This window comes from Schistocerca gregaria, chromosome 7 (genome assembly GCF_023897955.1).
Source record: "Schistocerca gregaria isolate iqSchGreg1 chromosome 7, iqSchGreg1.2, whole genome shotgun sequence".
In the NCBI taxonomy this organism is placed as follows: Eukaryota; Metazoa; Arthropoda; class Insecta; order Orthoptera; family Acrididae; genus Schistocerca; species Schistocerca gregaria.
Genome location: NC_064926.1, coordinates 4506395 through 4578483, shown reverse-complemented (window position 1 = coordinate 4578483; position 72089 = coordinate 4506395).

The following is a 72089-nucleotide window of genomic DNA, read 5'->3' as shown; positions in this document are numbered from 1 at the left end:
CCACAGATTACAGAATGCCTCCAGATGTGCATCGGAAACTACTACTGGTCTTCCAGGGAACGATAAAATCGTAGACTGTTTGAGGCATTACTCCCATGGAGGAAAGTGCGAATGGTGACTGTTGTATTCAGTCCCGATGCAATTTCTGTGTTTCATCAACACTCTGATAGTCCACAGATTACAGAATGCCTCCAGATGTGCATCGGAAACTACTACTGGTCTTCGAGGGAACGATCAAAGCGTAGACTGTTTGAGACATTACTCCCATGGAGGAAAGTTGCGCATGGTGACTGTTGTTTTCAATCCTGATGCAATTTCTGTGTTTCATCAACACTCAGATAGTCCGCAGATTACAGAATGCCTCCAGATAGGCATCGGAAACTACTACTGGTCTTCCAGGGAACGATCAAAGCGTAGACTGTTTTAGACATTACTCCCATGGAGTGAAGTGCGCATGGTGACTGTTGTATTCAATCCCGATGAAATTTTGGTTTCATCAACACTCTGATAGTCCACAGATTATAGAATGCCTCCAGATGTGCATCGGAAACTACTACTGGTCTTCCAGGGAACGATCAAAGCGTAGACTGTTTGAGACAATACTCCCATGGAGTTAAGTGCGCATGGTGACTGTTGTATTCAATCCCGATGCAATTTCTGTGTTTCATCAACACTCTGAGTGTCCACAGATTACAGAATGCCTCCAGATGTGCATCGGAAACTACTACTGGTCTTCCCGGGAACGATCAATGCTTAAACTGTTTGACATTACTCCCATGGAGGAAAGTGCGCATGGTAACTGTTGTATTCAATCCCGAGGCAATTTCTGTGTTTCATCAACACTTTGAAGGACCACAGATTACAGAATGCCTCCTGATGTGCATCGGAAACTACTACAGGTCTTCCAGGGAACGATAAAATCGTAGACTGTTTGAGGCATTACTCCCATGGAGAAAAGTGGGCATGGTGACTGTTGTATTCAATCCCGATGCAATTTCTGTGTTTCATCAACACTTTGAAGGTCCACAGATTACAGAATGCCTCCAGATGTGAATCGGAAACTACTACTGGTCTTCTGGGGAACGATCAAATCGTAAACTGTTTGAGACATTACTCCCATGAAGGAAAGTGCGCATGGCGACTGTTGTATCCAATCCCGAAGCAATTTCTGTGTTTCATCAACATTCGTATTGTCCACAGATTACAGAATGCCTCCAGATGTGCATCGGAAACTACTACTGGTCTGCGAGGGAACGATCAAAGCGTAGGCTGTTTGAGACATTACTCCCTTGGAGGTAAGTGCGCTTGGTGACTGTTGTATTCAATCCCGATGCAGTTTCTGTGTTTCATCAACACACTGATAGTCTACAGATTACAGAATGCCTCCCGATAAGCATCGGAAACTACTACTGGTCTTCCAGAGAACGATCAAAGCGTAAACTGTTTGAGACATTACTCCCATGGAGGAAAGTGCGCATGGTGACTGTTGTATCCAATCCCAAAGCAATTTCTGTGTTTCATCAACACTCTGATGGTCAACATATTACAGAATGACTCCAGATGTGCATCGGAAACTACTACTGGTCTTCGAGGGAACGATCAAAGCGTTGACTGTTTGAGACATTATTCCCATGGAGGAAAGTGCGCATGGTGAATGTTGTATCCAATCCCTAAGCAATTTCTGTGTTTCATCAACACTCTGATAGTCCACAGATTACAGAATGCCTCCAGATGTGCATCGGAAACTACTGCTGGTCATCCACGGAACAATCAAAGCGTAGACAGTTTGAGACATTACTCCCATGGAGGAAAGTGCGCATGGTGACTGTTGTATTCAATCCCGATGCAATTTTGGTTTCATCAACACTCTGATAGTCCGCAGACTACAGAATGATTCCAGATGTGCAACGGATACTACTACTGGTCTTCCAGGAAACGATCAAAGCGTAGACTGATTGAGAAAATATTCCCATGGAGTTAAGTGCGCATGGTGACTGTTGTATTCAATCCCGATGCAATTTCTGTGTTTCATCAACACTCTGAGTGTCCACAGATTACAGAATGCCTCCAGATGTGCATCGGAAACTACTACTGGTCTTCCCGGGAACGATCAATGCTTAAACTGTTTGACATTACTCCCATGGAGGAAAGTGCGCATGGTAACTGTTGTATTCAATCCCGAGGCAATTTCTGTGTTTCGTCAACACTTTGAAGGTCCACAGATTACAGAATGCCTCCTGATGTGCATCGGAAACTACTACAGGTCTTCCAGGGAACAATAAAATCGTAGACTGTTTGAGGCATTACTCCCATGGAGGAAAGTGTGCATGGTGACTGTTGTTTTCAATCCCGATGCAATTTCTGTGTTTCATCAACACTTTGAAGGTCCACAGATTCCAGAATGCCTCATGATGTGCATCGGAAACTACTACTGGTCTTCCTGGGATCGATCAAAGCGTAGACTGTTTGAGACATTACTCCCATGGAGGAAAGAGCGCCTGGTGACTGTTGCATTCAATCCCGATGCAATTCCTGTGTTTCATCAACACTCTGATAGTCCACAGATTACAGAATGCCTCCAGATGTGCATTGGAAACTACTACTGGTCTTCCAGGGAACGATCAAAGCGTAGACTCTTTGTGACACTACTCCCATGGAGGAAAGTGCGCATGGTGACTGTTTTATTCAATCATGATGCAATTACTGTGTTTCATCAACACTCTGATAGTCCACAGATTACAGAATGCCTCCAGATGTGCATCGGAAACTACTACTGGTCTTCCAGGGAACGATCAAAGCGTAGACTGTTTTAGACATTACACCCATGGAGGAAAGTTGCGCATGGTGACTGTTGTTTTCAATCCTGATGCAATTTCTGTGTTTCATCAACACTCAGATAGTCCGCAGATTACAGAATGCCTCCAGATGGGCATCGGAAACTACTACTGGTCTTCCAGGGAACGATCAAAGCGTAGACTGTTTTAGACATTACTCCCATGGAGGGAAGTGCTCATGGTGACTGTTGTATTCAATACCGATGAAATTTTGGTTTCATCAACACTCTGATAGTCCACAGATTATAGAATGCCTCCAGATGTGCATCGGAAACTACTACTGGTCTTCCAGGGAACGATCAAAGCGTAGACTGTTTGAGACATTACTCCCATGGAGGAAAGAGCACCTGGTGACTGTTGTATTCAATCCCGATGAAATTTTGGTTTCATCAACACTCTGACAGTCCACAGATTATAGAATGCCTCCAGATGTGCATCGGAAACTACTACTGGTCTTCCAGGGAACGATCAAAGCGTAGACTGTTTGAGACATTACTCCCATGGAGGAAAGAGCACCTGGTGACTGTTGTATTCAATCCCGATGCAATTTCTGTGTTTCATCAACAATCTGATAGCCCACAGATCACAGAATGCCTCCAGATGTGCATCGGGAACTACTACTGGTCTTCCTGGGAACGATCAAAGCGTAGACTGTTTGAGACATTACTCCCATGGAGGAAAGTGCGCATGGTGACTATTATATTCAATCCCGATGCAATTTCTGTGTTTCATCAACACTCAGATAGTCCACAGATTACAGAATGCCTCCAGATGTGCATGGGAATCTACTACTGGTCTTCCAGGGAACGATCAAAGCGTAGACCGTTTGAGACATTACTCCCATGGAGGAAAGTTGCGCATGGTGACTGTTGTTTTTAATCCTGATGCAATTTCTGTGTTTCATCAACACTCAGATAGTCCGCAGATTACAGAATGCCTCCAGATGTGCATCGGAAACTACTATTGGTCTTCCAGGGAACGATCAAAGCGTAGACTGTTTGAGACATTACTCCCATGGAGGAAAGAGCACCTGGTGACTGTTGTATTCAATCCCGATGCAATTTCTGTGTTTCATCAACAATCTGATAGTCCACAGATCACAGAATGCCTCCAGATGTGCATCGGGAACTACTACTTGTGTTCCAGGGAACGATCAAAGCGTAGACTGTTTGAGACATTACTCCCATGGAGGAATGTGCGCATGGTGACTGTTATATTCAATCCCGATGCAATTTCTGTGTTTCATCAACACTCAGATAGTCCACAGATTACAGAATGCCTCCAGATGTGCATGGGAATCTACTACTGGTCTTCCAGGGAACGATCAAAGCGTAGACCGTTTGAGACATTACTCCCATGGAGAAAAGTTGCGCATGGTTACTGTTGTTTTCAATCCTGATGCAATTTCTGTGTTTCATCAACACTCAGATAGTCCGCAGATTAAAGAATGCCGCCAGATGGGCATCGGAAACTACTACTGGTCTTCGAGGGAACGATCAAAGCGTAGACTGTTTGAGACATTACTCCCATGGAGGAAAGTTGCGCATGGTGACTGTTGTTTTTAATCCTGATGCAATTTCTGTGTTTCATCAACACTCAGATAGTCCGCAGATTACAGAATGCCTCCAGATGTGCATCGGAAACTACTATTGGTCTTCCAGGGAACGATCAAAGCGTAGACTGTTTGAGACATTACTCCCATGGAGGAAAGAGCACCTGGTGACTGTTGTATTCAATCCCGATGCAATTTCTGTGTTTCATCAACAATCTGATAGTCCACAGATCACAGAATGCCTCCAGATGTGCATCGGAAACTACTGCTGGTCATCCACGGAACAATCAAAGCGTAGACAGTTTGAGACATTACTCCCATGGAGGAAAGTGCGCATGGTGACTGTTGTATTCAATCCCGATGCAATTTTGGTTTCATCAACACTCTGATAGTCCGCAGACTACAGAATGATTCCAGATGTGCAACGGATACTACTACTGGTCTTCCAGGAAACGATCAAAGCGTAGACTGATTGAGAAAATATTCCCATGGAGTTAAGTGCGCATGGTGACTGTTGTATTCAATCCCGATGCAATTTCTGTGTTTCATCAACACTCTGAGTGTCCACAGATTACAGAATGCCTCCAGATGTGCATCGGAAACTACTACTGGTCTTCCCGGGAACGATCAATGCTTAAACTGTTTGACATTACTCCCATGGAGGAAAGTGCGCATGGTAACTGTTGTATTCAATCCCGAGGCAATTTCTGTGTTTCGTCAACACTTTGAAGGTCCACAGATTACAGAATGCCTCCTGATGTGCATCGGAAACTACTACAGGTCTTCCAGGGAACAATAAAATCGTAGACTGTTTGAGGCATTACTCCCATGGAGGAAAGTGTGCATGGTGACTGTTGTTTTCAATCCCGATGCAATTTCTGTGTTTCATCAACACTTTGAAGGTCCACAGATTCCAGAATGCCTCGTGATGTGCATCGGAAACTACTACTGGTCTTCCTGGGATCGATCAAAGCGTAGACTGTTTGAGACATTACTCCCATGGAGGAAAGAGCGCCTGGTGACTGTTGCATTCAATCCCGATGCAATTCCTGTGTTTCATCAACACTCTGATAGTCCACAGATTACAGAATGCCTCCAGATGTGCATTGGAAACTACTACTGGTCTTCCAGGGAACGATCAAAGCGTAGACTCTTTGTGACATTACTCCCATGGAGGAAAGTGCGCATGGTGACTGTTTTATTCAATCATGATGCAATTACTGTGTTTCATCAACACTCTGATAGTCCACAGATTACAGAATGCCTCCAGATGTGCATCGGAAACTACTACTGGTCTTCGAGGGAACGATCAAAGCGTAGACTGTTTGAGACATTACACCCATGGAGGAAAGTTGCGCATGGTGACTGTTGTTTTCAATCCTGATGCAATTTCTGTGTTTCATCAACACTCAGATAGTCCGCAGATTACAGAATGCCTCCAGATGTTCATCGGAAACTACTACTGGTCTTCCAGGGAACGATCAAAGCGTAGACTGTTTTAGACATTACTCCCATGGAGGGAAGTGCTCATGGTGACTGTTGTATTCAATACCGATGAAATTTTGGTTTCATCAACACTCTGATAGTCCACAGATTATAGAATGCCTCCAGATGTGCATCGGAAACTACTACTGGTCTTCCAGGGAACGATCAAAGCGTAGACTGTTTGAGACATTACTCCCATGGAGGAAAGAGCACCTGGTGACTGTTGTATTCAATCCCGATGAAATTTTGGTTTCATCAACACTCTGACAGTCCACAGATTATAGAATGCCTCCAGATGTGCATCGGAAACTACTACTGGTCTTCCAGGGAACGATCAAAGCGTAGACTGTTTGAGACATTACTCCCATGGAGGAAAGAGCACCTGGTGACTGTTGTATTCAATCCCGATGCAATTTCTGTGTTTCATCAACAATCTGATAGCCCACAGATCACAGAATGCCTCCAGATGTGCATCGGGAACTACTACTGGTCTTCCTGGGAACGATCAAAGCGTAGACTGTTTGAGACATTACTCCCATGGAGGAAAGTGCGCATGGTGACTATTATATTCAATCCTGATGCAATTTCTGTGTTTCATCAACACTCTGATAGTCCACAGATTACAGAATGCCTCCAGATGTGCATGGGAATCTACTACTAGTCTTCCAGGGAACGATCAAAGCGTAGACCGTTTGAGACATTACTCCCATGGAGGAAAGTTGCGCATGGTGACTAATGTTTTCAATCCTGATGCAATTTCTGTGTTTCATCAACACTCAGATAGTCCGCAGATTACAGAATGCCTCCAGATGGGCATCGGAAACTACTACTGGTCTTCGAGGGAACGATTAAAGCGTAGACTGTTTGAGACATTACTCCCATGGAGGAAAGTGCGCACGGTGACTGTTATATTCAATCCCGATGCAATTTCTGTGTTTCATCAACACTCAGATAGTCCACAGATTACAGAATGCCTCCAGATGTGTATGGGAATCTACTACTGGTCTTCCAGGGAACGATCAAAGCGTAGACCGTTTGAGACATTACTCCCATGGAGGAAAGTTGCGCATGGTGACTGTTGTTTTCAATCCTGATGCAATTTCTGTGTTTCATCAACACTCTGATAGTCCAGAGATTACAGAATGCCTCCAGATGTGCATCGGAAACTACTACTGGTCTTCCAGGAAACGATCAAAGCGTAGACTGTTTGAGACATTACTCCTATGGAGGTAAGTGCGCATCGTGACTGTTGTATTCAATCCCGATGCAATTTCTGTGTTTCATCAACACTCTGATAGTCCACAGATTACAGAATGCCTCCAGATGTGTATAGGAAACTACTACTGGTCTTCCAGGGAACGATCAAAGCGTAAACTGTTTGAGACATTACTCCCATGGAGGAAAGTGCGCATGGTGACTGTTGTATTCAATCCCGATGCAATTTCTGTGTTTCATCAACACTCAGATAGTCCGCAGATTACAGAATGCCTCCAGATGGGTATCGGAAACTACTACTGGTCTTCGAGGGAACGATCAAAGCGTAGACTGTTTGAGACATTACTCCCGTCGAGGAAATTGCGCATGGTGACTGTTGTATTCAATCCCGATGCAATTTCTGTGTTTCATCAACACTCTGATAGTCAACAGATTACAGAATGCCTCCAGATGTGCATCGGAAACTACTACTGGTCTTCCAGGAAACGATCAAAGCGTAAACTGTTTGAGACATAACTCCCATGGAGTAAGTTGCGCATGGTGACTGTTGTATCCAATCCCAAAGCAATTTCTGTGTTTCATCAACACTCTGATAGTCAACAGATTACAGAATGGGTCAAGATGTGCATCGGAAACTACTACTGGTCTCTCTGGGAACGATCAAAGCGTAGACTGTTTGAGACATTACTCCCATCTAGGAAAGTGGGCATGGTGACAGTTGTATTCAATCCCGATGCAGTTTTGGTTTCATCAACACTCTAATAGTCCACAGATTACAGAATGCCTCCAGATGTGCATCGGATACTACTACTGGTCTTCGAGGGAATGATCAAAGCGTAGACTGTATGAGATATTACTCTCATGGAGGAAAGTGCGCATGGTGACTGTTGTATTCAATCCCAAAGCAATTTCTGTGTTTCATCAACACTCTGATAGTCCAAAGATTACAGAATGCCTCCAGATGTGCATCGGAAACTACTACTGGTCTTCCAGGGAACGATCAAACCGAAGACTGTTTGAGACATTACTCCCATGGAGGAAAGTGAGCATGGTGACTGTTGTATCCAATCCCAAAGCAATTTCTGTGTTTCATCAACACTCTGATAGTCCACAGATTACAGAATGCCTCCAGATGTGCATGGGAATCTACGACTGGTCCTCCAGGGAACGATCAAAGCGTAGACCGTTTGAGACATTACTCCCATGGAGGAAAGTTGCATATGGTGACTGTTGTTTTCAATCCTGATGCAATTTCTGTGTTTCATCAACACTCTGATAGTCCACAGATTACAGAATGCCTCCAGATGTGCATGGGAATCTACTACTGGTCTTCCAGGGAACGATCAAAGCGTAGACCGTTCGAGACATTACTCCCATGGAGGAAAGTTGCGCATGGTGACTAATGTTTTCAATCCTGATGCAATTTCTGTGTTTCAGCAACACTCAGATAGTCCGCAGATTACAGAATGCCTCCAGATGGGCATCGGAAACTACTACTGGTCTTCGAGGGAACGATTAAAGCGTAGACTGTTTGAGACATTACTCCCATGGAGGAAAGTGCGCATGGTGACTGTTATATTCAATCCCGATGCAATTTCTGTGTTTCATCAACACTCAGATAGTCCACAGATTACAGAATGCCTCCAGATGTGCATGGGAATCTACTACTGGTCTTCCAGGGAACGATCAAAGCGTAGACCGTTTGAGACATTACTCCCATGGAGGAAAGTTGCGCATGCAGACTGTTGTTTTCAATCCTGATGCAATTTCTGTGTTTCATCAACACTCTGATAGTATAGAGATTACAGAATGCCTCCAGATGTGCATCGGAAACTACTACTGGTCTTCCAGGAAACGATCAAAGCGTAGACTGTTTGAGACATTACTCCTATGGAGGTAAGTGCGCATCGTGACTGTTGTATTCAATCCCGATGCAATTTCTTTGTTTCATCAACACTCTGATAGTCCACAGATTACAGAATGCCTCCAGATGTGTATAGGAAACTACTACTGGTCTTCCAGGGAACGATCAAAGCGTAAACTGTTTGAGTCATTACTCCCATGGAGGAAAGTGCGCATGGTGACTGTTGTATTCAATCCCGATGCAACTTCTGTGTTTCATCAACACTCAGATAGTCCGCAGATTACAGAATGCCTCCAGATGGGTATCGGATACTACTACTGGTCTTCGAGGGAATGATCAAAGCGTAGACTGTATGAGATATTACTCTCATTGAGGAAAGTGCGCATGGTGACTGTTGTATTCAATCCCAAAGCAATTTCTGCGTTTCATCAACACTCTGATAGTCCAAAGATTACAGAATGCCTCCAGATGTGCATCGGAAACTACTACTGGTCTTCCAGGGAACGATCAAACCGTAGACTGTTTGAGACATTACTCCCATGGAGGAAAGTGAGCATGGTGACTGTTGTATCCAATCCCAAAGCAATTTCTGTGTTTCATCAACACTCTGATAGTCCACAGATTACAGAATGCCTCCAGATGTGCATGGGAATCTACGACTGGTCCTCCAGGGAACGATCAAAGCGTAGACCGTTTGAGACATTACTCCCATGGAGGAAAGTTGCATATGGTGACTGTTGTTTTCAATCCTGATGCAATTTCTGTGTTTCATCAACACTCTGATAGTCCACAGATTACAGAATGCCTCCAGATGTGCATGGGAATCTACTACTGGTCTTCCAGGGAACGATCAAAGCGTAGACCGTTTGAGACATTACTCCCATGGAGGAAAGTTGCGCATGGTGACTAATGTTTTCAATCCTGATGCAATTTCTGTGTTTCATCAACACTCAGATAGTCCGCAGATTACAGAATGCCTCCAGATGGGCATCGGAAACTACTACTGGTCTTCGAGGGAACGATTAAAGCGTAGACTGTTTGAGACATTACTCCCATGGAGGAAAGTGCGCATGGTGACTGTTATATTCAATCCCGATGCAATTTCTGTGTTTCATCAACACTCAGATAGTCCACAGATTACAGAATGGCTCCAGATGTGCATGGGAATCTACTACTGGTCTTCCAGGGAACGATCAAAGCGTAGACCGTTTGAGACATTACTCCCATGGAGGAAAGTTGCGCATGCAGACTGTTAATTTCAATCCTGATGCAATTTCTGTGTTTCATCAACACTCTGATAGTCCAGAGATTGCAGAATGCCTCCAGATGTGCATCGTAAACTACTACTGGTCTTCCAGGAAACGATCAAAGCGTAGACTGTTTGAGACATTACTCCTATGGAGGTATGTGCGCATCGTGACTGTTGTATTCAATCCCGATGCAATTTCTGTGTTTCATCAACACTCTGATAGTCCACAGATTACAGAATGCCTCCAGATGTGTATAGGAAACTACTACTGGTCTTCCAGGGAACGATCAAAGCGTAAACTGTTTGAGACATTACTCCCATGGAGGAAAGTGCGCATGGTGACTGTTGTATTCAATCCCGATGCAACTTCTGTGTTTCATCAACACTCAGATAGTCCGCAGATTACAGAATGCCTCCAGATGGGTATCGGAAACTACTACTGGTCTTCGAGGGAACGATCAAAGCGTAGACTGTTTGAGACATTACTCCCGTCGAGGAAATTGCGCATGGTAACTGTTGTATTCAATCCCGATGCAATTTCTGTGTTTCATCAACACTCTGATAGTCAAAAGATTACAGAATGCCTCCAGATGTGCATCGGAAACTACTACTGGTCTTCCAGGGAACGATCAAAGCGTAAACTGTTTGAGACATTACTCCCATGGAGGAAGTTGCGCATGGTGACTGTTGTATCCAATCCCAAAGCAATTTCTGTGTTTCATCAACACTCTGATAGTCAACAGATTACAGAATGGGTCCAGATGTGCATCGGAAACTACTACTGGTCTTTCTGGGAACGATCAAAGCGTAGACAGTTTGAGACATTACTCCCATCTAGGAAAGTGGGCATGGTGACTGTTGTATTCAATCCTGATGCAGTTTTGGTTTCATCAACACTCTGATAGTCCACAGATTACAGAATGCCTCCAGATGTGCATCGGATACTACTACTGGTCTTCGAGGGAATGATCAAAGCGTAGACTGTATGAGATATTACTCTCATGGAGGAAAGTGCGCATGGTGACTGTTGTATTCAATCCCAAAGCAATTTCTGTGTTTCATCAACACTCTGATGGTCAACAGATTACAGAATGGCTCCAGATGTGCATCGGAAACTACTACTGGTCTTCTGGGGAACGATCAAAGCGTAAACTGTTTGAGACATTACTCCCATGGAGGAAAGTGCGCATGGTGACTGTTGTATCCAAACCCGAAGCAATTTCTGTGTTTCATCAACACTCGTATTGTCCACAGATTACAGAATGCCTCCAGATGTGCATCGGAAACTACTGCTGGTCATCCACGGAACAATCAAAGCGTAGACAGTTTGAGACATTACTCCCATGGAGGAAAGTGCACATGGTGACTGTTGTATTCAATCCCGATGCAATTTTGGTTTCATCAACACTCTGATAGTCCGCAGACTACAGAATGCCTCCAGATGTACATCGGATACTGCTACTGGTCTTCCAGGAAACGATCAAAGCGTAGACTGATTGAGACAATACTCCCATGGAGTTAAGTGCGCATGGTGACTGTTGTATTCAATCCCGATGCAATTTCTGTGTTTCATCAACACTCTGATAGTCCACAGATCACAGAATGCCTCCAGATGTGCATCGGAAACTACTACTGGTCTTCCAGGGAACGATGAAAGCGTAAACTGTTTGAGACATTACTCCCATGGAGGAAAGTGCGCATGGTGACTAATGTATCCAATCCAAAAGCAATTTCTGTGTTTCATCAACATTCTGATAGACCACAGATTACAGAATGGCCCCAGATGTGCATCGGAAACTACTACTGGTCTACCTGGGAACGATCAAAGCGCAGACTGGTTGAAATATTACTCCCATGGAGGAAAGTGCGCATTTTGACTGCTGTATTCAATCCCGATGCAATTTCTGTGTTTCATCAACACTCTGAGTGACCACAGATTACAGAATGCCTCCAGATGTGCATCGGAAACTACTACTGGTCTTCCAGGGAACGATCAATGCTTAAACTGTTTGACATTACTCCCATGGAGGAAAGTGCGCATGGTAACTGTTGTATTCAATCCCGAGGCAATTTCTGTGTTTCATCAACACTTTGAAGGTCCACAGATTACAGAATGCCTCCTGATGTGCATCGGAAACTACTACAGGTCTTCCAGGGAACGATAAAATCGTAGACTGTTTGACGCATTACTCCCATGGAGGAAAGTGTGCATGGTGACTGTTGTATTCAATCCCGATGCAATTTCTGTGTTTCATCAACACTTTGAAGGTCCACAGATTACAGAATGCCTCGTGATGTGCATCGGAAACTACTACTGGTCTTCCAGGGAACGATCAAAGCGTAGACTGTTTGAGACATTACTCCCATGGAGGAAAGAGCGCCTGGTGACTGTTGTATTCAATCCCGATGCAATTCCTGTGTTTCATCAACACTCTGATAGTCCAAAGATTACAGAATGCCTCCAGATGTGCATTGGAAACTACTACTGGTCTTCCAGGGAACGATCAAAGCGTAGACTCTTTGTGACATTACTCCCATGGAGGAAAGTGCGCATGGTGACTGTTTTATTCAATCATGATGCAATTACTGTGTTTCATCAACACTCTGATAGTCCACAGATTACAGAATGCCTCCAGATGTGCATCGGAAACTACTACTGGTCTTCGAGGGAACGATCAAAGCGTAGACTGTTTGAGACATTACTCCCATGGAGGAAAGTTGCGCATGGTGACTGTTGTTTTCAATCCTGATGCAATTTCTGTGTTTCATCAACACTCAGATAGTCCGCAGATTACAGAATGCCTCCAGATGGGCATCGGAAACTACTACTGGTCTTCGAGGGAACGATCAAAGCGTAGACTGTTTGAGACATTACTCCCATGGAGGAAAGTGCGCATGGTGACTGTTATATTCAATCCCGATGCAATTTATGTGTTTCATCAACACTCAGATAGTCCACAGATTACAGAATGCCTATAGACGTGCATGGGAATCTACTACTGGTCTTCCAGGGAACGATCAAAGCATAGACCGTTTGAGACATTACTCCCATGGAGAAAAGTTGCGCATGGTGACTGTTGTTTTCAATCCTGATGCAATATCTGTGTTTCATCAACACTCTGATAGTCCACAGATTACAGAATGCCTCCAGATGTGCATCGGAAACTTCTACTGGTCTTCGAGGGAACGATCAAAGCGTAGACTGTTTTAGACATTACTCCCATGGAGGGAAGTGCGCATGGTGACTGTTGTATTCAATCCCGATGAAATTTTGGTTTCATCAACACTCTGATAGTCCACAGATTATAGAATGCCTCCAGATGTGCATCGGAAACTACTACTGGTCTTCCAGGGAACAATCAATAGCGTAGACTGTTTGAGACATTACTCCCATGGAGGAAAGAGCACCTGGTGACTGTTGTATTCAATCCCGATGCAATTTATGTGTTTCATCAACAATCTGATAGCCCACAGATCACAGAATGCCTCCAGATGTGCATCGGGAACTACTACTGGTCTTCCTGGGAACGATCAAAGCGTAGACTGTTTGAGACATTAATCCCATGGAGGAAAGTGCGCATGGTGACTGTTATATTCAATCCCGATGCAATTTCTGTGTTTCATCAACACTCAGATAGTCCACAGATTACAGAATGTCTCCAGATGTGCATGGGAATCTACTACTGGTCTTCCAGGGAACGATCAAAGCGTAGACCGTTTGAGACATTACTCCCATGGAGGAAAGTTGCGCATGGTGACTGTTGTTTTCAATCCTGATGCAATTTCTGTGTTTCATCAACACTCAGATAGTCCGCAGATTACAGAATGCCTCCAGATGTGCATCGGAAACTACTATTGGTCTTCCAGGGAACGATCAAAGCGTAGACTGTTTGAGACATTACTCCCATGGAGGAAAGAGCACCTGGTGACTGTTGTATTCAATCCCGATGCAATTTCTGTGTTTCATCAACAATCTGATAGTCCACAGATTACAGAATGCCTCCAGATGTGCATCGGGAACTACTACTTGTCTTCCAGGGAACGATCAAAGCGTAGAGTGTTTGAGACTTTACTCCCATGGAGGAAAGTGCGCATGGTGACTGATATTCAATCCCGATGCAATTTCTGTGTTTCATCAACACTCAGATAGTCCACAGATTACAGAATGTCTCCAGATGTGCATGGGAATCTACTACTGGTCTTCCAGGGAACGATCAAAGCGTAGACCGTTTGAGACATTACTCCCATGGAGGAAAGTTGCGCATGGTGACTGTTGTTTTCAATCCTGACGCAATTTCTGTGTTTCATCAACACTCAGATAGTCCGCAGATTACAGAATGCCTCCAGATGGGCATCGGAAACTACTATTGGTCTTCGAGGGAACGATTAAAGCGTAGACTGTTTGAGACATTACTCCCATGGAGGAAAGTGCGCATGGTGACTGTTATATTCACTCCCGATGCAATTTCTGTGTTTCATCAACACTCAGATAGTCCGCAGATTACAGAATGCCTCCAGATGGGCATCGGAAACTACTACTGGTCCTCCAGGGAACGATCAAAGCGTAAACTGTTTGAGACATTACTCCCATGGAGGAAAGTGCGCATGGTGACTGTTGTATTCAATCCCGATGCAATTTCTGTGTTTCATCAACACTCAGATAGTCCGCAGATTACAGAATGCCACCAGATGGGTATCGGAAACTACTACTGGTCTTCGAGGGAACGATCAAAGCGTAGACTGTTTGAGACATTACTCCCGTCGAGGAAATTGCGCATGGTGACTGTTGTATTCAATCCCGATGCAATTTCTGTGTTTCATCAACACTCTGATAGTCCACAGATTACAGAATGCCTCCAGATGTGCATCGGAAACTACTACTGGTCTTCCAGGGAACGATCAAAGCGTAAACTGTTTGATACATTACTCCCATGGAGGAAATTGCGCATGGTGACTGTTGTATCCAATCCCAAAGCAATTTCTGTGTTTCATCAACACTCTGATAGTCCAAAGATTACAGAATGCCTCCAGATGTGCATCGGAAACTACTACTGGTCTTCCAGGGAACGATCAAACCGTAGACTGTTTGAGACATTACTCCCATGGAGGAAAGTGAGCATGGTGACTGTTGTATCCAATCCCAAAGCAATTTCTGTGTTTCATCAACACTCTGATGGTCAACAGATTACAGAATGGCTCCAGATGTGTATCGGAAACTAATACTGGTCTTCTGGGGAACGATCAAAGCGTAAACTGTTTGAGACATTACTCCCATGGAGGAAAGTGCGCATGGTGACTGTTGTATCCTAACCCGAAGCAATTTCTGTTTTTCATCAACACTCGTATAGTCCACAGATTACAGAATGCCTCCTGATGTGCATCGGAAACTACTACTGGTCCGCGAGGGAACGATCAAAGCGTAGGCTGTTTGAGACATTACTCCCTTGGAGGAAAGTGCGCATGGTGACTGTTGTATTCAATACCGATGAAATTTCTGTGTTTCATCATCACGCTGATAGTCTACAGATTACAGAATGCCTCCAGATGTGCATCGGAAACTACTACTGGTCTTCCAGGGAACGATCAAAGCGTAAACTTTTTGAGACATTACTCTTATGGAGGAAAGTGCGCATGGTGACTGTTGTATCCAATGCCAAAGCAATTTCTGTGTTTCATCAACACTCTGATGGTCAACAGATTACAGAATGGCTCCAGATGTGCATCGGAAACTACTACTGGTCTTCCTGGGAACGATCAAAGCGTAGACTGTTTGAGACATTACTCCCATGGAGGAAAGAGCGCCTGGTGACTGTTGTATACAATCCCGATGCAATTTCTGTATTTCATCAACACTCTGATAGTCCACAGATTACAGAATGCCTCCAGATGTGCATCGGAAACTACTACTGGTCTTCGAGGGAACGATCAAAGCGTTGACTGTTTGAGACTTTATTCCCATGGAGGAAAGTGCGCATGGTGAATGTTGTATCCAATCCCTAAGCAACTTCTGTGTTTCATCAACACTCTGATAGTCCACAGATTACAGAATGCCTCCAGATGTGCATCGGAAACAACTACTGGTCTTCGAGGGAACGATCAAAGCGTAGACAGTTTGAGACATTACTCCCATGGAGGAAAGTGCGCATGGTGACTGTTGTATTCAATCCCGATGCAATGTTGGTTTCATCAACACTCTGATAGTCCGCAGACTACAGAATGCCTCCAGGTGTGCATCGGAATCTACTACTGGTCTTCCAGGGAACGATGAAAGCGTAAACAGTTTGAGACATTACTCCCATGGAGGAAATTGCGCATGGTGACTGATGTATCCAATCCAAAAGCAATTTCTGTGTTTCATCAACATTCTGATAGTCCACAGATTACAGAATGGCTCCAGATGTGCATCGGAAACTACTACTGGTCTACCTGGGAACGATCAAAGCGCAGACTGGTTGAAATATTACTCCCATGGAGGAAAGTGCGCATTTTGACTGCTGTATTCAATCCCGATGCAATTTCTGTGTTTCATCAACACTCTGAGTCTCCACAGATTACAGAATGCCTCAAGATGTGCATCGGGAACTACTACTGGTCTTCCAGGGAACGATCAATGCTTAAACTGTTTGACATTACTCCCATGGAGGAAAGTGCGCATGGTAACTGTTGTATTCAATCCCGAGGCAATTTCTGTGTTTCATCAACACTTTGAAGGTCCACAGATTACAGAATGCCTCCTGATGTGCATCGGAAACTACTACAGGTCTTCCAGGGAACGATCAAAGCGTAGACTGTTTGAGGCATTACTCCCATGGAGGAAAGTGCGCATGGTGACTGTTGTATTCAATCCCGATGCAATTTCTGTGTTTCATCAACACTTTGAAGGTCCACAGATTACAGAATGCCTCGTGATGTGCATCGGAAACTACTACTGCTCTTCCAGGGAACGATCAAAGCGTAGACTCTATGAGACATTACTCCCATGGAGGAAAGAGCGCCTGCTGACTGGTGTATTCAATCCTGATGCAATTCCTGTGTTTCATCAACACTCTGATAGTCCACAGATTAGAGAATGCTTCCAGATGTGCATTGGAAACTACTACTGGTCTTCCAGGGAACGATCAAAGCGTAGACTGTTTGAGACATTACTCCCATGGAGGGAAGTGCGCATGGTGACTGTTGTATTCAATCCCGATGAAATTTTGGTTTCATCAACACTCTGATAGTCCACAGATTATAGAATGCCTCCACAGGTGCATCGGAAACTACTACTGGTCTTCCAGGAAACGATCAAAGCGTAGACTGTTTTAGACATTACTCCTATGGAGGTAAGTGCGCATCGTGACTGTTGTATACAATCCCGATGCAATTTCTGTGTTTCATCAACACTCTGATAGTCCACAGATTACAGAATGCCTCCAGATGTGCATCGGAAACTACTACTGGTCTTCCAGGGAACGATCAAAGCATAAACTGTTTGAGACATTACTCCCATGGAGGAAATTGCACATGGTGACTGTTGTATCCAATCCCAAAGCAATATCTGTGTTTCATCAACACTCTGATAGTCCACAGATTACAGAATGCCTCCAGATGTGCATCGGAAACTACAACTGGTCTTCCAGGAAACGATCAAAACGTAGACTGTTTGACACATTACTCCCATGGCGGAAAGTGCGCATGGTGACTGTTATATTCAATCCCGATTAATTTCTGTGTTTCATCAACACTCAGATAGTCCACAGATTACAGAATGCCTTCAGATGTGCATGGGAATCTACTACTGGTCTTCGAGGGAACGATCAAAGCGTAGACCGTTTGAGACATTACTCCCATGGAGGAAAGTTGCGCATGGTGACTGTTGTTTTCAATCCTGATGCAATTTCTGTGTTTCATCAACACTCAGATAGTCCGCAGATTACAGAATGCCTCCAGATGGGCATCGGAAAATACTACTGGTCTTCGAGGGAACGATCAAAGCGTAGACTGTTTGAGACATTACTCCCATGGAGGAATCTGCGCATGGTGACTGTTGTATTCAATCCCGATGCAATTTCTGTGTTTCATCAACACTCTGATAGTCCACAGACTACAGAATGCCTCCAGATGTGCATCGGAAACTACTACTGGTCTTGCAGGGAACGATCAAAGCGTAAACTGTTTGAGACATTACTCCCATGGAGGAAAGTGCGCATGGTGACTGTTGTATTCAGTCCCTATGCAATTTCTGTGTTTCATCAACACTCAGATAGTCCACACATTACAGAATGCCTCCAGATGTGCATGGGAAACTACAACTGGTCTTCCAGGGAACGATCAAAGCGTAGACCGTTTGAGTCATTACTCCCATGGTGGAAAGTTGCGCATGGTGACTCTCGTATTCAATCCCGATGCCATTTCTGTGATTCATCAACACTCAGATAGTCCGCAGAATACAGAATGCCTCCAGACGGGTGTCGGAAACTACTACTGGACTTCGAGGGAACGATCAAAGCGTAGACTGTTTGAGACATTACTCCCATGGAGGAAATTGCGCATGGTGACTGTTGTATTCAATCCCGATGCAATTTCTGTGTTTCATCAACACTCTGATAGGCCACAGATTACAGAATGCCTCCAGATGTGCAACGGAAAGTACTACTGGTCTTCCAGGAAATGATCAAAGCGTAGACTGTTTGAGACATTACTCCCATGGAGGAAACTGGGCATGGTGACTGTTGTATTCAGTCCCAATGCAACTTCTGTGTTTCATCATCACTCTAATAGTCCACAGATTACAGAATGCCTCCAGATGTGCATCGGATACTACTCTTGGTCTTCCAGGGAACGATCAAAGCGTAGACGGTTTGAGACATTACTCCCATGGAGGAAAGTGCGCATGGTGACTGATGTATTCAATCCCGATGCAATTTCTGTGTTTCATCAACACTCTGATAGTCCAGAGATTACAGAATGCCTCCAGATGTGCATCGGAAACTACTACTGGTCTTCCAGGAAACGATCAAAGCGTAGACTGTTTGAGACATTACTCCTATGAAGGTAAGTGCGCATCGTGACTGTTGTATTCAATCCCGATGCAATTTCTGTGTTTCATCAACACTCTGATAGTCCACAGATTACAGAATGCCTCCAGAAGTGTATCGGAAACTACTACTGGTCTTCCAGGGAACGATCAAAGCGTAAACTGTTTGAGACATTACTATCATGGAGGAAAGTGCGCATGGTGACTGTTGTATTCAATCCCGATGCAATATCTGTGTTTCATCAACACTCAGATAGTCCGCAGATTACAGAATGCCTCCAGATGGGTATCGGAAACTACTACTGGTCTTCGAGGAAACGATCAAAGCGTAGACTGTTTGAGACATTACTCCCATGGAGGAAATTGCACATGGTGACTGTTGTATCCAATCCCAAAGCAATTTCTGTGTTTCATCAACACTCTGATAGTCAACAGATTACAGAATGGGTCCAGATATGCATCGGAAACTACTACTGGTCTTCCTGGGAACGATCAAAGCGTAGACTGTTTGAGACATTCTCCCGTCTAGGAAAGTGGGCATGGTGACTGTTGTATTCAATCCCGATGCAATTTCTGTGTTTCATCAACTCTCAGATTGTCCACAGATTACAGAATGCCTCCAGATGTGCATGGGAATCTACTACTGGTCTTCCAGGGAACGATCAAAGCGTAGATTGTTTGAGACATTACTCCCATGGAGGAAAGTTGCGCATGGTGACTGTTGTTTTCAATCCTGATGCAATTTCTGTGTTTCATCAACACTCAGATAGTCCGCAGATTACAGAATGCCTCCCGATGGACATCGGAAACTTCTACTGGTCTTCGAGGGAACGATCAAAGCGTAGACTGTTTGAGACATTACTCCCATGAAGGAAAGTGCGCATGGTGACTGTTGTATACAAACCCGATGCAACGTCTGTGTTTCATCAACACTCTAATACTCCACAGATTACATAATGACTCCAGATGTGCATCGGATACTACTACTGGTCTTCCAGGGAACGATCAAATCGTAGACGGTTTGAGACATTACTCCCATGGAGGAAAGTGCGCATGGTGACTGTTGTATTCAATCCCGATGCAATTTCTGTGTTTCATCAACACTCTGATAGTCCAGAGGTTACAGAATGCCTCCAGATGTGCATCGGAAACTACTACTGGTCTTCCAGGAAACGATCAAATCGTAGATTGTTTGAGACATTACTCCTATGGAGGTAAGTGCGCATGGTGACTGTTGTATTCAATCGCGATGCAATTTCTGTGTTTCATCAACACTCTGATAGTCCGCAATTTACAGGATGCCTCCTGATGTGCATCGGAAACTGCTACTGGTCTTCGAGGGAACGATCAAAGCGTAGACGGTATGAGATATTACTCTCATGGAGGAAAGAGCGCATGGTGACTGTTGTATTCAATCCCAAAGCAATTTCTGTGTTTCATCAACATTCTGATAGTCCAAAGATTACAGAATGCCTCCAGATGTGCATCGGAAACTACTACTGGTCTTCCAGGGAACGATCAAACCGTACACTGTTTGAGACATTACTCCCATGGAGGAAAGTGAGCATGGTGACTGTTGTATCCAATCCCAAAGCAATATTGGTGTTTCATCAACACTCTGATGGTAAAGAGATTACAGAATGGCTCCAGATGTGCATCGGAAACTACTACTGGTCTTCTGGGGAACGATCAAAGCGTAAACTGTTTGAGACATTACTCCCATGGAGGAAAGTGCGCATGGTGACTGTTGTATCCAAACCCGAAGCAATTTCTGTGTTTCATCAACACCCATATAGTCCACAGATTACAGAATGCCTCCAGATGTGCATCGGAAACTACTACTGGTCTGCGAGGGAACGATCAAAGCGTAGGCTCTTTGAGACATTACTCCCTTGGAGGAAAGTGCGCATGGTGACTGTTGTATTCAATACCGATGCAATTTCTGTGTTTCATCAACACACTGATAGTCTACAGATTACAGAATGCCTCCAGATGTGCATGGGAAACTACTACTGGTCTTCCAGGGAACGATCAAAGCGTAAACTGTTTGAGACATTACTCCCATGGAGGAAAGTGCGCATGGTGACTGTTGTATACAATCCCAAAGCAATTTCTGTGTTTCATCAACACTCTGATGGTCAACAGATTACAGAATGGCTCCAGATGTGCATCGGAAGCTACTACTGGTCTTCCTGGGAACGATCAAAGCGTAGAGTGTTAGAGACATTACTCCCATGGATGAAAGAGCGCCTGGTGACTGTTGTATACAATCCCGATACAATTTCTGTATTTCATCAACACTCTGATAGTCCACAGATTACAGAATGCCTCTAGATGTGCATCCGAAACTACTACTGGTCTTCGAGGGAACGATCAAAGCGTTGACTCTTTGAGACATTATTCCCATGGAGGAAAGTGCGCATGGTGAATGTTGTATCCAATCCCTAAGCAATTTCTGTGTTTCATCAAAACTCTGATAGTCCACAGATTACAGAATGCCTCCAGATGTGCATCGGAAACTACTACTGGTCTTCGAGGGAACGATCAAAGCGTAGACAGTTTGAGACATTACTCCCATGGAGGAAAGTGCGCATGGTGACTGTTGTATTCAATCCCGATGCAATTTTGCTTTCATCAACACTCTGATAGTCCGCAGACTACAGAATGCCTCCAGACATGCATCGGATACTACTACTGGTCTTCCAGGGAACGATGAAAGCGTAAACTGTTTGAGACATTACTCCCATGGAGGAAATTGCGCATGGTGACTGATGTATCCAATCCAAAAGCAATTTCTGTGTTTTATCAACATTCTGATAGTCCACAGATTACAGAACGGCTCCAGATGTGCATCGGAAACTACTACTGGTCTACCTGGGAACGATAAAAGCGCAGACTGGTTGAAATATTACTCCCATGGAGGAAAGTGCGCATTTTGACTGCTGTATTCAATCCCGATGCAATTTCTGTGTTTCATCAACACTCTGAGTGTCCACAGATTACAGAATGCCTCCAGATGTGCATCGGAAACTACTACTGGTCTTCCAGGGAACGATCAATGCTTAAACTGTTTGACATTACTCCCATGGAGGAAAGTGCGCATGGTAACTGTTGTATTCAATCCTGAGGCAATTTCTGTGTTTCATCAACACTTTGAAGGTCCACAGATTACAGAATGCCTCCAGATGTGCATCGGAATCTACTACAGGTCTTCCAGGGAACGATCAAAGCGTAGACTGTTTGAGGCATTACTCCCATAGAGGAAAGTGCGCATAGTGACTGTTGTATTCAATCCCGATAAAATTTCTGTGTTTCATCAACACTTAGAAGGTCCACATATTATAGAATGCCTCGTGATGTGCATCGGAAACTACTACTGGTCTTCCAGGGAACGATCAAAGCGTAGACTGGTTGAGACATTACTCCCATGGAGGAAAGAGCGCCTGGTGACTGTTCTATTCAATCCTGATGCAATTCCTGTGTTTCATCGAAACTCTGATAGTCCACAGATTACAGAATGCCTCCAGATGTGCATTGGAAACTACTACTGGTCTACCAGGGAACGATCAAAGCGTAGACTGTTTGAGACATTACTCCCATGGAGGGAAGTGCGCATGGTGACTGTTGTATTCAATCCGAATGAACTTTTGGTTTCATCAACACTCTGATAGTCCACAGATTATAGAATGCCTCCACATGTGCATCGGAAACTACTACTGGTCTTCCAGGAAACGATCAAAGCGTAGACTGTTTGAGACACTACTCCTATGGAGGTAAGTGCGCATCGTGACTGTTGTATACAATCCGGATGCAATTTCTGTGTTTCATCAACACTCTGATAGTACACAGATTACAGAATGCATCCAGATGTGCTTCGGAAACTACTACTGGTCTTCCAGGGAACGATCAAAGCATAAACTGTTTGAGACATTACTCCCATGGAGGAAATTGCGCATGGTGACTCTTGTATCCAATCCCAAAGCAATATCTGTGTTTCATCAACACTCTGATAGTCCACAGATTACAGAATGCCTCCAGATGTGCATCGGAAACTACAACTGCCCTTCCAGGAAACGATCAAAGCGTAGACTGTTTGAGACATTACTCCCATGGAGGAAAGTGCGCATGGTGACTGTTGTATTCAATCCCGATGCAATTTCTGTGTTTCATCAACACTCTGATAGTCCACAGATTACAGAATGCCTCCTGATGTGCAACGGAAAGTACTACTGGTCTTCCAGGGAATGATCAAAGCGTAGACTGTTTGAGACATTACTCCCATGGAGGAAACTGGGCATGGTGACTGTTGTATTCAATCCCGATGCAACCTCTGTGTTTCATCAACACTCTAATAGTCCACAGATTACAGAATGCCTCCAGATGTGCATCGGATACTATTCTTGGTCTTCCAGGGAACGATCAAAGCGTAGACTGTTTGAGACATTACTCCCATGGAGGAAAGTGCGCATGGTGACTTTTGTATTCAATCCCGATGCAATTTCTGTGTATTTTCCACACTCTGATAGTCCACAGATTACAGAATGACTCCAGATGTGCATAGGATACTACTACTGGTCTTCCATGGAACGATCAAAGCGTAGACGGTTTGAGACATTACTCCCATGGAGGAAAGTGCGCATGGTGACTGTTGTATTCAATCCCGATGCAATTTCTGTGTATCATCAACACTCTGATAGTCCACAATTTACAGAATGCCTCCAGATGTGCATCGGAAACTACTACTGGTCTTCGAGGGAACGATCAAAGTGTAGACTGTATAATACATTACTCCCATGGAGGAAAGTGCGCATGTGGACTGTTGTATTCAATCCCGACGCAATTTCTGTGTTTCATAAACCCTGTGATAGTCCACAGATTACAGAATGCCTCCAGATGTGCATCGGAAACTACTACTGGTCTTCCAGGGAACGATCAGAGCGTAGACTATTTGACACATTACTCCCATGGCGGAAAGTGCGCATGGTGAATGTTGTATTCTATCCCGATGCAATTACTGTGTTTCATCAACACTCTGGTAGTCAACAGATTACAGAATGGCTCCAGATGTGCATCGGAAACTACTACTGGTCTTCCTGGGAACGATCAAAGCGTAGACTGTTTGAGAAATTACTCCCATCTAGGAAAGTGGGCATGGTGACTGTTGTATTCAATCCCGATTCAGTTTTGGTTTCATCAACACTCTGATAGTCCACAGATTACAGAATGCCTCCAGATGTGCATCGGAAACTACTTCTTCCAGGAATCGATCAGAGCGTAGACTGTTTGAGACATTACTCTCATGGAGGTAAGTGCGCATGGTGACTGTTGTATTCAATCGCGATGCAATTTCGGCGTTTCATCAACACTCTGATAGTCCGCAAATTACAGAATGCCTCCAGATGTGCATCGGAAACTACTACTGGTCTTCGAGGGAACGATCAAAGCGTGGACTGTATGATACATTACTCCCATGGAGGAAAGTGCGCATGTGGACTGTTGTATTTAATTCCGATGCAATTTCTGTGTTTCATAAACCCTGTGATAGTCCACAGATTACAGAATGCCTCCAGATGTGCATCGGAAACTACTACTGGTCTTCCAGGGAACGATCAAAGCGTAGACTGTTTGACACATTACTCCCATGGCGGAAAGTGCGCATGGTGAATGTTGTATCCTATCCCGATGCAATTACTGTGTTTCATCAACACTCTGATAGTCCGCAAATTACAGAATGCCCCCAGATGTGCATCGGAAACTACTACTGGTCTTCGAGGTAACGATCAAACCGTAGACTGTTTGAGACATTACTCCCATGGTGGAAAGTGCGCATGGTGACTGTTGTATTCAATCCCGATGGAATTTCTGTGTTTCATCAACACTCAGATAGTCCGCAGATTACAGAATGCCTCCAGATGGGTATCGGAAACTACTACTGGTCTTCGAGGGAACGATCAAGGCGTAGACTGTTTGAGACATTACTCCCATGGAGGAAATTGCGCATGGTGACTGTTGTATCCAATCCCAAAGCAATTTCTGTGTTTCATCAACACTCTGATAGTCAACTGACTACAGAATGGCTCCAGATGTGCATCGGAAACTACTACTGGTCTTCCTGGGAACGATCAAAGCGTAGACTGTTTGAGAAATTACTCCCATCTAGGAATGTGGGCATGGTGACTGTTGTATTCAATCCCGATTCAGTTTTGGTTTCATCAACACTCTGATAGTCCACAGATTACAGAATGCCTCCAGATGTGCATCGGAAACTACGTCTTCCAGGAATCGATCAGAGCGTAGACTGTTTGAGACATTACTCTCATGGAGGTAAGTGCGCATGGTGACTGTTGTATTCAATCGCGATGCAATTTCTGCGTTTCATCAACACTCTGATAGTCCACAGATTACAGAATGCCTCCAGATGTGCATTGCACATCTGCCCGGTGCAATTTCTGTGTATTTTCCACACTCTCATAGTCCACAGATTACAGAATGACTCTAGATGTGCATAGGATACTGCTATTGGTCTTCCAGGGAGCGATCAAAGCGTAGACGGTTTGAGACATTACTCCCATGGAGGAAAGTGCGCATGGTGACTGTTGTATTCAATCCCGATGCAATTTCTGTGTTTCATCAACACTCTGATAGTCCACAGATTACAGAATGCCTCCAGATGTGCATTGGATACTACTACTGGTCTTCCAGGAAACGATCAAAGCGTAGACTGTTTGAGACATTACTCCTATGGAGGTAAGTGCGCATCGTGACTGTTGTATTCAATCGCGACGCAATTTCTGTGTTTCAACAACACTCTGATACTCCACAGATTACAGAATGCCTCCCGATGTTCATCTGAAACTACTACTGGTCTTCCAGGGAACGTCGAAGCGTAAACTGTTTAAGACATTACTCCCATGGAGGAAAGTGCGCATGGTGACTGTTGTATTCAATCCCGATGCAATTTCTGTGTTTCATCAACACTCAGATAGTCCGCAGATTACAGAATGCCTCCAGATTTGTATCGGAAACTACTACTGGTCTTCGAGGGAACGATCAAGGCGTAGACTGTTTGAGACATTACTCCCATGGAGGAAATTGCGCATGGTGACTGTTTTATCCAATCCCAAAGCAATTTCTGTGTTTCATCAACACTCTGATAGTCAACTGATTACAGAATGGCTCCAGGTGAGCATCGGAAACTACTACTGGTCTTCCTGGGAACGATCAAAGAGTAGACTGTTTGAGAAATTACTCCCATCTAGGAAAGTGGGCATGGTGACTGTTGTATTCAATCGCGATGCAATTTCTGCGTTTCATCAACACTCTGATAGTCCGCAAATTACAGAATGCCTCCAGATGTGCATCGGAAACTACTACTGGTCTTCGAGGGAACGATCAAAGCGTAGACTGTATGAGACATTACTCCCATGGAGGAAAGTGCGCATGCGGACTGTTGTTTTCAATCCCGATGCAATTTCTGTGTTTCATAAACCCTGTGATAGTCCACAGATTACAGAATGCCTCCAGTTGTGCATCGGAAACTACTACTGGTCTTCCAGGGAACGATCAAAGCGTAGACTGTTTGACACATTACTCCCATGGCGGAAAGTGCGCATGGTGAATGTTGATTTCTATCCCGATGCAATTAATGTGTTTCATCAACACTCTGATAGTCCGCAAATTACAGAATGCCTCCAGATGTGCATCGGAAACTACTACTGGTCTTCGAGGGAACGATCAAAGCGTAGACTGTTTGAGACATTACTCCCATGGAGGCAAGTGCGCATGCAGACTGTTGTATTCGATCCCGATGCAATTTCTGTGTATCATCAACACCCTGTTAGTCCACAGATTACAGAATGCCTCCAGATGTGCATCGGAAACTACTACTGGACTTCCAGGGAACGATCAGAGAATGGACTGTTTGAGACATTACTCCCATGGAGGAAAGTGCGCATGCAGACTGTTGTATTCAATCCCGATGCAATTACTGTGTTTCATCAACACTCTGATAGTCCGCAAATTACAGAATGCCTCCAGATGTGCATCGAAAACTAATACTGGTCTTCCAGGGAACGATCAAAGCGTAGACTGTTTGAGACATTACTCCCATGGAGGAAAGTGCGCATGGTGACTGTTATATTCAATCCCGATGCAATTTCTGTGTTTCATCAACACTCAGATAGTCCGCAGATTACAGAATTCCTCCAGATGGGCATCGGAAACTACTACTGGTCTTCGAGGGAACGATCAAATCGTAGACTGTTTCGGACATTACTCCCATGGAGGAAAGTGCGCATGGTGGCTGTTGTATTCAATCCCGATGCAATTTCTGTGTATCATTAACACTCGGATAGTCCACAGATTACAGAATGCCTCCAGATGTGCATCGGAAACTACTGCAGGTCTTCCAGGGAATGATCAATGCGTAGACTGTTTGAGACATTACTCCCATGGAGGAAAGTGCGCATGGTGACTGTTGCATTTAATCCCGAAGAAACTTCTGTGTTTCATCAACACTCTAATAGTCCACAGATTCCAGAATGCCCCCAGATGTGCATCGGATACTACTACTGGTCTTCCAGGGAACGATTAACGCGTAGACGGTTTGAGACATTACTCCCGTGGAGGTAAGTGCGCATGGTGACTGTTGTATTCAATCCCGAAGCAATTTCTGTGTTTCATTAGCCCTCTGATAGTCCACAGATTACAGAATGCCTCCAGATGTGCATCGGAAACTACTACTGGTCTTCCAGGGAACGATCAAAGCGTAGACTGTTTGACACATTACTCCCATGGCGGAAAGTGCGCATGGTGACTGTTTTATTCAATCCCGATGCAATTACTGTGTTTCATCAACACTCTGATAGTCCGCAAATTACAGAATGGCACCAGATGTGCATCGGAAAGTTTTACTGGTCTTCGAGGGAAGGATCAAAGCGTAGACTATTTGAGACATTACTCCCATGGAGGAAAGTGCGCATGCAGACTGTTATATTCAATCCCGATGCAATTTCTGTGTTTCATCAACAATCTGATAGTCCACAGATCACAGAATGCCTCCAGATGTGCATCGGAAATTACTACTGGTCTTCGAGGGAACGATCAAAGCGTAGACTGTTTGAGACATTACTCCCATGGAGGAAAGTGCGCATGCAGACTGTTATATTCAATCCCGATGCAATTTCTGTGTTTCATCAACACTCTGATAGTCCACAGATTACAGAATGCCTCCAGATGTGCATCGGAAACTACTACTGGACTTCCAGGGAACGATCAAAGAGTGGACTGTTTGAGACATTACTCCCATGGAGGAAAGTGCGCATGCAAACTGTTGTATTCAATCCCGATGCAAATACTGTGTTTCATCAACACTCTGATAGTCCGCAAATTACAGAATGCCTCCAGATGTGGATCGAAAACTACTACTGGTCTTCGAGGGAACGATCAAAGCATAGACTGTCTGACACATTACTCCCATGGAGAAAAGTGCGCATGCAGACTGTTGTATTCAATCCCGATGCAATTTCTGTGTTTCATCAACACTCTGATAGTCCACAGATTACAGAATGCCTCCAGATGTGCATCGGAAACTACTACTGGTCTTCCAGGGAATGATCAAAGCGTAGACTGTTTGAGACATTACTCCCATGGAGGAAAGTGCGCATGGTGACTGTTGTATTCAATCCCGATGCAACTTCTGTGTTTCATCAACACTCAGATAGTCCGCAGATTACAGAATGCCTCCAGATGTGCATCGGAAACTACTACTGGTCTTCGAGGGAACGATCAAAGCGTAGACTGTTTGAGACATTACTCCCATGGAGGAAAGTGCGCATGCAGACTGTTGTATTCAATCCCGATGCAATTTCTGTGTTTCATCAACACTCTGATAGTCCACAGACTACAGAATGCCTCCAGATGTGCATCGGAAACTACTACTGGACTTCCAGGGAACGATCAAAGAGTGGACTGTTTGAGACATTACTCCCATGGAGGAAAGTGCGCATGCAGACTGTTGTATTCAATCCCGATGCAATTACTGTGTTTCATTAACACTCTGATAGTCCGCAAATTACAGAATGCCTCCAGATGTGCATCGAAAACTAATACTGGTCTTCCAGGGAACGATCAAAGCGTAGACTGTTTGAGACATTACTCCCATGGAGGAAAGTGCGCATGGTGACTGTTATATTCAATCCCGATGCAATTTCTGTGTTTCATCAACACTCAGATAGTCCGCAGATTACAGAATTCCTCCAGATGGGCATCGGAAACTACTACTGGTCTTCGAGGGAACGATCAAAGCGTAGACTGTTTCGGACATTACTCCCATGGAGGAAAGTGCGCATGGTGGCTGTTGTATTCAATCCCGATGCAATTTCTGTGTATCATCAACACTCGGATAGTCCACAGATTACAGAATGCCTCCAGATGTGCATCGGAAACTACTGCTAGTCTTCCAGGGAATGATCAATGCGTAGACTGTTTGAGACATTACTCCCATGGAGGAAAGTGCGCCTGGTGACTGTTGCATTTAATCCCGAAGAAACTTCTGTGTTTCATCAACACTCTAATAGTCCACAGATTCCAGAATGCCCCCAGATGTGCATCTGATACTACTACTGGTCTTCCAGGGAACGATTTACTCGTAGACGGTTTGAGACATTACTCCCGTGGAGGTAAGTGCGCATGGTGACTGTTGTATTCAATCCCGAAGCAATTTCTGTGTTTCATTAGCCCTCTGATAGTCCACAGATTACAGAATGCCACCAGATGTGCATCGGAAACTACTACTGGTCTTCCAGGGAACGATCAAAGCGTAGACTGTTTGACACATTACTCCAATGGCGGAAAGTGCGCATGGTGACTGTTGTATTCAATCCCGATGCAATTACTGTGTTTCATCAACACTCTGATAGTCCGCAAATTACAGAATGGCTCCAGATGTGCATCGGAAACTACTACTGGTCTTCGAGGGAACGATCAAAGCGTACACTATTTGAGACATTACTCCCATGGAGGAAAGTGCGCATGCAGACTGTTATATTCAATCCCGATGCAATTTCTGTGTTTCATCAACAATCTGATAGTCCACAGATCACAGAATCCCTCCAGATGTGCATCGGAAACTACTACTGGTCTTCCAGGGAACGATCAAAGCGTAGTCCGTTTGAGACATTACTCCCATGGAGGAAAGTTGCGCATGGTGACTGTTGTATTCAATCCCGATGCAATTTCTGTGTTTCATCAACACTCTGATAGTCCACAGATTACAGAATGCCTCCAGATGTGCATCGGATACAACTACTGGTCTTCCAGGGAACGATCAAAGCGTAGACTGTTCGAGACATTACTCCTATGGAGGTAAGTGGGCTTCGTGACTGTTGTATTCAATCCCGATGCAATTTCTGTGTTTCATCAACACTCTGATAGTCCACAGATTACAGAATGCCTCCAGATGTGCATCGGATACAACTACTGGTCTTCCAGGAAACGATCAAAGCGTAGACTGTTCGAGACATTACTCCTATGGCGGAAAGTGCGCATGGTGAATGTTGTATTCTATCCCGATGCAATTACTGTGTTCCATCAACACTCTGATAGTCCGCAAATTACAGAATGCCTCCAGATGTGCATCGGAAACTACTACTGGTCTTCGAGCGAACGATCAAAGCGTAGACTGTTTGAGACATTACTCCCATGGAGGAAAGTGCGCATGCAGACTGTTGTATTCAATCCCGATGCAATTTCTGTGTTTCATCAACACTCTGATAGTCCACAGATTACAGAATGCCACCAGATGTGCATCGGAAACTACTACTGGACTTCCAGGGAACGATCAAATCGTAGACTGTCTGAGACATTACTCCCATGGAGAAAAGTGCGCATGCAGACTGTTGTATTCAATCCCGATGCAATTTCTGTGTTTCATCAACAATCTGATAGTCCACAGATCACAGAATGACTCCAGATGTTCATCTGAAACTACTACTGGTCTTCCAGGGAACGATCAAAGCGTAGACTGTTTGAGAAATTACTCCCATCTAGGAAAGTGGGCGTGGTGACTGTTGTATTCAATCCCGATGCAGTTTTGGTTTCATCAACACTCTGATAGTCCGCAAATTACAGAATGCCTCCAGATGTGCATCGGAAACTACTACTGGCCTTCGAGGGAACGATCAAAGCGTAGACTGTATGAGACATTACTCCCATGGAGGAAAGTGCGCATGCGGACTGTTGTATTCAATCCCGATGCAATTTCTGTGTTTCATAAACCCTGTGATAGTCCACAGATTACAGAATGCCTCCAGATGTGCATCGGAAACTACTACTGGTCTTCCAGGGAACGATCAAAGCGTAGACTGTTTGACACATTACTCCCATGGCGGAAAGTGCGCATGGTGAATGTTGTATTCTATCCCGATGCAATTACTGTGTTCCATCACCACTCTGATAGTCCGCAAATTACAGAATGCCTCCAGATGTGCATCGGAAACTACTACTGGTCTTCCAGGGAATGATCAAAGCGTAGACTGTTTGAGACATTACTCCCATGGAGGAAAGTGCGCATGGTGACTGTTGTATTCAATCCCGATGCAATTTCTGTGTTTCATCAACACTCTGATAGTCCACAGATTACAGAATGCCACCAGATGTGCATCGGAAACTACTACTGGACTTCCAGGGAACGATCAAAGCGTAGACTGTCTGAGACATTACTCCCATGGAGAAAAGTGCGCATGCAGACTGTTGTATTCAATCCCGATGCAATTTCTGTGTTTCATCAACAATCTGATAGTCCACAGATCACAGAATGCCTCCAGATGTTCATCGGAAACTACTACTGGTCTTCCAGGGAACGATCAAAGCGTAGACTGTTTGAGACATTACTCCCATGGAGGAAAGTGGGCATGGTGAATGTTATATTCAATCCCGATGCAATTTCTGTGTTTCATCAACACTCAGATAGTCCGCAGATTACAGAATTCCTCCAGATGGGCATCGGAAACTACTACAGGTCTTCCAGGGAATGATCAAAGCGTAGACTGTTTGAGACATTACTCCCATGGAGGAAAGTGCGCATGGTGACTGTTGTATTCAATCCCGATGCAACTTCTGTGTTTCATCAACACTCAGATAGTCCGCAGATTACAGAATGCCTCCAGATGGGCATCGGAAACTACTACTGGTCTTCGAGGGAACGATCAAAGCGTAGACTGTTTGAGACATTACTCCCATGGAGGAAAGTGCGCATGGTGCCTGTTGTATTCAATCCCGATGCAATTTCTGTGTATCATCAACACTCTGATAGTCCACAGATTACAGAATGCCTCCAGATGTGCATCGGAAACTACTGCTGGTCTTCCAGCGAATAATCAATGCGTAGACTGTTTGAGACATTACTCCCATGGAGGAAAGTGCGCATGGTGACTGTTGTATTCAATCCCGATGCAACTTCTGTGTTTCATCAACACTCTAATAGTCCACAGATTCCAGAATGCCTCCAGATGTGCATCGGATGCTACTAGTGGTCTTGCAAGGAACGATCAAAGCGTAAACTGTTTGAGACATTATTCCCATGGAGGAAACTGGGCATGGCGACTGTTGTATTCAATCCCGATGCAACTTCTGTGTTTCATCAACACTCTAATAGTCCACAGATTACAGAATGCCTCCAGATGTGCATCGGATACTACTACTGGTCTTCCAGGGGACGATCAAAGCGTAGACTGTTTGAGACATTACTCCCATGGAAGAAAGTGCGCATGGTGACTGTTGTATTCAATCCCGATGCAATTTCTGTGTTTTTTTCAACACTCTGATAGTCCACAGATTACAGAATGCCTCCAGATGTACATCGGAAACTACTACTGGTCCTCCAGGGAATGATCAAAGCGTAGACTCTTTGAGACATTACTCCCATGGAGGAAAGTGCGCATGGTGACTGTTGTATTCAATCCCGATGCAACTTCTGTGTTTCATCAACACCCTAATAGTCCACAGATTACAGAATGCCTCCAGATGTGCATCGGATACTACTACTGGTCTTCCATGGAACGATCAAAGCGTAGACGGTTTGAGACATTACTCCCATGTAGGAAAGTGCGCATGGTGACTGTTGTATTCAATCCCGATGCAATTTCTGTGTTTCATCAACACTCAATTAGTCCACAGATTACAGAATGCCTCCAGATGTGTATCGGAAACTACTACTGGTCTTAAAGGAACGATAAAAGCGTAAACTGTTTGAGACATTATTCCCATGGAGGAAAGTGCGCATGGTGACTGTTGTATCCAATCCCAAAGCAATCTCTGTGTTTCATCAACACTCTGATAGTCAACAGATTACAGAATGGCTCAAGATGTGCATCGGAAACTACTACTGGTCTTCCTGGGAAGGATCAAAGCGTAGACTGTTTGAAACATTACTCCCATCCAGGAAAGTGCGCATGGTGACTGTTGCATTCAATCCCGATGCAATTTTGGTTTCATCAACACTCTGATAGTCCACAGATTACAGAATGCCTCCAGATGTGCATCGGAAACTACAACTGGTCTTCCAGGGAACGATCTAAGCGTAGACTGTTTGATACATTACTCCCATGGAGGAAAGTGCGCATGGTGACTGTTGTATCCAATCCCTAAGCAATTTCTGTGTTTCATCAACACTCTGATAGTCCACAGATTACAGAATGGCTCCAGATGTGCATCGGAAACTACTACTGGTCTACCTGGGAACGATCAAAGCGTAGACTGTTTGAGACATTACTCCCTTGGAGTAAAGTGCGCATGGTGAGTGTTGTATTCAATCCCAATGCAATTATGGTTTAATCAACACTCTGATAGTCCGCAGATTATAGAATGCCTCCAGATGTGCATCGGAAACTACTACTGGTCTTCCAGGAAACGATCAGAGCGTAGACTGTTTGAGACATTACTCTCATGGAGGTAAGTGCGCATGGTGAATGTTGGATTCAATCCCGATGCAATTTCTGTGTTTCATCAACACTCAGATAGTCCACAGATTACAGAATGCCTCCAGATGTGCATTGGAAACTACTTCTGGTCTTCCACGGAACGATCAAAGCGTTGACTGTTTGAGACATTACTCCCATGGAGGAAAGTGCGCATGGTGACTGTTGTATTCAATCCCGATGCAATTTCTGTGTTTCATCAACACTCAGATAGTCCACAGATTACAGAATGCCTCCAGTTGTGCATGGGATACTACTACTGGTCTTCCAGGGAACGATCAAAGCGTAGACTGTTTGAGACATTACTCCCATGGAGGAAAGTTGCGCATGGTGACTGTTGTATTCAATCCCGATGCTGTTTCTGTGTTTCATCAACACTCAGATAGTCCGCAGATTACAGAAAGCTTCCAGATGGGCATCGGAAACTACTACTGGTCTTCGAATGAACGATCAAAGCGCAGACTGTTTGAGACATTACTCCCATTGAGGAAAGTGCGCATGGTGACTGTTGTATTCAATCCCGATGCAATTTCTGTGTTTCATCAACACTCTGATAGTCCACAGATTACAGAATGCCTCCAGATGTGTATCGGTAACTACGACTGGTCTTCCAGGAACGATCAAAGCGTAAACTGTTTGAGACATTATTCCCATGGAGGAAAGTGCGCATGGTGACTGTTGTATACAATCCCAAAGCAATTTCTGTGTTTCATCAACACTCTGATAGTCAACATATTACAGAATGGCTCCAGATGTGCATCGGAAACTACTACTGGTCTTCCTGGGAACGATCAAAGGGTAGAGTGTTTGAGACATTACTCCCATGGAGGAAAGTGCGCATGGTGTCTGTTGTATCCAATCCCTAAGCAATTTCTGTGTTTCATCAACACTCTGATAGTCCACAGATTACAGAATGGCTCCAGATGTGCATCGGGAACTACAACTGGTCTTCCAGGGAACGATCAAACTGTAGACTGTTTGAGACATTACTCCCATGGAGGAAAGTGCGCATGGTGACTGTTGTATTCAATCCCGATGCAATTTCTGTGTTTCATCAACACTCAGATAGTCCACAGATTACAGAATGCCTCCAGTTGTGCATGGGAAACTACTACTGGCCTTCCAGGGAACGATTAAATCGTAGACTGTTTGAGACATTACTCCCATGGAGGAAAGTTGCGCATGGTGACTGTTGTATTGAATCCCGATGCAATTTCTGTTTTTCATCAACACTCAGATAGTCCGCAGATTACAGAATGCCTCCAGATGGGTATCGGAAACTACTACTGGTCTTCGAGGGAACGATCAAAGCGTAGACTGTTTGAGACATTACTCCCATGGAGATAATTGCGCATGGTGACAGTTGTATTCAATCCCGATGCTATTTCTGTGTTTCATCAACACTCTGATAGTCCACAGATAACAGAATGCCTCCAGATGTGCATCGGAAACTACTACTGGTCTTCCAGAGAATGATCAAAGCGTAGACTGTTTGAGACATTATTCCCATGGAGGAAACTGGGCATGGTGACTGTTGTATTCAATCCCGATGCAACTTCTGTGTTTCATCAACACTCTAATAGTCCACAGATTACAGAATGGGTCCAGATGTGCATCGGAAACTACTACTGGTCTTCCAGGGAACGATCAAAGCGTAGACTGTTTGAGACATTACTCCCATGGAGGAAAGTGCGCATGGTGACTGTTGTATTCAATCCCGATGCAATTTCTGTGTTTTTTTCAACACTCTGATAGTCCACAGATTACAGAATGCCTCCAGATGTACATCGGAAACTACTACTGGTCTTCCAGGGAATGATCAAAGCGTAGACTCTTTGAGACATTACTCCCATGGTGGAAAGTGCGCATGGTGACTGTTGTATTTAATCCCGATGCAACTTCTGTGTTTCATCAACACTCTAATAGTCCACAGATTACAGAATGCCTCCAGATGTGCATCGGATACTACAACTGGTCTTCCAGGGAACGATCAAAGCGTAGACGGTTTGAGACATTACTCCCATGGAGGAAAGTGCGCATGGTGACTGTTGTATTCAATCCCGATGCAATTTCTGTGTATTTACCACACTCTGATAGTCAACATATTACAGAATGGCTCCAGATGTGCATCGGAAACTACTACTGGTCTTCCTGGGAACGACAAAGCGTAGAGTGTTTGAGACATTACTCCCATGGAGGAAAGTGCGCATGGTGTCTGTTGTATCCAATCCCTAAGCAATTTCTGTGTTTCATCAACACTCTGATAGTCCACAGATTACAGAATGGCTCCAGATGTGCATCGGAAACTACTACTGGTCTTCCAGGGAATGATCAAAGTGTAGACTGTTTGAGACATTATTCCCATGGAGGAAACTGGGCATGGAGACTGTTGTATTCAATCCCGATGCAACTTCTGTGTTTCATCAACACTCTAATAGTCCACAGATTACAGAATGCCTCCAGATGTGCATCGGATACTACTACTGGTCTTCCAGGGAACGATCAAAGCGTAGACTGTTTGAGACATTACTCCCATGGAGGAAAGTGCGCATGGTGACTGTTGTATTCAATCCCGATGCAATTTCTGTGTTTTTTTCAACACTCTGATAGTCCACAGATTACAGAAAGCTTCCAGATGTGCATCGGAAACTACTACTGGCCTTCGAGGGAACGATCAAAGCGTAGACTGTATGAGACATTACTCCCATGGAGGAAAGTGCGCATGCGGACTGTCGTATTCAATCCCAATGCAATTTCTGTGTTTCATAAACCCTGTGACAGTCCACAGATTACAGAATGCCTCCAGATGTGCATCGGAAACTACTACTGGTCTTCCAGAGAACGATCAAAGCATAGACTGTTTGACACATTACTCCCATGGCGGAAAGTGCGCGTGGTGAATGTTGTATTCTATCCTGATGCAATTACTGTGTTCCATCAACACTCTGATAGTCCGCAAATTACAGAATGCCTCCAGATGTGCATCGGAAACTACTACTGGCCTTCGAGCGAACGATCAAAGCGTAGACTGTTTGAGACATTACTCCCATGGAGGAAAGTGCGCATACAGACTGTTGTATTCAATCCCGATGCAATTTCTGTGTTTCATCAACACTCTGATAGTCCACAGATTACAGAATGCCTCCAGATGTGCATCGGAAACTACTACTGGACTTCCAGGGAACGATCAAAGCGTAGACTGTCTGAGACATTACTCCCATGGAGAAAAGTGCGCATGCAGACTGTTGTATTCAATCCCGATGCAATTTCTGTGTTTCATCAACAATCTGATAGTCCACAGATCACAGAATGCCTCCAGATGTTCATCGGAAACTACTACTGGTCTTCCAGGGAACGATCAAAGCGTAGACTGTTTGAGACATTACTCGCATGGAGGAAAGTGGGCATGGTGACTGTTATATTCAATCCCGATGCAATTTCTGTGTTTCATCAACACTCAGATAGTCCGCAGATTACAGAATTCCTCCAGATGGGCATCGGAAACTACTACTGGTCTTCGAAGGAACGATCAAAGCGTAGACTGTTTGAGACATTACTCCCATGGAGGAAAGTGCGGATGGTGGCTGTTGTATTCAATCCCGATGCAATTTCTGTGTTTCATCAACACTCTGATAGTCCACAGATTACAGAATGCCTCCAGATGTGCATCGGAAACTACTACTGGTCTTCCAGGGAATGATCAAAGCGTAGACTGTTTGAGACATTACTCCCATGGAGGAAAGTGCGCATGGTGACTGTTGTATTCAATCCCGATGCAATTTCTGTGTTTTTTTCAACACTCTGATAGTCCACAGATTACAGAATGCCTCCAGATGTACATCGGAAACTACTACTGGTCCTCCAGGGAATGATCAAAGCGTAGACTCTTTGAGACATTACTCCCATGGAGGAAAGTGCGCATGGTGACTGTTGTATTCAATCCCGATGCAACTTCTGTGTTTGTTCAACACCCTAATAGTCCACAGATTACAGAATGCCTCCAGATGTGCATCGGATACTACTACTGGTCTTCCATGGAACGATCAAAGCGTAGACGGTTTGAGACATTACTCCCATGGAGGAAAGTGCGCATGGTGACTGTTGTATTCAATCCCGATGCAATTTCTGTGTTTCATCAACACTCAATTAGTCCACAGATTACAGAATGCCTCCAGATGTGTATCGGAAACTACTACTGGTCTTCCAGGAACGATAAAAGCGTAAACTGTTTGACACATTATTCCCATGGAGGAAAGTGCGCATGGTGACTGTTGTATCCAATCCCAAAGCAATTTCTGTGTTTCATCAACACTCTGATAGTCAACAGATTACAGAATGGCTCCAGATGTGCATCGGAAACTACTACTGGTCTTCCTGGGAACGATCAAAGCGTAGACTGTTTGAAACATTACTCCCATCTAGGAAAGTGCGCATGGTGACTGTTGCATTCAATCCCGGTGCAATTTTGGTTTCATCAACACTCTGATAGTCCACAAATTACAGAATGCCTCCAGATGTGCATCGGAAACTACAACTGGTCTTCCAGGGAACGATCTAAGCGTAGACTGTTTGACACATTACTCCCATGGAGGAAAGTGCGCATGGTGACTGTTGTATCCAATCCCTAAGCAATTTCTGTGTTTCATCAACACTCTGATAGTCCACAGATTACAGAATGGCTCCAGATGTGCATCGGAAACTACTACTGGTCTACCTGGGAACGATCAAAGCGTAGACTGTTTGAGACATTACTCCCTTGGAGGAAAGTGCGCATGGTGAGTGTTGTATTCAATCCCAATGCAATTATGGTTTAATCAACACTCTGATAGTCAGCAGATTATAGAATGCCTCCAGATGTGCATCGGAAACTACTACTGGTCTTCCAGGAAACGATCAGAGCGTAGACTGTTTGAGACATTACTCTCATGGAGGTAAGTGCGCATGGTGAATGTTGAATTCAATCCCGATGCAATTTCTGTGTTTCATCAACACTCAGATAGTCCACAGATTACAGAATGCCTCCAGATGTGCATCGCAAACTACTTCTGGTCTTCCAGGGAACGATCAAAGCGTAGACTGTTTGAGACATTACTCCCATGGAGGAAAGTGCTCATGGTGACTGTTGTATTCAATCCCGATGCAATTTCTGTGTTTCATCAACACTCAGATAGTCCACAGATTACAGAATGCCTCCAGTTGTGCATGGGAAACTACTACTGGTCTTCCAGGGAACGATCAAAGCGTAGACTGTTTGAGACATTACTCCCATGGAGGAAAGGTGCGCATGGTGACTGTTGTATTCAATCCCAATGCTATTTCTGTGTTTCATCAACACTCAGATAGTCCACAGATTACAGAAAGCTTCCAGATGGGCATCGGAAACTACTACTGGTCTTCGAATGAACCATCAAAGCGCAGACTGTTTGAGACATTACTCCCATTGCGGAAAGTGCGCACGGTGACTGTTGTATTCAATCCCGATGCAATTTCTGTGTTTCATCAACACTCTGATAGTCCACAGATTACAGAATGCCTCCAGATGTGTATCGGACACTACGACTGGTCTTCCCTGAACGATCAAAGCGTAAACTGTTTGAGACATTATTCCCATGGAGGAAAGTGCGCATGGTGACTGTTGTATACAATCCCAAAGCAATTTCTGTGTTTCATCAACACTCTGATAGTCAACATATTACAGAATGGCTCCAGATGTGCATCGGAAACTACTACTGGTCTTCCTGGGAACGATCAAAGCGTAGAGTGTTTGAGACATTACTCCCATGGAGGAAAGTGCGCATGGTGTCTGTTGTATCCAATCCCTAAGCAATTTCTGTGTTTCATCAACACTCTGATAGTCCACAGATTACAGAATGGCTCCAGATGTGCATCGGGAACTACTACTGGTCTTCCAGGGAACGATCAAACTGTAGACTGTTTGAGACATTACTCTTATGGAGGAAAGTGCGCATGGTGACTGTTGTATTCAATCCCGATGCTATTTCTGTGTTTCATCAACACTCAGATAGTCCACAGATTACAGAATGCCTCCAGTTGTGCATGGGAAACTACTACTGGCCTTCCAGGGAACGATTAAAGCGTAGACTGTTTGAGACATTACTCCCATGGAGGAAAGTTGTGCATGGTGACTGTTGTATTCAATCCCGACGCAATTTCTGTTTTTCATCAACACTCAGATAGTCCGCAGATTACAGAATGCCTCCAGATGGGTATCGGAAACTACTACTGGTCTTCGAGGGAACGATCAAAGCGTAGACTGTTTGAGACATTACTCCCATGGAGGAAATTGCGCATGGTGACAGTTGTATTCAATCCCGATGCAATTTCAGTGTTTCATCAACACTCTGATAGTCCACAGATAACAGAATGCCTCCAGATGTGCATTGGAAACTACTACTGGTCTTCCAGGGAATGATCAAAGCGTAGACTGTTTGAGACATTATTCCCATGGAGGAAACTGGGCATGGTGACTGTTGCATTCAATCCCGATGCAACTTCTGTGTTTCATCAACACTCTAATAGTCCACAGATTACAGAATGCCTCCAGATGTGCATCGGATACTACTACTGGTCTTCCAGGGAACGATCAAAGCGTAGACTGTTTGAGACATTACTCCCATGGAGGAAAGTGCGCATGGTGACTGTTGTATTCAATCCTAATGCAATTTCTGTGTTTTTTTCAACACTCTGATAGTCCACAGATTACAGAATGCCTCCAGATGTACATCGGAAACTACTACTGGTCTTCCAGGGAATGATCAAAGCGTCGACTCTTTGAGACATTACTTCCATGGAGGAAAGTGCGCATGGTGACTGTTGTATTTAATCCCGATGCAACCTCTGTGTTTCATCAACACTCTAATAGTCCACAGATTACAGAATGCCTCCAGATGTGCATCGGATACTACTACTGGTCTTCCAGTGAACGATCAAAGCGTAGACGGTTTGAGACATTACTCCCATGGAGGAAAGTGCGCATGGTGACTGTTGTATTCAATCCCGATGCAATTTCTGTGTTTCATCAACACTCAGATATTCCACAGATTACAGAATGCCTCCAAATGTGCATCGGAAACTACTACTGGTCTTCCAGGAAACGATCAAAGCGTAGCCTGTTTGAGACATTACTCCTACGGAGGTAAGTGCGCATCGTGACTGTTGTATTCAATCCCGATGCAATTTCTGTGTTTCATCAACACTCTGATAGTCCACAGATTACAGAATGCCTCCAGATGTGTATCGGACACTACGACTGGTCTTCCAGGAACGATCAAAGCGTAAACTGTTTGAGACATTATTCCCATGGAGGAAAGTGCGCATGGTGACTGTTGTATACAATCCCAAAGCAATTTCTGTGTTTCATCAACACTCTGATAGTCAACATATTACAGAATGGCTCCAGATGTGCATTGGAAACTACTACTGGTCTTCCAGGGAATGTTCAAAGCGTAGACTGTTTGAGACATTACTCCCATGGAGGAAAGTGCGCATGGTGACTGTTGTATTCAATCCCGATGCAATTTCTGTGTTTTTTTCAACACTCTGATAGTCCACAGATTACAGAATGCCTCCAGATGTACATCGGAAACTACTACTGGTCCTCCAGGGAATGATCAAAGCGTAGACTCTTTGAGACATTACTCCCATGGAGGAAAGTGCGCATGGTGACTGTTGTATTCAATCCCGATGCAACTTCTGTGTTTGTTCAACACCCTAATAGTCCACAGATTACAGAATGCCTCCAGATGTGCATCGGATACTACTACTGGTCTTCCATGGAACGATCAAAGCGTAGACGGTTTGAGACATTACTCCCATGGAGGAAAGTGCGCATGGTGACTGTTGTATTCAAACCCGATGCAATTTCTGTGTTTCATCAACACTCAATTAGTCCACAGATTACAGAATGCCTCCAGATGTGTATCGGAAACTACTACTGGTCTTCCAGGAACGATAAAAGCGTAAACTGTTTGACACATTATTCCCATGGAGGAAAGTGCGCATGGTGACTGTTGTATCCAATCCCAAAGCAATTTCTGTGTTTCATCAACACTCTGATAGTCAACAGATTACAGAATGGCTCCAGATGTGCATCGGAAACTACTACTGGTCTTCCTGGGAACGATCAAAGCGTAGACTGTTTGAAACATTACTCCCATCTAGGAAAGTGCGCATGGTGACTGTTGCATTCAATCCCGGTGCAATTTTGGTTTCATCAACACTCTGATAGTCCACAAATTACAGAATGCCTCCAGATGTGCATCGGAAACTACAACTGGTCTTCCAGGGAACGATCTAAGCGTAGACTGTTTGACACATTACTCCCATGGAGGAAAGTGCGCATGGTGACTGTTGTATCCAATCCCTAAGCAATTTCTGTGTTTCATCAACACTCTGATAGTCCACAGATTACAGAATGGCTCCAGATGTGCATCGGAAACTACTACTGGTCTACCTGGGAACGATCAAAGCGTAGACTGTTTGAGACATTACTCCCTTGGAGGAAAGTGCGCATGGTGAGTGTTGTATTCAATCCCAATGCAATTATGGTTTAATCAACACTCTGATAGTCAGCAGATTATAGAATGCCTCCAGATGTGCATCGGAAACTACTACTGGTCTTCCAGGAAACGATCAGAGCGTAGACTGTTTGAGACATTACTCTCATGGAGGTAAGTGCGCATGGTGAATGTTGAATTCAATCCCGATGCAATTTCTGTGTTTCATCAACACTCAGATAGTCCACAGATTACAGAATGCCTCCAGATGTGCATCGCAAACTACTTCTGGTCTTCCAGGGAACGATCAAAGCGTAGACTGTTTGAGACATTACTCCCATGGAGGAAAGTGCTCATGGTGACTGTTGTATTCAATCCCGATGCAATTTCTGTGTTTCATCAACACTCAGATAGTCCACAGATTACAGAATGCCTCCAGTTGTGCATGGGAAACTACTACTGGTCTTCCAGGGAACGATCAAAGCGTAGACTGTTTGAGACATTACTCCCATGGAGGAAAGGTGCGCATGGTGACTGTTGTATTCAATCCCAATGCTATTTCTGTGTTTCATCAACACTCAGATAGTCCGCAGATTACAGAAAGCTTCCAGATGGGCATCGGAAACTACTACTGGTCTTCGAATGAACCATCAAAGCGCAGACTGTTTGAGACATTACTCCCATTGCGGAAAGTGCGCACGGTGACTGTTGTATTCAATCCCGATGCAATTTCTGTGTTTCATCAACACTCTGATAGTCCACAGATTACAGAATGCCTCCAGATGTGTATCGGACACTACGACTGGTCTTCCCTGAACGATCAAAGCGTAAACTGTTTGAGACATTATTCCCATGGAGGAAAGTGCGCATGGTGACTGTTGTATACAATCCCAAAGCAATTTCTGTGTTTCATCAACACTCTGATAGTCAACATATTACAGAATGGCTCCAGATGTGCATCGGAAACTACTACTGGTCTTCCTGGGAACGATCAAAGCGTAGAGTGTTTGAGACATTACTCCCATGGAGGAAAGTGCGCATGGTGTCTGTTGTATCCAATCCCTAAGCAATTTCTGTGTTTCATCAACACTCTGATAGTCCACAGATTACAGAATGGCTCCAGATGTGCATCGGGAACTACTACTGGTCTTCCAGGGAACGATCAAACTGTAGACTGTTTGAGACATTACTCTTATGGAGGAAAGTGCGCATGGTGACTGTTGTATTCAATCCCGATGCTATTTCTGTGTTTCATCAACACTCAGATAGTCCACAGATTACAGAATGCCTCCAGTTGTGCATGGGAAACTACTACTGGCCTTCCAGGGAACGATTAAAGCGTAGACTGTTTGAGACATTACTCCCATGGAGGAAAGTTGTGCATGGTGACTGTTGTATTCAATCCCGATGCAATTTCTGTTTTTCATCAACACTCAGATAGTCCGCAGATTACAGAATGCCTCCAGATGGGTATCGGAAACTACTACTGGTCTTCGAGGGAACGATCAAAGCGTAGACTGTTTGAGACATTACTCCCATGGAGGAAATTGCGCATGGTGACAGTTGTATTCAATCCCGTTGCAATTTCAGTGTTTCATCAACACTCTGATAGTCCACAGATAACAGAATGCCTCCAGATGTGCATTGGAAACTACTACTGGTCTTCCAGGGAATGATCAAAGCGTAGACTGTTTGAGACATTATTCCCATGGAGGAAACTGGGCATGGTGACTGTTGCATTCAATCCCGATGCAACTTCTGTGTTTCATCAACACTCTAATAGTCCACAGATTACAGAATGCCTCCAGATGTGCATCGGATACTACTACTGGTCTTCCAGGGAACGATCAAAGCGTAGACTGTTTGAGACATTACTCCCATGGAGGAAAGTGCGCATGGTGACTGTTGTATTCAATCCTAATGCAATTTCTGTGTTTTTTTCAACACTCTGATAGTCCACAGATTACAGAATGCCTCCAGATGTACATCGGAAACTACTACTGGTCTTCCAGGGAATGATCAAAGCGTCGACTCTTTGAGACATTACTTCCATGGAGGAAAGTGCGCATGGTGACTGTTGTATTTAATCCCGATGCAACCTCTGTGTTTCATCAACACTCTAATAGTCCACAGATTACAGAATGCCTCCAGATGTGCATCGGATACTACTAATGGTCTTCCAGTGAACGATCAAAGCGTAGACGGTTTGAGACATTACTCCCATGGAGGAAAGTGCGCATGGTGACTGTTGTATTCAATCCCGATGCAATTTCTGTGTTTCATCAACACTCAGATATTCCACAGATTACAGAATGCCTCCAAATGTGCATCGGAAACTACTACTGGTCTTCCAGCAAACGATCAAAGCGTAGCCTGTTTGAGACATTACTCCTACGGAGGTAAGTGCGCATCGTGACTGTTGTATTCAATCCCGATGCAATTTCTGTGTTTCATCAACACTCTGATAGTCCACAGATTACAGAATGCCTCCAGATGTGTATCGGACACTACGACTGGTCTTCCAGGAACGATCAAAGCGTAAACTGTTTGAGACATTATTCCCATGGAGGAAAGTGCGCATGGTGACTGTTGTATACAATCCCAAAGCAATTTCTGTGTTTCATCAACACTCTGATAGTCAACATATTACAGAATGGCTCCAGATGTGCATTGGAAACTACTACTGGTCTTCCTGGGAACGATCAAAGCGTAGAGTGTTTGAGACATTACTCCCATGGAGGAAAGTGCGCATGGTGTCTGTTGTATCCAATCCCTAAGCAATTTCTGTGTTTCATCAACACTCTGATAGTCCACAGATTACAGAATGGCTCCAGATGTGCATCGGGAACTACTACTGGCCTTCCAGGGAACGATCAAACTGTAGACTGTTTGAGACATTACTCCCATGGAGGAAAGTGCGCATGGTGACTGTTGTATTCAATCCCGATGCTATTTCTGTGTTTCATCAACACTCAGATAGTCCACAGATTACAGAATGCCTCCAGTTGTGCATGGGAAACTACTACTGGCCTTCCAGGGAACGATTAAAGCGTAGACTGTTTGAGACATTACTCCCATGGAGGAAAGTTGCGCATGGTGACTGTTGTATTCAATCCCGATGCAATTTCTGTTTTTCATCAACACTCAGATAGTCCGCAGATTACAGAATGCCTCCAGATGGGTATCGGAAACTACTACTGGTCTTCGAGGGAACGATCAAAGCGTAGACTGTTTGAGACATTACTCCCATGGAGGAAATTGCGCATGGTGACAGTTGTATTCAATCCCGATGCAATTTCTGTGTTTCATCAACACTCTGATAGTCCACAGATAACAGAATGCCTCCAGATGTGCATTGGAAACTACTACTGGTCTTCCACGGAATGATCAAAGCGTAGACTGTTTGAGACATTATTCCCATGGAGGAAACTGGGCATGGTGACTGTTGTATTCAATCCCGATGCAACTTCTGTGTTTCATCAACACTCTAATAGTCCACAGATTACAGAATGCCTCCAGATGTGCATCGGATACTACTACTGGTCTTCCAGGGAACGATCAAAGCGTAGACTGTTTGAGACATTACTCCCATGGAGGAAAGTGCGCATGGTGACTGTTGTATTCAATCCTAATGCAATTTCTGTGTTTTTTTCAACACTCTGATAGTCCACAGATTACAGAATGCCTCCAGATGTACATCGGAAACTACTACTGGTCTTCCAGGGAATGATCAAAGCGTCGACTCTTTGAGACATTACTTCCATGGAGGAAAGTGCGCATGGTGACTGTTGTATTTAATCCCGATGCAACCTCTGTGTTTCATCAACACTCTAATAGTCCACAGATTACAGAATGCCTCCAGATGTGCATCGGATACTACTACTGGTCTTCCAGTGAACGATCAAAGCGTAGACGGTTTGAGACATTACTCCCATGGAGGAAAGTGCGCATGGTGACTGTTGTATTCAATCCCGATGCAATTTCTGTGTTTCATCAACACTCAGATATTCCACAGATTACAGAATGCCTCCAAATGTGCATCGGAAACTACTACTGGTCTTCCAGGAAACGATCAAAGCGTAGCCTGTTTGAGACATTACTCCTACGGAGGTAAGTGCGCATCGTGACTGTTGTATTCAATCCCGATGCAATTTCTGTGTTTCATCAACACTCTGATAGTCCACAGATTACAGAATGCCTCCAGATGTGTATCGGACACTACGACTGGTCTTCCAGGAACGATCAAAGCGTAAACTGTTTGAGACATTATTCCCATGGAGGAAAGTGCGCATGGTGACTGTTGTATACAATCCCAAAGCAATTTCTGTGTTTCATCAACACTCTGATAGTCAACATATTACAGAATGGCTCCAGATGTGCATTGGAAACTACTACTGGTCTTCCTGGGAACGATCAAACCGTAGAGTGTTTGAGACATTACTCCCATGGAGGAAAGTGCGCATGGTGTCTGTTGTATCCAATCCCTAAGCAATTTCTGTGTTTCATCAACACTCTGATAGTCCACAGATTACAGAATGGCTCCAGATGTGCATCGGGAACTACTACTGGTCTTCCAGGGAACGATCAAACTGTAGACTGTTTGAGACATTACTCCCATGGAGGAAAGTGCGCATGGTGACTGTTGTATTCAATCCCGATGCTATTTCTGTGTTTCATCAACACTCAGATAGTCCACAGATTACAGAATGCCTCCAGTTGTGCATGGGAAACTACTACTGGCCTTCCAGGGAACGATTAAAGCGTAGACTGTTTGAGACATTACTCCCATGGAGGAAAGTTGCGCATGGTGACTGTTGTATTCAATCCCGATGCAATTTCTGTTTTTCATCAACACTCAGATAGTCCGCAGATTACAGAATGCCTCCAGATGGGTATCGGAAACTACTACTGGTCTTCGAGGGAACGATCAAAGCGTAGACTGTTTGAGACATTACTCCCATGGAGGAAATTGCGCATGGTGACAGTTGTATTCAATCCCGATGCAATTTCTGTGTTTCATCAACACTCTGATAGTCCACAGATAACAGAATGCCTCCAGATGTGCATTGGAAACTACTACTGGTCTTCCACGGAATGATCAAAGCGTAGACTGTTTGAGACATTATTCCCATGGAGGAAACTGGGCATGGTGACTGTTGTATTCAATCCCGATGCAACTTCTGTGTTTCATCAACACTCTAATAGTCCACAGATTACAGAATGCCTCCAGATGTGCATCGGATACTACTACTGGTCTTCCAGGGAACGATCAAAGCGTAGACTGTTTGAGACATTACTCCCATGGAGGAAAGTGCGCATGGTGACTGTTGTATTCAATCCTAATGCAATTTCTGTGTTTTTTTCAACACTCTGATAGTCCACAGATTACAGAATGCCTCCAGATGTACATCGGAAACTACTACTGGTCTTCCAGGGAATGATCAAAGCGTAGACTCTTTGAGACATTACTCCCATGGAGGAAAGTGCGCATGGTGACTGTTTTATTTAATCCCGATGCAACCTCTGTGTTTCATCAACACTCTAATAGTCCACAGATTACAGAATGCCTCCAGATGTGCATCGGATACTACTACTGGTCTTCCAGGGAACGATCAAAGCGTAGACGGTTTGAGACATTACTCCCATGGAGGAAAGTGCGCATGGTGACTGTTGTATTCAATCCCGATGCAATTTCTGTGTTTCATCAACACTCAGATATTCCACAGATTACAGAATGCCTCCAAATGTGCATCGGAAACTACTACTGGTCTTCCAAAAAACGATCAAAGCGTAGCCTGTTTGAGACATAACTCCTACGGAGGTAAGTGCGCATCGTGACTGTTGTATTCAATCCCGATGCAATTTCTGTGTTTCATCAACACTCTGATAGTCCACAGATTACAGAATGCCTCCAAACGTGTATCGGAAACTACTACTGGTCTTCCAGGAACGATCAAAGCGTAAACTGTTTGAGACATTATTCCCATGGAGGAAAGTGCGCATGGTGACTGTTGTATCCAATCCCAAAGCAATTTCTGTGTTTCATCAACACTCTGATAGTCAACATATTACAGAATGGCTCCAGATGTGCATCGGAAACTACTACTGGTCTTCCTGGGAACGATCAAAGCGTAGAGTGTTTGAGACATTACTCCCATGGAGGAAAGTGCGCATGGTGTCTGTTGTATCCAATCCCTAAGCAATTTCTGTGTTTCATCAACACACGGATAGTCCACAGATTACAGAATGGCTCCAGATGTGCATCGGAAACTACTACTGGTCTACCTGGGAACGATCAAAGCGTAGACTGTTTGAGACATTACTCCCTTGGAGGAAAGTGCGCATGGTGAGTGTTGTATTCAATTACGATGCAATTATGGTTTAATCAACACTCTGATAGTGCGCAGATTATAGAATGCCTCCAGATGTGCATCGGAAACTACTACTGGTCTTCCAGGAAACGATCAGAGCGTAGACTGTATGAGACTTTACTCCCGTGGAGGAAAGTTGCGCATGGTGACTGTTGTATTCAATCCCGAAGCTATTTCTGTGTTTCATCAACACTCAGATAGACCGCAGATTACAGAAAGTCTCCAGATGGGCATCGGAAACTACTACTGGTCTTCGAATGAACGATCAAAGCGCAGACTGATTGAGACTTTACTCCCATGGAGGAAAGTGTGCATGGTGTCTGCTGTATCCAATCCCTAAGCAATTTCTTTGTTTCATCAACACTGTGATAGTCCACAGATTACAGAATGGCTCCAGATGTGCATCGGAAACTACTACTGGTCTACCTGGGAACGATCAAAGCGTGTTTGAGACATTACTCTCATGGAGGTAAGTGCGCATGGTGACTGTTGAATTCAATCCCGATGCAATTTCTGTGTTTCATCAACACTCTGATAGTCCACAGATTACAGAATGCCTCCAGATGTGCATCGGAAACTACTACTGGTCTTCCAGGGAACGATCAAAGCGTAGACTGTTTGAGACATTACTCCCTTGGAGGAAAGTGCGCATGGTTACTGTTGTATTCAATCCCGATGCAATTTCTGTGTTTCATCAACACTCAGATAGTCCACAGATTACACAATGCCTCCAGTTGTGCATGGGAAACTACTACTAGTCTTCCAGGGAACGATCAAAGCGTAGACTGTTTGAGATATTACTCCCATGGAGGAAAGTTGCGCATGGTGACTGTTGTATTCAATCCCGATGCTATTTCTGTGTTTCATCAACACTCAGATAGTCCGCAGATTACAGAAAGCCTCCAGATGGGCACCGGAAACTACTACTGGTCTTCGAATGAACGATCAAAGCGCAGACTGTTTGAGACATTACTCCCATTTAGGAAAGTGTGCATGGTGACTGTTGTATTCAATCTCAATGCAATTTCTGTGTTACATCAACACTCTGATAGTCCACAGATTACAGAATGCCGCCAGATGTGCATCGGAAACTACTACTGGTTTTCCAGGGAATGATCAAAGCGTAGACTGTTTGAGACATTACTCCCATGGAGGAAAGTGCGCATGGTGACTGTTGTATTCAATCCCGATGCAACTTCTGTGTTTCATCAACACTCTAATATTCCACAGATTACAGAATGCCTCCAGATGTGCATCGGAAACTAGTACTGGTCTTCCAGGAAACGATCAAAGCGTAGCCTGTTTGAGACATTACTCCTATGGAGGTAAGTGCGCATCGTGACTGTTGTATTCAATCCCGATGCAATTTCTGTGTTTCATCAACACTCTGATAGTCCACAGATTGCAGAATGCCTCCAGATGTGTATCGGAAACTACTACTGGTCTTCCAGGACGATCAAAGCGTAAACTGTTTGAGACATTATTCCCATGGAGGAAAGTGCGCATGGTGACTGTTGTATCCAATCCCAAAGCAATTACTGTGTTTCATCAACACTCTGATAGTCCACAGATTACAGAATGGCTCCAGATGTGCATCGGAAACTACTACTGGTCTACCTGGGAACGATCAAAGCGTAGACTGTTTGAGACATTACTCCCTTGGAGGAAAGTCCGCATCGTGAGTGTTGTATTCAATCCCGATGCAATTTTGGTTTCATCAACACTCTGATAGTCCACAGATTACAGAATGCCTCCAGATGTGCATCGGAAACTACAACTGGTCTTCCAGGGAACGATCAAAGCGTAGACTGTATGAGACATTACTCCCGTGGAGGAAAGTTGCGCATGGTGACTGTTGTATCCAATCCCAAAGCAATTACTGTGTTTCATCAACACTGTGATAGTCCACAGATTACAGAATGCCTCCAGATGTGCATCGGAAACTACTACTGGTCTACCTGGGAACGATCAAAGCGTGTTTGAGACATTACTCTCATGGAGGTAAGTGCGCATGGTGACTGTTGAATTCAATCCCAATGCAATTTCTGTGTTTCATCAACACTCAGATAGTCCATAGATTACAGAATGCCTCCAGATGTGCATCGGAAACTACTACTGGTCTTCCAGGGAACGATCAAAGCGTAGACTGTTTGAGACATTACTCCCATGGAGGAAAGTGCGCATCGTGACTGTTGTATTCAATCCCGATGCAATTTCTGTGTTTCATTAACACTCAGATAGTCCACAGATTACAGAATGCCTCCAGTTGTGCATGGGAAACTACTACTAGTCTTCCAGAGAACGATCAAAGCGTAGACTGTTTGAGACATTACTCCCATGGAGGAAAGTTGCGCATGGTGACTATTGTATTCAATCCCGATGCAATTTCTTTGTTTCATCAACACCCAGATAGTCCGCAGATTACAGAATGCCTCCAGATGGGCATCGGAAACTACTACTGGCCTTCGAGGGAACGATCAAAGCGTAGACTGTTTGAGACATTATTCCCATGGAGGAAAGTGCGCATGGTGCCTGTTGTATTCAATCCCGATGCAATTTCTGTGTATCATCAACACTCTGATAGTCCACAGCTTACAGAATGCCTCCAGATGTGCATCGGAAACTACTGCTGGTCTTCCAGCGAATGATCAATGCGTAGACTGTTTGAGACATTACTCCCATGGAGGAAAGTGCGCATGGTGACTGTTGTATTCAATCCCGATGCAATTTTGGTTTCATCAACACTCTGATAGTCCACAGATTACGGAATGCCTCCAGATGTGCATCGGAAACTACTACTGTTCTACATCGGAACGATCAAAGCGTAGACTGTTTGAGACGTTATTCCCATGGAGGAAATAGCGCCTGGTGACTGTTGTTTTTAATCCCGATGCAACTTCTGTGTTTCATAAACACTCTGATAGTCCACAGATTACAGAATGCCTCCAGATGTGCATCGGAAACTACTACTGGTCTTCCAGAGAACGATCAAAGCGTAGACTGTTTGAGACATTACTCCCATGGCGTAAAGTGCGCATGGTGACTGTTGTATTCAATCCCGATGCAATTACTGTGCTTCTTCGACACTCTGACAGTCTGCAAATTACAAAATGCCACCAGATGTGCATCGGAAACTACTACTGGTCTTCCAGGAAACGATCAAAGCGTAGACTGATTGAGACATTACTCCCATGGAGGTAAGTGCTCATGGTGACTGTTGTATTCAATCCCGATGCAATTTCTGTGTTTCATCAACAGTCTAGAAGTATAAAGATCACAGAATGCATCCAGATGTGCATAGGAAACTACTACTGGTCTTCCAGGGAACGATCAAAGCGTAAACCGTTTGAGACATTATTCCCATGGAGGAAAGTGCGCATGGTGACAGTTGTACTATATCCCTAAGCAATTTCTGTGTTTCATCAACACTCTGATAGTCCACAGATTACAGAATGGCTCCAGATGTGCATCGGAAACTACTACTGGTCTACCTGGGAACGATCAAAGCGTAGACTGTTTGAGGCATTACTCCCATGGAGGAAAGTGGGCATGGTGACTGTTGTATTCAATTCCGATGCAATTTCTGTGTTTCATCAACACTCTGATAGTCGACAGATTACAGAATGCCTCCTAATGTGCATCGGAAACTACTACTGGTCTTCCAGGGAACGATCAAAGCGTAGACTGTTTGAGACATTACTCCCATGGAGGAAAGAGCGCCTGGTGACTGTTGTATTCAATCCCGATGCAATTTCTGCATTTCATCAACACTCTGATAGTCCACAGATTACAGAATACCTCCAGATATGCATAGGAAACTACTACTGGTCTTCCAGGGAATCATCTAAGCATAGACTGTTTGAGTCATTACTCCCATGGAGGAAATTGCGCATGGTGACTGTTGTATTCAATCCCGAAGCAATTTCTGTGTTTCATCAACACTCTGATAGTCCACAGATTAATGAATGCCTCGACATGTGCTTCGGAAACTACTACTGGTCTTCCAGGATACGATCAAAGCGTACACTGTTTGAGACATTACTCCCATGGCGGTAAGTGCGCATGGTGACTGTTGTATTCAATCCCGATGCAATTGCCGTGTTTCATTAACACTCTGATAGTCCACAGATTACACAATGCCTCCAGATGGGCATCGGAAACTACTACTGGTCTTCCAGGGAACGATCAAAGCGTAAACTGTTTAAGACATTTCTCCCATGGAGGAAAGTGCTTATGGTGACTGTTGTATCCAATCCCGAAGCAATTTCTATGTTTCATCAACACTCTGATAGTCCACAGATTACAGAATGGCTCCAGATGTGCATCGGAAACTACTACTGGTCTTCCAGGGAACGATCAAAGCGTAGACGCTTTGAGACATTACTCCCATGGAGGAAAGTGCGCATGGTGACTGTTGTATTCAATCCCGATGCACTTTCTGTGTTTCATCAACACTCTGATAGTCCACAGATTACAGAGTGCCTCCAGATGTGCATCGGAAACTACTGCTGGTCTTCCAGGGAACGATCAGAGCGTAGACTGTTTGAGACATTACTCCCATGGAGGAAAGTGTGCATGGTGACTGTTGTATTCAATCCCGATGCAATTTTGGTTTTATCAACACTCTGATAGTCCGCAGATTACAGAATGCCTCCAGATGTGCATCGGAAACTACCACTGGTCTTCCAGGAAACGATCAAAGCGTAGACTGATTGAGACATTACTCTCATGGAGGTAAGTGCTCATGGTGACTGTTGTATTCATTCCCGATGCAATTTCTGTGTTTCATCAACACTCTAGTAGTATAACGATCACAGAATGCCTCCAGATGTGCAACGGAAGCTACTACTGGTCTTTCAGGAAACGATCAAAGCGTAAACTGTTTGAGACATTATTCCCATGGAGGTAAGTGCTTATGGTGACTGTTGTATCCAATCCCGAAGCAATTTCTGTGTTTTATCAACACTCCGATAGTCCACAGAGTACAGAATGCCTGCAGATGTGCATCGGAAACTGCTACTGGTCTTCTGGGGAACGATCAAAGCGTAGACTGTTTGAGACATTACTAACATGAAGGAATGTGCGCAAGGCAACTGTTGTAATCAATCCCAATGCAATTTCATCAACACTCTGTTAGTCCACAGACTACAGAATGCCTCCAGATGTTCATCGGAAACTACTACTGGTCTTCGAGGGAACGATCAAAGCGTAGACTGTTTTAGACATTACTCCCTTGGAGGGAAGTGCGCATGGTGACTGTTGTATTCAATCCCGATGAAATTTGGTTTCATCAACACTCTGATAGTCCACAGATTATAGAATGCCTCCAGATGTGCATCGGAAACTCCTACTGGTCTTCCAGGGAACGATCAAAGCGTAGACTGTTTGAGACATTACTCCCATGGAGGAAAGTGCACCTGGTGACTGTTGTATTCAATCCCGATGCAATTTCTGTGTTTCATCAACAATCTGATAGCCCACAGATCACAGAATGCCTCCAGATGTGCATCGGGAACTACTACTGGTCTTCCACGGAACGATCAAAGCGTAGACTGTTTGAGACATTACTCCCATGGAGGAAAGTGCGCATGGTAACTGTTATATTCAATCCCGATGCAATTTCTGTGTTTCATCAACATTCTGATAGTCCACAGATCACAGAATGCCTCCAGATGTGCAACGGGAACTACTACTGGTCTTCCAGGGAACGATCAAAGCGTAGACTGTTTGAGACATTACTCCCATGGAGGAAAGTGCGCATGGTGACTGTTATATTCAATCCCGATGCAATTTCTGTGTTTCATCAACACTCAGATAGTCCACAGATTACAGAATGCCTCCAGATGTGCATGGGAATCTACTACTGGTCTTCGAGGGAACGATCAAAGCTTAGACCGTTTGAGACATTACTCCCATGGAGGAAAGTTGCGCATGGTGACTGTTGTTTTCAATCCTGATGCAATTTCTGTGTTTCATCAACACTCAGATAGTCCGCAGATTACAGAATGCCTCCAGATGGGCATCGGAAACTACTACTGGTCTTCGAGGGAACGATCAAAGCGTAGACTGTTTGCGACATTACTCCCATGGAGGAAAGTGCGCATTGTGACTGTTGTATTCAAACCCGATGCAACTTCTGTGTTTCATCAACAATCTGATAGTCCACAGATCACAGAATGCCTAAAGATGTGCATCGGGAACTACTACTGGCCTTCCAGGGAACGATCAAAGCGTAGACTGTTTGAGACATTACTCCCATGGCGGAAAGTGCGCATGGTGACTGTTATATTCAATCCCAGTGCAATTTCTGTGTTTCATCAACAATCTGATAGTCCACAGATCACAGAATGCCTCCAGATGTGCATCGGGAACTACTACTGGTCTTCCAGGGAACGATCAAAGCGTAGACTGTTTGAGACATTACTCCCATGGAGGAAAGTGCGCATGGTGACTGTTATATTCAATCCCGATGCAATTTCTGTGTTTCATCAACACTCAGATAGTCCACAGATTACAGAATGCCTCCAGATGTGCATGGGAATCTACTACTGGTCTTCCAGGGAACGATCAAAGCGTAGACCGTTTGAGACATTACTCCCATGGAGGAAAGTTGCGCATGGTGACTGTTGTTTTCAATCCTGATGCAATTTCTGTGTTTCATCAACACTCAGAAAGTCCGCAGATTACAGAATGCCTCCAGATGTGCATCGGAAACTACTACTGGTCTTCCAGGGAATGATCAAAGCGTATACTGTTTGAGACATTACTCCCATGGAGGAAAGAGCACCTGGTGACTGTTGTATTCCATCCCGATGCAATTTCTGTGTTTCATCAACAATCTGATAGTCCACAGATCACAGAATGCCTCCAGATGTGCATCGGGAACTACTGCTTGTCTTCCAGGGAACGATCAAAGCGTAGACTGTTTGAGACATTACTCCCATGGAGGAAAGTGCGCATGGTGACTGTTATATTCAATCCCGATGCAATTTATGTGTTTCATCAACACTCAGATAGTCCACAGATTACAGAATGCCTCCAGATGTGCATGGGAATCTACTACTGGTCTTCCAGGGAACGATCAAAGCGTAGACCGTTTGAGACATTACTCCCATGGAGGAAAGTTGCGCATGGTGACTGTTGTTTTCAATCCTGATGCAATTTCTGTGTTTCATCAACACTCACATAGTCCACAGATTACAGAATGCCTCCAGATGGGCATCGGAAACTACTACTTGTCTTCGAGGGAACGATCAAAGCGTAGACTGTTTGAGACATTACTCCCATGGAGGAAAGTGGGCATGGTAACTGTTATATTCAATCCCGATGCAATTTCTGTGTTTCATCAACACTCAGATAGTCCACAGATTACAGAATGCCTCCAGATGTGCATGGGAATCTACTACCGGTCTTCCAGGGAACGATCAAAGCGTAGACCGTTTGAGACATTACTCCCTTGGAGGAAAGTTGCGCATGGTGACTGTTGTTTTCAATCCTGATGCAATATCTGTGTTTCATCAACACTCTGATAGTCCACAGATTACAGAATGCCTCCAGATGTGCATCGGAAACTACTACTGGTCTTCGAGGGAACGATCAAAGCGTAGACTGTTTGAGACATTACTCCCACGGAGGGATGTGCGCATGGTGACTGTTGTTTTCAACCCCGATGAAATTTTGGTTTCATCAACACTCTGATAGTCCACAGATTATAGAATGCCTCCAGATGTGCATCGGAAACTACTACTGGTCTTCCAGGGATTGATCAAAGCGTAGACTGTTTGAGACATTACTCCCATGGAGGAAAGAGCACCTGGTGACTGTTGTATTCAATCCCGATGCAATTTCTGTGTTTCATCAACAATCTGATAGTCCACAGATCACAGAATGCCTCCAGGTGTGCATGGGAATCTACTACTGGTCCTCCAGGGAACGATCAAAGCGTAGACCGTTTGAGACATTACTCCCATGGAGGAAAGTTGCGCATGGTGACCGTTGTTTTCAATCCTGATGCAATTTCTGTGTTTCATCAACACTCAGATAGTCCGCAGATTACAGAATGCCTCCAGATGGGCATCGGAAACCACTACTGGTCTTCGAGGGAACGATCAAAGCGTAGACTGTTTGAGACATTACTCCCATGGAGGAAAGTGCGCATGGTGACTGTTATATTCTATCCCGATGCAATTTCTGTGTTTCATCAACACTCAGATAGTCCATAGATTACAGAATGCCTCCAGATGTGCATGGGAATCTACTACTGGTCTTCCAGGGAACGATCAAAGCGTAGACCGTTTGAGACATGACTCCCATGGAGGAAAGTTGCGCATGGTGACTGTTGTTTTCAATCCTGATGCAATTTCTGTGTTTCATCAACACTCAGATAGTCCGCAGATTACAGAATGCCTCCAGATGGGCATCGGAAACTACTACTGGTCTTCGAGGGAACGATCAAAGCGTAGACTGTTTGAGACATTACTCCCATGGAGGAAAGTGCGCATGGTGACTGTTGTATTCAAACCCGATGCAACTTCTGTGTTTCATGAACACTCTAATAGTCCACAGATTACAGAATGACTCCAGATGTGCATCGGATACTACTACTGGTCTTCCAGGGAACGATCAAAGCGTAGACGGTTTGAGACATTACTCCCATGGAGGAAAGTGCGCATGGTGACTGTTGTATTCAATCCCGATGCAATTTCTGTGTTTCATCAACACTCTGATAGTCCAGAGATTACAGAATGCCTCCAGATGTGCATCGGAAACTACTACTGGTCTTCCAGGAAGCGATCAAAGCGTAGACTGTTTGAGACATTACTCCTATGGAGATAAGTGCGCATCGTTACTGTTGTATTCAATCCCGATGGAATTTCTGTGCTTCATCAACACTCTGATAGTCCACAGATTACAGAATGCCTCCAGATGTGTATCGGAAACTACTACTGGTCTTCCAGGGAACGATCAAAGCGTAAACTGTTTGAGACATTACTCCCATGGAGGAAAGTGCGCATGGTGACTGTTGTATTCAATCCCGATGCAATTTCTGTGTTTCATCAACACTCAGATAGTCCGCAGATTACAGAATGCCTTCAGATGCGTATCGGAAACTACTACTGGTCTTCGAGGGAACGATCAAAGCGTAGACTGTTTGAGACATTACTCCCATGGAGGAAATTGCGCATAGTGACTGTTGTATCCAATCCCAAAGCAATATCTGTGTTTCATCAACACTCTGATAGTCAACAGATTACAGAATGGGTCCAGATATGCATCGGAAACTACTACTGTTCTTCCAGGGAACGATCAAAGCGTAGACTGTTTGAGACATTACTCCCATCTAGGAAAGTGGGCATGGTGACTGTTGTATTCAATCCCGATGCAGTTTTGGTTTCATCAACACTCTGATAGTCCACAGATTACAGAATGCCTCCAGATGTGCATCGGAAACTACAACTGGTCTTCCAGGAAACGATCAGAGCGTAGACTGTTTGAGACATTACTCTCATGGAGGTAAGTGCGCATGGTGACTGTTGTATTCAATCCCGATGTAATTTCTGTGTTTCATCAACATTCTGATAGTCCACAGATCACAGAATGCCTCCAGATGTGCATGGGGAACTACTACTGGTCTTCCAGGGAACGATCAAAGCGTAGACTGTTTGAGACATTACTCCCATGGAGGAAAGTGCGCATGGTGACTGTTATATTCAATCGCAGTGCAATTTCTGTGTTTCATCAACAATCTGATAGTCCACAGATCACAGAATGCCTCCAGATGTGCATCGGGAACTACTACTGGTCTTCCAGGGAACGATCAAAGCGTAGACTGTTTGAGACATTACTCCCATGGAGGAAAGTGCGCATGGTGACTGTTATATTCAATCCTGATGCAATTTCTGTGTTTCATCTACACTCAGATAGTCCACAGATTACAGAATGCCTCCAGATGTACACGGGAATCTACTACTGGTCTTCCAGGGAACGATCAAAGCGTAGACCGTTTGAGACATTACTCCCATGGAGGAATGTTGCGCATGGTGACTAATGTTTTCAATCCTGATGCAATTTCTGTGTTTCATCAACACTCAGATAGTCCGCAGATTACAGAATGCCTCCAGATGGGCATCGGAAACTACTACTGGTCTTCGAGGGAACGATCAAAGCGTAGGCTGTTTGAGACATTACTCCCATGGGAGAAAGTGCGCATAATGACTGTTATATTCAATCCCGATGCAATTTCTGTGTTTCATCAACACTCAGATAGTCCACAGATTACAGAATGCCTCCAGATGTGCATGGGAATCTACTACTGGTCTTCCAGGGAACGATCAAAGCGTAGACCGTTTGAGACATTACTCCCATGGAGGAAAGTTGCGCATGGTGATTGTTGTTTTCAATCCTGATGCAATTCCTGTGTTTCATCAACACTCAGATAGTCCGCAGATTACAGAATGCCTCCAGATGGACATCGGAAACTACTACTGGTCTTCGAGGGAACGATCAAAGCGTAGACTGTTTGAGACATTACTCTCATGGAGGAAAGTGCGCATGGTGACTGTTGTATACAAACCCGATGCAACTTCTGTGTTTCATCAACACTCTAATAGTCCATAGATTACAGAATGACTCCAGATGTGCATCGGATACTACTACTGGTCTTCCAGGGAACGATCAAAGCGTAGACGGTTTGAGACATTACTCCCATGGAGGAAAGTGCGCATGGTGACTTTTGTATTCATTCCCGATGCAATTTCTGTGTTTCATCAACACTTTGATAGTCCAGAGATTACAGAATGCCTCCAGATGTGCATCGGAAACTACTACTGGTCTTCCAGGAAACGATCAAAGCGTAGACTGTTTGAGACTTTACTCCTATGGAGGTAAGTGCGCATCGTGACTGTTGTATTCAATCCCGATGCAATTTCTGTGTTTCATCAACACTCTGATAGTCCACAGATTACAGAATGCCTCCAGATGTGTATCGGAAACTACTACTGGTCTTCCAGGGAACGATCAAAGCGTAGACCGTTTGAGACATTACTCCCATCTAGGAAAGTGCGCATGGTGACTGTTGTATTCAATCCCGATGCAATTTCTCTGTTTCATCAACACTCTGATAGTCCGCAAATTACAGAATGCCTCCAGATGTGCATCGGAAACTACTACTGGTCTTCGAGGGAACGATCAAAGCGTAGGCTGTTTGAGACATTACTCCCTTGGAGGAAATTGCGCATGGTGACTGTTGTATTCAATACCGATGCAATTTCTGTGTTTCATCAACACACTGACAGTCTACAGATTACAGAATGCCTCCAGATGTGCCTCGGAAACTACTACTGGTCTGCGAGGGAACGATCAAACCGTAGACTGTTTGAGACATTACTCCCATGGAGGAAAGTGAGCATGGTGACTGTTGTATCCAATCCCAAAGCAATTTCTGTGTTTCATCAACACTCTGATGGTCAACAGATTACAGAATGGCTCCAGATGTACATCGGAAACTACTACTGGTCTGCGAGGGAACGATCAAAGCGTAGGCTGTTTGAGACATTACTCCCTTGGAGGAAATTGCGCATGGTGACTGTTGTATTCGATACCGATGCAATTTCTGTGTTTCATCAACACCCTGACAGTCTACAGATTAGAGAATGCCTCCAGATGTGCATCGGAAACTACTACTGGTCTTCCAGGGAACGATCAAAGCGTAAACTGTTTGAGACATTACTCCCATGGAGGAAAGTGCGCATGGTGACTGTTGTATCCAATCCCAAAGCAATTTCTGTGTTTCATCAACACTCTGATGGTCAACAGATTACAGAATGGCTCCAGATGTGCATCGGAAACTACTACTGGTCTTCCTGGGAACGATCAAAGCGTAAACTGTTTGAGACATTACTCCCATGGAGGAAAGTTGCGCATGGTGACTGTTGTTTTCAATCCTGATGCAATTTCTGTGTTTCATCAACACTCAGATAGTCCGCAGATTACAGAATGCCTCCAGATGGGCATCGGAAAATACTACTGGTCTTCGAGGGAACGATCAAAGCGTAGACTGTTTGAGACATTACTCTTATGGAGGAAAGTGCGCATGGTGACTGTTGTATTCAATCCCGATGCAATTTCTGTGTTTCATCAACACTCTGATAGTCCACAGACTACAGAATGCCTCCAGATGTGCATCGGAAACTACTACTGGTCTTGCAGGGAACGTTCAAAGCGTAAACTGTTTGAGACATTACTCCCATGGAGGAAAGTGCGCATGGTGACTGTTGTATTCAGTCCCGATGCAATTTCTGTGTTTCATCAACACTCAGATAGTCCACAGATTACAGAATGACTCCAGATGTGCATCGGATACTACTACTGGTCTTCCAGGGAACGATCAAAGCGTAGACGGTTTGAGACATTACTCCCATGGAGGAAAGTGCGCATGGTGACTTTTGTATTCAATCCCGATGCAATTTCTGTGTTTCATCAACACTTTGATAGTCCAGAGATTACAGAATGCCTCCAGATGTGCATCGGAAACTACTACTGGTCTTCCAGGAAACGATCAAAGCGTAGACTGTTTGAGACATTACTCCTATGGAGGTAAGTGCGCATCGTGACTGTTGTATTCAATCCCGATGCAATTTCTGTGTTTCATCAACACTATGATAGTCCACAGATTACAGAATGCCTCCAGATGTGTATCGGAAACTACTACTGGTCTTCCAGGGAACGATCAAAGCGTAAACTGTTTGAGACATTACTCCCATGGAGGAAAGTGCGCATGGTGACTGTTGTATTCAATCCCGATGCAATTTCTGTGTTTCATCAACACTCAGATAGTCCGCAGATTACAGAATGCCTCCAGATGGGTATCGGAAACTTCTACTGGTCTTCGAGGGAACGATCAAAGCGTAGACTGTTTGAGACACTACTCCCATGGAGGAAATTGCGCATGGTGACTGTTGTATTCAATCCCGATGCAATTTCTGTGTTTCATCAACAGTCTGATAGTTCACAGATTACAGAATGCCTCCAGATGTGCATGGGAAACTACTACTGGTCTTCCAGGGAACGATCAAAGCGTAAACTGTTTGAGACATTACTCCCATGGAGGAAATTGCGCATGGTGACTGTTGTATCCAATCCCAAAGCAATTTCTGTGTTTCATCAACACTCTGATAGTCAACAGATTACAGAATGGGTCCAGATGTGCATCGGAAACTACTACTGGTCTTCCTGGGAACGATCAAAGCGTAGACTGTTTGAGACATTACTCCCATCTAGGAAAGTGGGCATGGAGACTGTTGTATTCAATCCCGATGCAGTTTTGGTTTCATCAACACTCTGATAGTCCACAGATTACAGAATGCCTCCAGATGTGCATTGGAAACTACAACTGGTCTTCCAGGAAACGATCAGAGCGTAGACTGTTTGAGACATTACTCTCATGGATGTAAGTGCGTATGGTGACTGTTGTATTCAATCCCGATGCAATTTCTCTGTTTCGTCAACACTCTGATAGTCCGCAAATTACAGAATGCCTCCAGATGTGCATCGGAAACTACTACTGGTCTTCGAGGGAACGATCAAAGCGTAGGCTGTTTGAGACATTACTCCCTTGGAGGAAATTGCACATGGTGACTGTTGTATTCAATACCGATGCAATTTCTGTGTTTCATCAACACACTGACAGTCTACAGATTACAGAATGCCTCCAGATGTGCATCGGAAACTACTACTGGTCTGCGAGGGAACGATCAAACCGTAGACTGTTTGAGACATTACTCCCATGGGGGAAAGTTAGCATGGTGACTGTTGTATCCAATCCCAAAGCAATTTCTGTGTTTCATCAACACTCTGATGGTCAACAGATTACAGAATGGCACCAGATGTACATCGGAAACTACTACTGGTCTGCGAGGGAACGATCAAAGCGTAGGCTGTTTGAGACATTACTCCCTTGGAGGAAATTGCGCATGGTGACTGTTGTATTCAATACCGATGCAATTTCTGTGTTTCATCAACACCCTGACAGTCTACAGATTAGAGAATGCCTCCAGATGTGCATCGGAAACTACTACTGGTCTTCCAGGGAACGATCAAAGCGTAAACTGTTTGAGACATTACTCCCATGGAGGAAAGTGCGCATGGTGACTGTTGTATCCAATCCCAAAGCAATTTCTGTGTTTCATCAACACTCTGATGGTCAACAGATTACAGAATGGCTCCAGATGTGCATCGGAAACTACTACTGGTCTTCCTGGGAACGATCAAAGCGTAAACTGTTTGAGACATTACTCCCATGGAGGAAAGTTTCGCATGGTGACTGTTGTTTTCAATCCTGATGCAATTTCTGTGTTTCATCAACACTCAGATAGTCCGCAGATTACAGAATGCCTCCAGATGGGCATCGGAAAATACTACTGGTCTTCGAGGGAACGATCAAAGCGTAGACTGTTTGAGACATTACTCTTATGGAGGAAAGTGCGCATGGTGACTGTTGTATTCAATCCCGATGCAATTTCTGTGTTTCATCAACACTGTGATAGTCCACAGACTACAGAATGCCTCCAGATGTGCATCGGAAACTACTACTGGTCTTGCAGGGAACGTTCAAAGCGTAAACTGTTTGAGACATTACTCCCATGGAGGAAAGTGCGCATGGTGACTGTTGTATTCAGTCCCGATGCAATTTCTGTGTTTCATCAACACTCAGATAGTCCACAGATTACAGAATGACTCCAGATGTGCATCGGATACTACTACTGGTCTTCCAGGGAACGATCAAAGGGTAGACGGTTTGAGACATTACTCCCATGGAGGAAAGTGCGCATGGTGACTTTTGTATTCAATCCCGATGCAATTTCTGTGTTTCATCACCACTTTGATAGTCCAGAGATTACAGAATGCCTCCAGATGTGCATCGGAAACTACTACTGGTCTTCCAGGAAACGATCAAAGCGTAGACTGTTTGAGACATTACTCCTATGGAGGTAAGTGCGCATCGTGACTGTTGTATTCAATCCCGATGCAATTTCTGTGTTTCATCAACACTATGATAGTCCACAGATTACAGAATGCCTCCAGATGTGTATCGGAAACTACTACTGGTCTTCCAGGGAACGATCAAAGCGTAAACTGTTTGAGACATTACTCCCATGGAGGAAAGTGCGCATGGTGACTGTTGTATTCAATCCCGATGCAATTTCTGTGTTTCATCAACACTCAGATAGTCCGCAGATTACAGAATGCCTCCAGATGGGTATCGGAAACTACTACTGGTCTTCGAGGGAACGATCAAAGCGTAGACTGTTTGAGACACTACTCCCATGGAGGAAATTGCGCATGGTGACTGTTGTATTCAATCCCGATGCAATTTCTGTGTTTCATCAACAGTCTGATAGTTCACAGATTACAGAATGCCTCCAGATGTGCATGGGAAACTACTACTGGTCTTCCAGGGAACGATCAAAGCGTAAACTGTTTGAGACATTACTCCCATGGAGGAAATTGCGCATGGTGACTGTTGTATCCAATCCCAAAGCAATTTCTGTGTTTCATCAACACTCTGATAGTCAACAGATTACAGAATGGGTCCAGATGTGCATCGGAAACTACTACTGGTCTTCCTGGGAACGATCAAAGCGTAGACTGTTTGAGACATTACTCCCATCTAGGAAAGTGGGCATGGAGACTGTTGTATTCAATCCCGATGCAGTTTTGGTTTCATCAACACTCTGATAGTCCACAGATTACAGAATGCCTCCAGATGTGCATTGGAAACTACAACTGGTCTTCCAGGAAACGATCAGAGCGTAGACTGTTTGAGACATTACTCTCATGGATGTAAGTGCGTATGGTGACTGTTGTATTCAATCCCGATGCAATTTCTCTGTTTCATCAACACTCTGATAGTCCGCAAATTACAGAATGCCTCCAGATGTGCATCGGAAACTACTACTGGTCTTCGAGGGAACGATCAAAGCGTAGGCTGTTTGAGACATTACTCCCTTGGAGGAAATTGCACATGGTGACTGTTGTATTCAATACCGATGCAATTTCTGTGTTTCATCAACACACTGACAGTCTACAGATTACAGAATGCCTCCAGATGTGCATCGGAAACTACTACTGGTCTGCGAGGGAACGATCAAACCGTAGACTGTTTGAGACATTACTCCCATGGGGGAAAGTTAGCATGGTGACTGTTGTATCCAATCCCAAAGCAATTTCTGTGTTTCATCAACACTCTGATGGTCAACAGATTACAGAATGGCACCAGATGTACATCGGAAACTACTACTGGTCTGCGAGGGAACGATCAAAGCGTAGGCTGTTTGAGACATTACTCCCTTGGAGGAAATTGCGCATGGTGACTGTTGTATTCAATACCGATGCAATTTCTGTGTTTCATCAACACCCTGACAGTCTACAGATTAGAGAATGCCTCCAGATGTGCATCGGAAACTACTACTGGTCTTCCAGGGAACGATCAAAGCGTAAACTGTTAGAGACATTACTCCCATGGAGGAAAGTGCGCATGGTGACTGTTGTATCCAATCCCAAAGCAATTTCTGTGTTTCATCAACACTCTGATGGTCAACAGATTACAGAATGGCTCCAGATGTGCATCGGAAACTACTACTGGTCTTCCTGGGAACGATCAAAGCGTAAACTGTTTGAGACATTACTCCCATGGAGGAAGGTTTCGCATGGTGACTGTTGTTTTCAATCCTGATGCAATTTCTGTGTTTCATCAACACTCAGATAGTCCGCAGATTACAGAATGCCTCCAGATGGGCATCGGAAAATACTACTGGTCTTCGAGGGAACGATCAAAGCGTAGACTGTTTGAGACATTACTCTTATGGAGGAAAGTGCGCATGGTGACTGTTGTATTCAATCCCGATGCAATTTCTGTGTTTCATCAACACTGTGATAGTCCACAGACTACAGAATGCCTCCAGATGTGCATCGGAAACTACTACTGGTCTTGCAGGGAACGTTCAAAGCGTAAACTGTTTGAGACATTACTCCCATGGAGGAAAGTGCGCATGGTGACTGTTGTATTCAGTCCCGATGCAATTTCTGTGTTTCATCAACACTCAGATAGTCCACAGATTACAGAATGACTCCAGATGTGCATCGGATACTACTACTGGTCTTCCAGGGAACGATCAAAGGGTAGACGGTTTGAGACATTACTCCCATGGAGGAAAGTGCGCATGGTGACTTTTGTATTCAATCCCGATGCAATTTCTGTGTTTCATCACCACTTTGATAGTCCAGAGATTACAGAATGCCTCCAGATGTGCATCGGAAACTACTACTGGTCTTCCAGGAAACGATCAAAGCGTAGACTGTTTGAGACATTACTCCTATGGAGGTAAGTGCGCATCGTGACTGTTGTATTCAATCCCGATGCAATTTCTGTGTTTCATCAACACTATGATAGTCCACAGATTACAGAATGCCTCCAGATGTGTATCGGAAACTACTACTGGTCTTCCAGGGAACGATCAAAGCGTAAACTGTTTGAGACATTACTCCCATGGAGGAAAGTGCGCATGGTGACTGTTGTATTCAATCCCGATGCAATTTCTGTGTTTCATCAACACTCAGATAGTCCGCAGATTACAGAATGCCTCCAGATGGGTATCGGAAACTACTACTGGTCTTCGAGGGAACGATCAAAGCGTAGACTGTTTGAGACACTACTCCCATGGAGGAAATTGCGCATGGTGACTGTTGTATTCAATCCCGATGCAATTTCTGTGTTTCATCAACAGTCTGATAGTTCACAGATTACAGAATGCCTCCAGATGTGCATGGGAAACTACTACTGGTCTTCCAGGGAACGATCAAAGCGTAAACTGTTTGAGACATTACTCCCATGGAGGAAATTGCGCATGGTGACTGTTGTATCCAATCCCAAAGCAATTTCTGTGTTTCATCAACACTCTGATAGTCAACAGATTACAGAATGGGTCCAGATGTGCATCGGAAACTACTACTGGTCTTCCTGGGAACGATCAAAGCGTAGACTGTTTGAGACATTACTCCCATCTAGGAAAGTGGGCATGGTGACTGTTGTATTCAATCCCGATGCAGTTTTGGTTTCATCAACACTCTGATAGTCCACAGATTACAGAATGCCTCCAGATGTGCATTGGAATCTACAACTGGTCTTCCAGGAAACGATCAGAGCGTAGACTGTTTGAGACATTACTCTCATGGAGGTAAGTGCGTATGGTGACTGTTGTATTCAATCCCGATGCAATTTCTCTGTTTCATCAACACTCTGATAGTCCGCAAATTACAGAATGCCTCCAGATGTGCATCGGAAACTACTACTGGTCTTCGAGGGAACGATCAAAGCGTAGGCTGTTTGAGACATTACTCCCTTGGAGGAAATTGCACATGGTGACTGTTGTATTCAATACCGATGCAATTTCTGTGTTTCATCAACACACTGACAGTCTACAGATTACAGAATGCCTCCAGATGTGCATCGGAAACTACTACTGGTCTGCGAGGGAACGATCAAACCGTAGACTGTTTGAGACATTACTCCCATGGAGGAAAGTTAGCATGGTGACTGTTGTATCCAATCCCAAAGCAATTTCTGTGTTTCATCAACACTCTGATGGTCAACAGATTACAGAATGGCACCAGATGTACATCGGAAACTACTACTGGTCTGCGAGGGAACGATCAAAGCGTAGGCTGTTTGAGACATTACTCCCTTGGAGGAAATTGCGCATGGTGACTGTTGTATTCAATACCGATGCAATTTCTGTGTTTCATCAACACCCTGACAGTCTACAGATTAGAGAATGCCTCCAGATGTGCATCGGAAACTACTACTGGTCTTCCAGGGAACGATCAAAGCGTAAACTGTTTGAGACATTACTCCCATGGAGGAAAGTGCGCATGGTGACTGTTGTATCCAATCCCAAAGCAATTTCTGTGTTTCATCAACACTCTGATGGTCAACAGATTACAGAATGGCTCCAGATGTGCATCGGAAACTACTACTGGTCTTCCTGGGAACGATCAAAGCGTAAACTGTTTGAGACATTACTCCCATGGAGGAAAGTTTCGCATGGTGACTGTTGTTTTCAATCCTGATGCAATTTCTGTGTTTCATCAACACTCAGATAGTCCGCAGATTACAGAATGCCTCCAGATGGGCATCGGAAAATACTACTGGTCTTCGAGGGAACGATCAAAGCGTAGACTGTTTGAGACATTACTCTTATGGAGGAGAGTGCGCATGGTGACTGTTGTATTCAATCCCGATGCAATTTCTGTGTTTCATCAACACTCTGATAGTCCACAGACTACAGAATGCCTCCAGATGTGCATCGGAAACTACTACTGGTCTTGCAGGGAACGTTCAAAGCGTAAACTGTTTGAGACATTACTCCCATGGAGGAAAGTGCGCATGGTGACTGTTGTATTCAGTCCCGATGCAATTTCTGTGTTTCATCAACACTCAGATAGTCCACAGATTACAGAATGACTCCAGATGTGCATCGGATACTACTACTGGTCTTCCAGGGAACGATCAAAGGGTAGACGGTTTGAGACATTACTCCCATGGAGGAAAGTGCGCATGGTGACTTTTGTATTCAATCCCGATGCAATTTCTGTGTTTCATCACCACTTTGATAGTCCAGAGATTACAGAATGCCTCCAGATCTGCATCGGAAACTACTACTGGTCTTCCAGGAAACGATCAAAGCGTAGACTGTTTGAGACATTACTCCTATGGAGGTAAGTGCGCATCGTGACTGTTGTATTCAATCCCGATGCAATTTCTGTGTTTCATCAACACTATGATAGTCCACAGATTACAGAATGCCTCCAGATGTGTATCGGAAACTACTACTGGTCTTCCAGGGAACGATCAAAGCGTAAACTGTTTGAGACATTACTCCCATGGAGGAAAGTGCGCATGGTGACTGTTGTATTCAATCCCGATGCAATTTCTGTGTTTCATCAACACTCAGATAGTCCGCAGATTACAGAATGCCTCCAGATGGGTATCGGAAACTACTACTGGTCTTCGAGGGAACGATCAAAGCGTAGACTGTTTGAGACACTACTCCCATGGAGGAAATTGCGCATGGTGACTGTTGTATTCAATCCCGATGCAATTTCTGTGTTTCATCAACAGTCTGATAGTTCACAGATTACAGAATGCCTCCAGATGTGCATGGGAAACTACTACTGGTCTTCCAGGGAACGATCAAAGCGTAAACTGTTTGAGACATTACTCCCATGGAGGAAATTGCGCATGGTGACTGTTGTATCCAATCCCAAAGCAATTTCTGTGTTTCATCAACACTCTGATAGTCAACAGATTACAGAATGGGTCCAGATGTGCATCGGAAACTACTACTGGTCTTCCTGGGAACGATCAAAGCGTAGACTGTTTGAGACATTACTCCCATCTAGGAAAGTGGGCATGGTGACTGTTGTATTCAATCCCGATGCAGTTTTGGTTTCATCAACACTCTGATAGTCCACAGATTACAGAATGCCTCCAGATGTGCATTGGAAACTACAACTGGTCTTCCAGGAAACGATCAGAGCGTAGACTGTTTGAGACATTACTCTCATGGAGGTAAGTGCGTATGGTGACTGTTGTATTCAATCCCGATGCAATTTCTCTGTTTCATCAACACTCTGATAGTCCGCAAATTACAGAATGCCTCCAGATGTGCATCGGAAACTACTACTGGTCTTCGAGGGAACGATCAAAGCGTAGGCTGTTTGAGACATTACTCCCTTGGAGGAAATTGCACATGGTGACTGTTGTATTCAATACCGATGCAATTTCTGTGTTTCATCAACACACTGACAGTCTACAGATTACAGAATGCCTCCAGATGTGCATCGGAAACTACTACTGGTCTGCGAGGGAACGATCAAACCGTAGACTGTTTGAGACATTACTCCCATGGAGGAAAGTTAGCATGGTGACTGTTGTATCCAATCCCAAAGCAATTTCTGTGTTTCATCAACACTCTGATGGTCAACAGATTACAGAATGGCACCAGATGTACATCGGAAACTACTACTGGTCTGCGAGGGAACGATCAAAGCGTAGGCTGTTTGAGACATTACTCCCTTGGAGGAAATTGCGCATGGTGACTGTTGTATTCAATACCGATGCAATTTCTGTGTTTCATCAACACCCTGACAGTCTACAGATTAGAGAATGCCTCCAGATGTGCATCGGAAACTACTACTGGTCTTCCAGGGAACGATCAAAGCGTAAACTGTTTGAGACATTACTCCCATGGAGGAAAGTGCGCATGGTGACTGTTGTATCCAATCCCAAAGCAATTTCTGTGTTTCATCAACACTCTGATGGTCAACAGATTACAGAATGGCTCCAGATGTGCATCGGAAACTACTACTGGTCTTCCTGGGAACGATCAAAGCGTAAACTGTTTGAGACATTACTCCCATGGAGGAAAGTTTCGCATGGTGACTGTTGTTTTCAATCCTGATGCAATTTCTGTGTTTCATCAACACTCAGATAGTCCGCAGATTACAGAATGCCTCCAGATGGGCATCGGAAAATACTACTGGTCTTCGAGGGAACGATCAAAGCGTAGACTGTTTGAGACATTACTCTTATGGAGGAAAGTGCGCATGGTGACTGTTGTATTCAATCCCGATGCAATTTCTGTGTTTCATCAACACTCTGATAGTCCACAGACTACAGAATGCCTCCAGATGTGCATCGGAAACTACTACTGGTCTTGCAGGGAACGTTCAAAGCGTAAACTGTTTGAGACATTACTCCCATGGAGGAAAGTGCGCATGGTGACTGTTGTATTCAGTCCCGATGCAATTTCTGTGTTTCATCAACACTCAGATAGTCCACAGATTACAGAATGACTCCAGATGTGCATCGGATACTACTACTGGTCTTCCAGGGAACGATCAAAGCGTAGACGGTTTGAGACATTACTCCCATGGAGGAAAGTGCGCATGGTGACTTTTGTATTCAATCCCGATGCAATTTCTGTGTTTCATCAACACTTTGATAGTCCAGAGATTACAGAATGCCTCCAGATGTGCATCGGAAACTACTACTGGTCTTCCAGGAAACGATCAAAGCGTAGACTGTTTGAGACATTACTCCTATGGAGGTAAGTGCGCATCGTGACTGTTGTATTCAATCCCGATGCAATTTCTGTGTTTCATCAACACTATGATAGTCCACAGATTACAGAATGCCTCCAGATGTGTATCGGAAACTACTACTGGTCTTCCAGGGAACGATCAAAGCGTAAACTGTTTGAGACATTACTCCCATGGAGGAAAGTGCGCATGGTGACTGTTGTATTCAATCCCGATGCAATTTCTGTGTTTCATCAACACTCAGATAGTCCGCAGATTACAGAATGCCTCCAGATGGGTATCGGAAACTACTACTGGTCTTCGAGGGAACGATCAAAGCGTAGACTGTTTGAGACATTACTCCCATGGAGGAAATTGCGCATGGTGACTGTTGTATCCAATCCCAAAGCAATTTCTGTGTTTCATCAACACTCTGATAGTCAACAGATTACAGAATGGGTCCAGATGTGCATCGGAAACTACTACTGGTCTTCCTGGGAACGATCAAAGCGTAGACTGTTTAAGACATTACTCCCATCTAGGGAAGTGGGCATGGTGACTGTTGTATTCAATCCCGATGCAGTTTTGGTTTCATCAACACTCTGATAGTCCACAGATTACAGAATGCCTCCAGATGTGCATTGGAAACTACAACTGGTCTTCCAGGAAACGATCAGAGCGTAGACTGTTTGAGACATTACTCTCATGGAGGTAAGTGCGTATGGTGACTGTTGTATTCAATCCCGATGCAATTTCTCTGTTTCATCAACACTCTGATAGTCCGCAAATTACAGAATGCCTCCAGATGTGCATCGGAAACTACTACTGGTCTTCGAGGGAACGATCAAAGCGTAGGCTGTTTGAGACATTAC